The sequence below is a fragment of the Phragmites australis genome, chromosome 17 (genome assembly GCF_958298935.1).
Source record: "Phragmites australis chromosome 17, lpPhrAust1.1, whole genome shotgun sequence".
In the NCBI taxonomy this organism is placed as follows: domain Eukaryota; kingdom Viridiplantae; phylum Streptophyta; class Magnoliopsida; order Poales; family Poaceae; genus Phragmites; species Phragmites australis.
In genome coordinates this window covers 8,252,370-8,323,987 of record NC_084937.1, presented here as the reverse complement: position 1 = coordinate 8,323,987, position 71,618 = coordinate 8,252,370, and the positions used below count along the sequence as shown (strand labels likewise).

General features: G+C 46.2%; 2 protein-coding genes and 1 long non-coding RNA gene across 5 annotated transcripts; 2 read left to right on the top strand and 1 right to left on the bottom strand.

Moving 5' to 3' along the window:
• The first annotated feature begins 26,625 nt into the window (after positions 1-26,625).
• On the top strand, positions 26,626-40,950 carry LOC133897610 (serine/threonine-protein kinase D6PK-like). Of its 3 annotated transcripts, XR_009905943.1 has the most exons (5): positions 26,626-26,804; positions 26,975-27,944; positions 39,186-40,012; positions 40,348-40,437; positions 40,650-40,950. XR_009905943.1 is itself a non-coding variant. In XM_062338404.1 (4 exons), the coding sequence occupies exons 2-4, from the start codon at positions 27,088-27,090 to the stop codon at positions 40,679-40,681; spliced, it is 1,716 nt and encodes a 571-aa protein (XP_062194388.1). In that variant the 5' UTR covers positions 26,627-26,804; positions 26,975-27,087; the 3' UTR covers positions 40,682-40,950. The 3 variants fall into 3 exon arrangements, 2 of the variants coding, with proteins under 2 accessions (XP_062194388.1, XP_062194387.1); XM_062338404.1 differs by lacking the exon at positions 40,348-40,437 and having other exon boundaries at positions 26,627-26,804; XM_062338403.1 differs by lacking the exons at positions 40,348-40,437; positions 40,650-40,950 and having other exon boundaries at positions 26,627-26,804; positions 26,987-27,944; positions 39,186-40,287.
• A 5,036-nt stretch (positions 40,951-45,986) lies between these two features.
• LOC133897505 (uncharacterized) lies at positions 45,987-48,010 on the top strand. Its single transcript, XR_009905919.1, has 2 exons — positions 45,987-46,320; positions 47,310-48,010. It is a non-coding gene; the product is annotated as an uncharacterized LOC133897505 (long non-coding RNA).
• Positions 48,011-68,797: 20,787 nt separating this feature from the next.
• On the bottom strand, positions 68,798-69,479 carry LOC133897907 (uncharacterized). The gene is made up of 2 exons (XM_062338735.1): positions 69,004-69,479; positions 68,798-68,908 (listed from the first exon to the last, which is right to left on the bottom strand). The coding sequence occupies exons 1-2, from the start codon at positions 69,431-69,433 to the stop codon at positions 68,892-68,894; spliced, it is 447 nt and encodes a 148-aa protein (XP_062194719.1). The 5' UTR covers positions 69,434-69,479; the 3' UTR covers positions 68,798-68,891.
• Positions 69,480-71,618: the final 2,139 nt, after the last annotated feature.

The following is a 71,618-nucleotide window of genomic DNA, read 5'->3' as shown; positions in this document are numbered from 1 at the left end:
CCCTGTCATGGCCCTTCGCGGTCTGTGGGTTGGACATCCTGGATCCATTCCCCCGAGCAATAGGGAGCTATGAGTACCTCTACGTCTCCATCGACAAGTTCACCAAGTGGTCGGAGGCGGTCCCAGCTATCAAGGTTACCAAGAACACGACGCTTCAATTCATCCACGGTATCACAAGTCGCTTTGGCGTCCCGAACAGAATCATCACTAACAACGGCACTCAGTTCACAAGTGCCCTGTTTGGGGACTACTGCGAGGACCTCGGCATCAAGCTCTGCTTCGCCTCTGTCGCTCATCCTCGGAACAATGGGTAGGTCGAGCGTGCAAATGCTGAGATACTGAAGGGGCTCAAAACTCGGACCTACGACGTGCTCGCAAAGCACGGGAAAGGGTGGATCGACGAGCTGCCTGCTGTGTTATAAGCCAACCAGACTACGCCAAGCCGCGCCACTGAGGAGACTCCTTTCTTCCTCATGTACGGCGCCGAGGCGGTCCTCCCCTCCGAGCTCACTCTTGGCTCCCCTTGGGTGAATGCTTATTCCCAAGGCGAACAAGAACAGCGAAGGTGCGACGACGTCGACTACTTAGAGGAGCGCCGGCGACGTGCCGTCGTCCGAGCAGCCAGATACCAGCAAAGCCTGCGGCGCTATCATCAGCGTCACATCTGGGCCCGGTCACTCGAGGTTGGGGATCTAGTTCTCCGATGCACCCAATCGTGCGAAGGAAAGAATAAACTGTCTCCTATTTGGGAAGGCCCTTTACCGTGATCGGAGTCCCACGACAAGGCTCGTTCCGGCGGGCTGCGGAGGATGGGTAGCCGCTCCCAAACGCGTGGAACATCGAGCATATGTGCAAATTCTATCCCTAGGTAGGCATGTTTGTGCTCGGACCAACCAGGCCAGGGTCCCCCCCGCCCAAGTTGGCCGAGGGCTGCCACCAACCATGTAAGTCACCACTTCTATACAAAATTGTCAATATACACTCTTATTTCAAATTTTCTCTTTGGAATCCATATGTTTAATCTATTTGGTGAGATGCTCGATTGTGTGAGAAAAACACGCTCTCTCATTTTTCCTGTTGATAAAAACGAATCTCGATCGGTATGCGCGCAGGCAGTTGCTGCTGACTTAAGTCTGTTGTGGTAGGCTGTGGTGTCCGGTGGCATGGCAGTACCCTGAGCATCACCGAGCCCCTGGAGTTCTCGTGTAATCCTACCGATTGAGCAAAGAGTGGTCAGGACCGCCTAGACCCCAAGGGCGGGCTGTCGGTGCTCGGTCTGGTCAGTCCTATCCTGGGCGCCACCGAACCATTGGACCACTTGGTTACGCCTCTGTCTGTATACTTCGCCGGTCTGGGTATTCGAGAGGTCTCGGGTCAAAAACGAGAGCAGTCTATAATGAGTACCGCACTAACAGAGCGCACCAAATAAAGAGTCTTTTCCTATTTTCTCAAGCTTACAGATCAACAATCAAGAATAAAGCAGCCCGACCGCAAGGGCCTCAGTGCCTAGGGCGCTGCTCGAGCCTATGGGGTCCTCGGGTAGTCCTACCACTCGAGCATGAGTGGTTGGGACCACAAAGCCCCTGGCTCTCTCTCATTCTTTCCAGTGCTCGGGCACTCTGTACGAGGGAACCAAGTTCCTGGGTACCCCGAGCTCGAGGCGCATACACCTCCTGGATCATTCGGCCGAAAGGCTGATAGCTGTCCGATGAGTGACTAAAGTCATACAAATTTACATTCTTACTTACTCAGTAAACTATTGTTCCCGAGTTATCCTCGGGACCCTTGCATTCTAATCTATTCGGTGAGATGGTCTCCTCACGCACAAAACCCTGCCCACATGCTCGCTTTTTCTGGAACGACAGAAACAGACAGTAGTCAGGTGTATCGTACAGATGGCGATGGCTGACCGAGGTCCTTTATGGTGGCCGTGGTGTTCGGTCGGCTTGGCAGTACCCCGGGCACTACCGAGCCTCTAGGGTTCTTGGGTAATCCTACCGCTTGAGCAAAGAGTGGTCGGGACTACCTAGACCCCAGGGCGGGCTGTCGGTGCTCGGTCTGGTCAGTCCTAGCCCGAACACCGCCAAACCGTGGGGACCTTTGGTCGCGTTTCTGCCCGCACGTGTCTCCGGTCTACTTGTTTGAGAGGTCACAGAGTGAAAAAGTGTTCACTGGTCATGGCGTGCTCCGTGATGGATCGACTCATCCCCCGGGCAAGGAAGTTTGTGCCTTTGTCTCTTGACTTAGCAGCTGCGGACTCGCGAGGGCTCAGGGGGTGAATGCTCGGTTGGTCCCACTACTCGGACGATGAGTGGTCGGGGTGACTTCGCTCTCAGGGAAGGAAGGTCGGGCTCGGTCCGGCTAAGTACTTCTCGGGACATCAAGTGAAAAGCGAAAAACAACATCAAGACGAGCATTGGAGTTTTGATCCCGAAGAAAGGCTTCTATTATATTTCAAAAAAGAACCATTCTGGAGGGGATCACTCCCATATTTACAATAGTCAAAAAACAAAAAATCTAATCTAAGTCGATAGGCTCTGAAGGTGGCGAGGAGGCTTCGCTGTTGTTGCCGCTGCTCGGTTCCTGCGGTGACTCCCGCGTGAAGCACGCCGCCACCTCGGCGGCGACGTCCTGGATAGCTTCCCGGGCGGCCGCTTCCTCAAACTCGACCACTCCTTGCCAGACCGGTTCTAGCGAGAAGGCAGGGTCTTGGCTTCGGTAGCAGGCAAGGACATGCTCGACCACTGCCTGGGCCAGAGCGCGCCCCTCTCGGGATGCCAACTCCTGCACAGCCCTCGGGAGAGACTTGAGGCGCCGGCTGATCTCTTTGAAGCTGAGGGCGAGGTGGCCGATAGTCTCCTAGTCCATCCCCTTCTCACCCACGTTGATGCGCCCGAGCCCGGCTACCCTCACGGACCTTCGTGCCTGGCGAAGGATGTCTCGCATCATCAGCTTCACATTGGCCTGCTCGGCCACGACGGTCTGGAGCTCATCCCTCGCGATCTGCAGCCGTTCCTCAAGGCTGATCCCCTCGGCTGCGCTGGTCGGGACGCCACTGGTGGCCGGGGCCTCGGCTTGCCCCCGCTTCACCTGCTCGGCCAAGGCGGCGAGGGCCCTCTACCGGGTGGCCAGCTCGGCCTCCCACTTGGCAGCCTACTCCCCACGGGCGGTGAAGGCCGACGACGCCGAGGAGGCCTCAGCTTCACCCCGTGCAATATATTCCTCCCGAGCATCCTAGGCCATCGCCGTGATCTCGACGTCGGTATCACGGATCGCGACCTCCTCCTCCCAATGAAGGACTTCGACGCGGCTCCATTCGAACTCGTCGTTCCGAGGGCTAGGTCCGCCTGGGCGGACTACACCAACTTCTCGTCCTTGGGCGGCCTAAAAACAACAAATGTCAGTACCCCAAACTAATATCCGGGCAAGCACGCTCAGGACAAGGGAAGAACTTACGTGGATTTCGGTCCGCGGTACTGCCACCGGGACTCAGGGATCTTGAAGTCCAGGCCCTGCAACTTCGGCCTGGGGTCCGCCTTCCTCCTCTTCGGTGGGGGGCTCTAGCCCCCGGGCCTTTGAGGGGCCGCCGTGGAGCCTGCCTCCGGTGGCGGGTCGGCTCGAGCGCCCGCTGTTGCGCCGCCGGCACGGCCTTGGTCCTCAGGCTCCCGCGCCCTGGACCTGGCCTCCGTCGTGGACTCCACGCTGGATGAATGGAAGCCCCAGCCTCCCTCCTTTGCGCTGCCGCCACCCGCCGCCGGTCGTTGTCGTGGAGGCGACGGTGACGACGAGGATGACGACTGGGGCATAAATGACAGGGGGCGTTTTCCTTTGTCCCCCGGGGCCGCTGCTCCGCTACCAGCGGCGCCTCTACCGCCGGCCTGATAGCTGCTGCCTGCAGTAGCTCCACGGCCGACCTACGGCCTGCCACCCACGGCGTCCCTACCGCCGGCCCGCAGCCGGCCACCTGCGACGTCCCCGCCGCCGGTCCGAGAAGCGCCGCCTGCCTCCTCATCCACCCTGGGGATTTGAATAGTCCCGGGGTTCTGGCACCCTGGACGGTCCACCAAACCCTAGGCGTCAAATTCCAGCAGTGTCGCTTGCAACGCCACCCGGCCCTGGTCCGCGTAGAGCGCCAGCTGCTCCCGGGGCAGGACCGCCCGGGTGAGGTCTTCAGTGCCGGTCACCACCCTTAGCAGGGTCGCTAGCGCTCCCTCCTCAAGATTCCCCTCCTCGCCGATGTGGGTCCTCGTGATGTCGTTCGGACCCGTGTACATCCAGGAGGGGCGGGCCCATTCCTGCAGGGGCGCCAGGCGGCAGTGCAAGTAATCGGCCACCACCATCACCGACGTCAGCCCCGCCCGGCACAGATCGTCGATGCGGTTCAGTACCGGCCGCATCCGCTCGTCCTCCACTGGGGCCACCTCCTAGGTCGGCCTGTGGGGCTCCGTCGCCGTCTCCAGCAGCGCGAGGCGGTTATGGGGGCTGACGTCGACGTAGACCCAGTTGCGGCGCCAGTCCTCCCACTTGCTCCTTAGTATTTTCGGAATGTATAGCTTGGCGAGCCCATCCCGCAGCCAGAAGTTGTAGCAGCCAGCTACGTCCACGCCGGAGGAACCTCTCTTCTTCCCGGCCGGCCGCAGGATGAAGAAATGGTGGAACAAGGCCACCGATGGTGGCACTCTCACAAGCATTTCATAGCAGTGCGCGAAGATGGCCAAGATGACCACTGAGTTCGAACTCAAGTGGACCAGCTGGATGCCGAAAGTGTCCAGCACCAGGAGGAAGATGGTGGAGAACGGCGCCACCAGCCCAGCGGTGACGAAGGAGACAAAGATGACGATGCGCTCCGGTTGATCCATGATGGGCGGAAAGCTCACCGGCGAAACCACCGATGCTTCCCGCTGGCCTTCGGGCACCATGAGTTTGCGGACCTTCTCCGCCCCCTCCTCATTGACAATCCTCGACTCTGGTAGCACGCTGTTAGGCCCCTTGTCACGGTGGCTGCTTCCTGCCCTCAGCATTTTTTGGGTGGTGGGAAGTGTGCTGGAAAGGGTGGGGAGAGTGCGCTGTGAGCCGAAGGAAGGGCGAGAGGTCTCGAGCGCAAGGAAGAAGAAAGCAGGAGTGTTGATCGCAAGAATGGCGTAAAGGGGCAATGGTTCGCTCCCCTCTCCATTTTATATCCTGGGGATTTCAAACGGCACTCTCCGTGGCGCATTCGGCGAGGCGCATTTCCTCGTTCAGCGCGGGCGCCAGGCGAAGCTCCCTCAATCTGTGCGGTTGCCAGGCACACTATCCTCGATCTGCGTGGTTGCCACACGTGCCGCCCACCTTGTTATCACCCGCCTCGAGAGTCGGATGGACACGCATCCGTTCGGTTCCCTGCTGGGCTGCATCAAAAGCCTGGGCCAGAGAGACCAGCTCCTAAGGGCAAGCCACGTGGCATCGGAGCTGGGATCGACCTCGATAAAGATGAGGGCCCCATTCGCAGTCTCTAGGCCATCGCCTACCAATGGGCCTGGGGGCTGCTGTCGGTGACACAGGAACCAGAGGTCTCCGAGTCCCGAGGCCAGAACAGCAGAGTGCCACGTGGTGCCCTCCCGTGGGGGTTATCTCCCTGAGGTACGAGAAGACCAAGTTCCGGGAGAGGGTGCTCAGGGCCATGAACAGTGGTCCCCGAGTACCCGAGTTCCCCGATGGCCCGAGAAGATCAAGTACCGGGAAGAGAGTGCTCGGGGGCCACTGTTCGTGGCCCCCGAGCACCCAAGTCTCCCGACGACAAGAAAAGCCAAGTACCGGGAAGAGGGTGCTCAAGGCTACGAACAGTGGCCCCCGAGCACCCGAGTCCCCCGAGGACCCAAGGGAAGTCAGTTCCGGGAGAGAGTGATCAGGGCCATGAATAGTGGCCTCCAAGCACTCGGTTCCCCGAGGACCCGAACAGTTAGTTCCGGGAGAGAGTGCTTGGGGCTGTGAACAGTGGTCCCCAAGCACTCGGTTCCCCGAGGACCAAGAAAGGGCATATCTGGGAGAGAGTGCTCAGGGCAGCGAACAGTGGCCCCCGAGCACTCGGTTCCCCGAGGGCCTGAGAAGTCCTTCGCCGGTGGCCCCCACTAAGGCCCAGCGGTGAGGTGTCAGCTGGTGAGAGGCCCGATGCTGCATTTAAGAGGGCATGTGGCCTGTCACTTCCAACTACTCCCTCCATGCTTGCTGCCAGACCCTGCCACGACCTGGCAGGGAGGCGTGGGGACATTTAATGCACGGGTCCCATCACATGCCTCGGGATAACGTCGCAGAGCTTGAGGCACCCCGCCTGCCGCCCTGCTGTGTCAGACCTGCTCTGACCGGGCGGGCACGCCGGGCTGCTCGGTGGCTGCCCGGTGGGCCCTCCCCACGGCCCCCGTTGAAAAACGGCATGATGACAAACAAGACCGGACGGGGGCGCGTTTTCAACCCTCCCCATCACCTCGCGCAGCAGGCCATGATGGTTGCTTTCCATTTATCGCGCCATCCTTTCTGGGCATGCTATCGCCCCAGCGGGCATATAAGCCGGGCGGGCTCCCCGGAGAAAGACAAACCAAGTAGAGTTGAAGTTCGACAGCAGCTCAGTACAAGTTCAGAACACTCAATGAAAGTTGAACTGAGTCGAGTTAAGATCTAGATAGAGACCAGTTTGAGATCAGTCGAGGAACAAAGAGCACAAAGCTCTAGACTAGACAAACATTCTTGTAACTCAGCAGATACTCAGAGAGATATTTTCAAAGCATTTATAGCATACACACAGGAGTAGGGTGTTACGCTCAGTGCGGCCCGAACCTGTCTAAAAATCCCCGAAGCATTTACTACTTCCTGCATCCGATCATTCCATTCCACCTGCATCTCATTACTCCTATTTATTTCACCAACGAAGCGGGTTCAGAATCATCCCCCCGGCTGAATCTCAAAGGGGGTCCCTCCAAATCCCCGCTTGAGGAGTTCACCCTCCGACAGACTCCGAGTCTGAGGAAGAGACTCCATGTTCCCCACACCATCTTTAGGCCTGTCGTCGTCAAGCTCCAGCACCCTGAGATTTCGGTAGAGATAGGAGTTCATTTAGAAGGTTGTCCTATAGTTGTTATGAGTCGTTAGAATCATGTGTTAGTGAGTGAGTTGATCTGGTGGTGTGTTATGTAATGATTTTGATCTTTGTTTGAGTGGGTGATGTATTGTGAAGAGCTTCTTCACGAATGCATCCTTATAATAGTAATATATTAGTTAGTTTGGGAGTCTATCTCTGTTTTGCTTCTATTGTTCTTCATAATTCCCTTGTTCCTCATCTTCCTGCATCTCAGATGGTGAACCTAAGGAAACGCGCCAATGCTAATGGCAATTCTTATGATGGACAATACAATAACAATCCCTCCCCACTGCCACAGCCATTCCTCAAGCAACTTCTGGCAATGCAAACTCAGTTTCTACAAGGAGTGGCTCGGACCTTGGCCCAAATGTAGCAAAATCCCCTCGCCGCCGCCCCTGCACCACCACAGCAATCCGTGACAAGCTCGGAGAATTCCAAAGGACTAAGCCACCTACCTTCTCTTATGTTGTTGAACTATGGGCGCTGATGACTGGCTCAAGGTCATCGAAAAGAAACTCTCAGTCGCTCAATGCAACACCAGGGAAAAGGTTTTGTTCGCTTCACACGAGCTGATGGGACTTGCCGCAGACTGGTGGGATGCCTATGTCACTGCTCATGAAGAACCTGATAGCATCAACTGGCAGGAGTTCAAGAATGTTTTTCGTTCTCATCTTGTACCCCAAGGAGCTATCAAGATTAAGAGAAAGGAATTCCTATCACTCAAGCAAGGAGGAATGACTGTGAGTGAGTACGTCACTAGATTCACCCAGTTGTCCCGGTACGCACCAGAAGATGTAGATACCGATGAAAAGAAGCAAGACTGTTTCTTGGATGGATTGAATGATGAACTGCAGTATTATCTGGCTTCTCATGATTTCAAGAACTTCCAGGCCCTTGCAAATCATGCTCTTATCCTAGAGCACAAGAGAAACAATATTGAGCGCAAGCGCAAGATGGACCGCCCAGGTCGGTTAGGCAGCAATGCCATGCCCCATTATGGCACCTCTCAATTTATACCTATGAATCATTTCTGGTTAGCAGTACAATCAACCCATGACCCAGTCTACAAATCAGAGCTCATATAGGAATGGAGGACAGAACCAACGCTCCAACTTTCAACCGCCCCACAATTCAAGCCAGATCCCTCAAAGAAACAACAACATTGGCAACAACCCTCAAGCCTCCACCAAAGGAAAACTTTGTTTCAATTGTGGAGTAGAGGGACATTTTGCTTACCAATGCCCTCATAAGCATCCAATCATCCACCCACCCAAGGAGCAAACCAGCAGAACCGCAATGGGAATCAGCCCCAGAATCAAGCAAAGTAGAATGTTGCTAGAGGCTGTGTGAATCATGTGGCAGTTGACGAAGCTCAAGATGCCTCAGATGTAGTGATCGGTATGTTTCTTATCAACTCCAACCCCACTAACGTGTTATTTAATTCTGGAGCATCGCATTCTTTTATATCAACCAAGTATGTGGCAAGCTACAATTTACCTATATCTCTTATGAAGAATAGAATGATTGTTAGCTCTCCGGATGGAGAAATGAAAGCAAGGCATGTATGCCCTAACCTTAGTATTAAGATAAGGGGGGTAGATTTTCCGGTGAACCTTATCGTTTTGGAATTCGGAGGGATAGATGTCATACTAGGAATGGATTGGTTAACCAAATTCAATGGAATTATCGATTGTGCAAGAAGAGCAGCTCGTATGTCTGCTAAAGAAGGAAAAGAAGTGGAATATGTTGCAAAAGTATCACCAATGGCTAGAGGAACAGTCAATCAAGTTGATGGAACCCCAATGAAGAACATTCCAGTTATTCGCGAATACCCGGATGTTTTTCCAAAAGAATTGCCAGGTATGTCACCTGACCGCGACATCGAGTTTGTTATAGAACTAGTACCTGGTACAACTCCTATATCAAAAAGGCCGTATAGAATAGCTGCTAACCAGCTAGCGGAACATAAGGAACAATTGCAAGAGTTGTTAGACAAAGATTATATCCGACCTAGTTCATCACCATGGGATGCACTAGTGATTTTCGTACCCAAGAAGGATGGTACCCAAAGGATGTGTACAGATTATCGTGCCATGAATGAGGTGACCATCAAGAATAAATACCCTCTTCCCAGGATCGATGACTTATTTGATCAGTTTAGAGGTGCATGTGTGTTCTCCAAGATCGATCTTCGCTCAGGATATGATCAGTTGAAGATTCGAGATTTAGACATTACTAAAACCGCTTTCATCACCCGTTATGGATTATATGAGTATACGGTTATGTCTTTTGGATTAACCAATACCCCTGCCTACTTCATGTATCTGATGAACAAGGTGTTCATGAAGTACTTGGATAAGTTTGTAGTAGTCTTTATTGACGACATCCTAGTTTTCTCAAGGAATAAAGAGGAACATGCAGCACATCTGAGATTGGTTCTATAGAAGCGGATAATCAGCTATATTCTAAGTTGAGCAAATGTGAGTTCTGGCTAGATCAAGTTTCTTTCGGAGGAATATCAGTTGAACAAAGAAAGGTGGAAGATGTTTTGAATTGGAAGTCTCCCCAAAATGTCTCCGAGATCCATAGTTTTCTTGGATTGGCAGGTTACTACCTCTAGTTCATAGAAGGTTTCTCCAAGATTGCAAAGCCCATCACCAAATTACTTGAGAAAGGACAAACATATAAATGGACCTCTGCTTGTGAGGAAAGTTTTGAAGGGTTGAAGGAAAGACTAACATCTATGCCAATACTAGTCATCCCAGATACACAGAAGCCGTTCTCCATTTATTGTGATGCCTCTCGTCAAGGATTAGGATGTGTCCTTATGCAAGAAGGCCATGTTGTAGCCTATGCATCAAGGCAATTGAGGAAGCATGAGGAACACTACCTAACACATGATTTAGAGTTAGCAGCCATGGTACACGCACTCAAGATATGGACACACTATTTGATTGGAAAAAGGTGTGAGATATATTCGGATCATAAGAGTTTGAAGTATATCTTTACTCAGCTAGATCTGAACCTCAGGCAGCGAAGATGGTTAGAGCTTATCAAGGATTATGATTTAGGAATTAACTATCATCCCGGAAAGGCGAATGTAGTTGCCGATGCTTTGAGTAGAAAGACTTATCTCAAAATAATGTCCATACAAGACAAACGACCCGAGCTATGCAATGATTTTGAGAGACTTAATCTCGGATTGGTAAACAGCGCAGAAGTTGTGGTAATGGAAGTCGATTCAACATTGGGACAAGAGATTCGTAAAGGACAACTCGAGGATGAGAGCATTATGGAAATTAGGCAGCGTATTAAGGAGGGTAAAGCCCTAGGTTTTACCAAGGATGAGAATGGAACGGTATGGTTTGGGAAACGGATCTGTGTTCCGGATATTGAATCTATCAAAGAAACTATACTTTGAGAAGCACATGAGTCTGCGTATTCTATTCATCCCGGGAGCACCAAGATGTTTCAAGATCTGAAGGATCGATATTGGTGGTATGGAATGAAGAGAGAAATTGCAGAATATGTAGCAAGATGTGATATATGTCAGAGAGTCAAAGCTGAACATCAGAGACCTGTAGGATTTCTTCAACCCTTGAAAATACCAAAGTGAAAATGGGAAGAAATCAGTATGGATTTTATTGTTGGAGTGCCCCAAACTCAATCTAGATATGATTCTACTTGGGTGATAGTGGATCGTTTGACAAATGTTGCTCATTTCATCTCAGTCAAGGCCACATATACAAGACCTAGACTTGCTGAGCTGTATATTGCCAGAATTGTGTGTTTGTATGGAGTACCCAAGAGGATAGTGTCTGATAGAGGAAGCCAGTTCAGCTCCAGGTTTTGGGAAAAACTACATGAGTCATTGGATACCCAGTTAAACTTCAGTTCAGCATATCACCCGCAGGCCGTTGGTCAAACTGAGAGAGTAAATCAAATTTTGGAAGATATGTTAAGAGCTTGTGCCATGAAAAATAAGACTAGTTGGGACAAAAATCTTCCAATGACGAGTTCTCCTACAATAATAGTTAACAAACTAGTTTGAAGATGTCACCATTTGAAGCGTTGTATGGAAGAAAATGTAGGGCACCATTATACTAGAATGAGACTGGCGAAATTCAAGTGTTTGGCCCAGAAATTCTGAGAGAGGCATAATGGCAAGTTCAGCAGATCAGGGAAAATTTGAGAACAGCCCAGGCACGGCATAAAAGTTATGCTAATCATCGACGTCATGAGTTGACTTTTGAAGCAAGTAATTTCGTATACCTTCGAGTTTCACCGATCAGGGATTGTCGCAGATTTAAAGTCAAAGGAAAACTTGCACCTAGATTTATCAGACCTTTTAAGGTGTTGGAAAGATGGGGAGAACTAGCGTATCAATTGGAGCTACCGCCTCAGTTGGCAGATGTTCACGATGTTTTTCACATATCTCAGCTTAAGAAATGCTTATGAGTGCCTGAAGAGCAAATGCCCCTAGAGGAAGTAGAAGTTGGAGAAGATCTCACCTACATGGAGTATCCCATCAAGATTCTAGAGACGTCAGAGAGAATCACCAGGAATCAAAGGATCTGTATGTGCAAGGTGCAGTGGAGATATCATTCCGAAGAAGAAGCAACCTAGGAAAGAGAATCAGATCTGGAAGTCAAGTTTCTGCAGCTCTTCTCCGGTCCTTCTGAATCTCGAGGGCGAGATTCATTTTAAGGGGGTAGGTTTGTAACACCCTGGTTTTTAATTCCCCAAAATTTTGCTAGAATTAGGGTTTAAATCAACAGATTAGGGTAAAACCTATTTTCTAAAAACAAATTGAATTTTTGCCCTAGGTTATATTTTTGGTGTTGCATTCATGCTAGAGTAGATGCATTAGAGTTTTATGTGTGGAAATAAATTTTTGAAAACCTCGAGGCGCGTCATTTAATTTAGAAAAAGATTTGAAAAGGGTTCTTTAAAAGAAAAATCTTTTTCTCTTTTGAGTCGAATCTCTACTCCTTTCACTTTCTCCCTCTTTTCCCGACGGCCCATCCCTCCTTTCTCTCCTAGGTTGAGCCCGCTCCATTTTTTTCTTCTTTTCTCCTGCCTCCCCACCCGTGTGGGCCGAAGCCTTCCTGGCCCATCTCCGTGCTCGGCCGAAGCCAGCTCACTCCTGCGCACGCGCCTACTGCCTCTGCGCCACTGACGCGCGTTCCTTGCATCGTCTTCCTCCCCCGACCTAGACTGGATTCCCCGCCGCGCCACGCAGAGACCGAGCCGGCCATGACACCGCCGCACTCCCCGAGCCCAAATCCCAATGAACTCGTGCTAATCCGACTCGCTCGCATTCTCCCGCCTATATAAGCGCATGCCCCCTCCCCGTTTCATCTGTCTTCGCAACCGAGCGCTAAAACCAAAGAAATCACGTTGCCGCCGCTCGCCATTGCCGTTGAAGCATCGAGCTCACCAACCGCTGCATCCACCACATCCGAGAGCATATTTGGGACCCCGTGCTCGCCAGGAGCCGATTCCTCTACTCCTCATCGCATCCTGGCGACTGGAGCTCCGTCCCCGACGCGCAACCGTGCGCCGCCACCGCCCCTCTTGCCGTCGACCACCTTCCCGGACCGCGTCGTGCTCGGTAAGTCATCAAACGGAAAGCCCACATTCTCCCGAGTACTCCGCGCCACTCGCCGTCATCATCCATGCTCGGCGATGAGGATTCCACCTCTCTCCGGTGAGCCCACCGCCGCTTGTTCTCTCCCGCCACCGAGTCCGCTCCACCGCCGGCCGGTTAATCCCTCCCCGAACTCTTAGCTATCAGATCCGATTCATGATTAGATCCAAAATACCCCTTTGCCCGAGCCAATCACATGTTGCCACCTAGCCACCTTAATCCAGTCAGCTGCCCAGAGCCACATCATTGTCCACATCAACCGGCCACGTCATCCAAACAGCTGACGTGTCTACCACGTCAACAAGCCCATTACCCAATCATTATTCCTAATTTTTCTAATTCGGAAAAAAGTTCAATTTTGCAATAAAGCCCCTGGACCTTTCTGAATTAACCAAAAGCCCCTATATTTTTACAGTTTAAACCCTAAACTTCTCTGCAATTACAAAAAGAGCCCTATCTTTTCAAAATTAGGTCTCTAAACTTATAAAATTACTTTTAGGTCCCTCTATTTTTACAAAAGGCCCCTGACCTTTCTGTTTTATCCAAAATAGGTCCTTTTGTTTTTCAGAATAACCCTAAAACTTGTTTTTAGCATATCTTTCTTGTTCTAGCTCCGATTTAGGCGATTTTCACAGTTCTGTGTTTGTTGCAGCGTGTACTATTGTTTAGTGCCTTTTTCTCAGATGTTAGCTACTGTTGGTGTACTGTTCTTAGTTAGTTTTGATGTGTGTTTTTTTGGTATGTTTCAAGAGCAGACGAGGAGCAGTTTGAGAATCTCCAGGGCCAAGTATTTGAAGAGTCTGAGTAGCAAGTTGGAAGAGGCAAGTGTCTTTGAATATTTTGATCCCAGTTTTTAAAAGCGTTCTTTATTTCAAACATGCATGCTGTTAATTCTAAATCCTATGTACTTACAGGATCCCGTTCCATATATTTTCTTGTCGCCTAGTTGTTAGCAATGGATATGATGGGTAGTTATGCTTAGCTTTGCACAAGGGGATGGAAGGTTTAGTGGTTAAATATGACTAATGAACTACGCAACTATGAGTTGGGAATACTAGTGATGGTATAGCAACATGGAACCTTAGGCCTTGAGCAAGTAGTGTTGTTGATAATGATGGTTATGTTGTTGGCTTAGTGTTTGCTCAAGTAACATAAGTAAGGACCGGTTTGTGGAGCGACAACCCAAGAAATATCGTACCAACCACGAGACCTGGTATGGGACATGCCTAGCCTATTAATTAGTGGATTCTAGTTTTGTGCGTGCCAAACGGAAGAATGGATGTATGGGGACGGTGTCACACCTGGTTTTAACGGACAAACCCAAGTGTGGCTTATGTGTGCCCAGGAAGTTTAACACACATAAGGACCTCATAGGTGAAGTAACAAAAGCAATACTTTAACTTATAAGTGTTCACTTCTTAAAATAAAGACTTCATTTAAACAACTTCAAAAAAAACTAAACGACAGCATCTAAACGATGGCAACGGGATGAAAGCATCAGCGACCAAGCACTCCACAGGCACCGACTAGAAGACACGCTCCTAGAACACCATGTCGTCGTCTTGGAAATCTTCAAAGTCTTCCACTAGGCAGCATATGATTTATAGGAGATAGCAAGGGTGAGCATATAGAGTACTCAGCAAGTGTGGGAAAATAATGATATGCAGGCTTATATCAAGAATAGGCTAACACATGGTATATTTGCATAAACTTGAGTAATAAAAACATATTTGGACTCAAAAGCATTAAACAATTATTACGTGAATGTAACCCATACAGTCCAACACCCAGCATACAAGGCTCCCCACCTTGCATACCATATCCGTCTAGTACTCCTTGTACTATAACCAAACCACAACCATCTTGTACTCCCTGTACCAGAACGAGAACCACAACCCACTAATCATGTGAGGATCCAAGTCTCTCATAACCGTGAGCACAGCTATTATAACAGTTTTACACTATGCAGAGGTTGTCCAGCTTTCCCCACGAGTCAGTGAATTCCATGTTGCCGTTTTGCGCAAACACTTAACACACACCAGTGGTGTACCACCAAGAATCACTGCATGACATTTGCCACCAACCAGAGACTAATCCAGTATGTGTCTGCCCACTAGGTTTCATCGCTAGGCTTTACGCAAGCTAAACTCCTACCCAGAAACCCCCTTTTGCGCTGACACAACACACACTGGATAGACTCTAATCAGTATGTCACGCCTTACCCATATGAGCCTGGTGGTTAGTACGTTACTTCTTGGGTTGTCGCTCCACGAACCAGTCCTTACTTAGGTTACTTGAGCAAACACTAAACCAACATCATAACCATGACAACCATCAAAACCACTTTGATCAAGGCGTAAGATTCCATGTTGCTAGACCATTAACACATTAACAACCATTGTTGTATATATTCATTAGTCAAGATTATGACACTTCTCAACATCCCAAAAGCATGGCTAAGCAATCTACCCATAAAAGATACCTAACCGTAAACCATCTAGGTTGCAAGGGATGATAAGGGAAAATTTAGAGAACAACCCTAACATAGGTGGCTACCCATCATATTGACAGACACTGCATGCAATTTATAAAACAAAACATTTGAAAATATAGGTTCAAGATGATCAAGGGCACTTGCCTTCTCCTTGCTGCTGCTCAGTTTATTCTTGCTCCTAGTCTTAATATTCCTCAAATTGATCCAGGACGTTGTTGACTAATCGAACAATTACCGACAAACACACAAACAAGATACACTAAGAACAGAGCACAAAACAGAAGAACAACAAGATAAAACCTATCTGGAAAGAAAGAGCACTGAAAAACGAATCTATCAGCACAAGAATTGCTTAAAATGGAGCTACGACAAAAAAAGATATGCTAAAAACAAGTTTAGGGTTTATTTTAATAAGAAAAGGACTTAATTGTAATTAACAGAAAGTTTTAGGGACCTTTTTGTAAAAATAGAAGGACCTATATACAATGTTTGAAAAGTTTAGGGACCTAAGTGTAAAAAGACAGGGCTCTTTTGCAATTATAGAAAAGATCAGGGGCTAGAATGCAAAGTTACCAATTAAAGGAATTATCTGGAATTATTTTTAGATTGAAAAACCTCTTTTAATACGTGGCTACTGACTGGCTTGACACCTAGGCAAAAAGATTGAGGTGGCAACTGAGGTGGCAAGGTGATGTGGCAAAAGCGGCTGACTGGGTTCAAGCATAAGACACGTGGCGCTGTTCGATTGGGTGCTGAAGGGGTACGGTAGGATCTAATCTAGGTCGTGAAAAATAGATCCAACGACACAGAGAGGATCGGGCTGTCGGGGAAAAAGATCACGGCGGCGCCGAGGGGACTGCGGTGGCGCGCGGCCGGAAAGCTAGTCGGTATCGGTTCTGGCTCACCGGCGGCGACGACAAGCAGTGCAACAGAACCAGGAGAGCGCAGGGAATCCATTTTGAAGCTTACTGAGGGCTCGGCGGCACGGGAAGGTGGTCGTCGACGACGGAGACGGCGGTGCAGCACGGGTCCTCGTCGGCGAGGGGCTGCGGTAGTCAATTAGCGACGGTGAGGCCGCGAAAAGCTTCTGGGCGGGCACGTGGCTCCGAAAGTGAGCTTCAGACGGCGCTGGACGGCTCTGGAGTGGCGAAGCAACGAGGACAAACGAGCGACAGCGCTAATGGCGGTTGGGAGCTCGGGTTTCGCGGAGATGCGATGAAATTCGGCGAGATGGCTTAGGGGAAAAACTGAGGAGGGGTAGGGCTACTTATATATGCGGCTCGGGTCTTCTCAGGGGCGGCAGCGTACTCAATTCGGTCTCTAGGGCAGCGGCACAGCGCGTTCGAGCCGGATTCGACCGAGAGTCCGCGAGGAAGACGACAGGGACGCGGACCCACATGTCAGTGGCATGCGGCGATGGCAACAGAAGCAAAGGCGTGTTCAGAAGTGGCAGTAGGGTGAGCTGGGTCGAGAACGCTGGCGTGGAGCTGGGCCAAAAGCGCGGGCACGGAGCTGGGCCAAGAGAGAAAGAAAATGGCTGAGCAGGCCGAAAAAAGAGTAAATGGGCTGGAGGAAAAAATGAAAAAGGCCCAGGATAGATTAATCCTTTTTCCTATTTCCTTTTTCTTTCTAACCTTTTCTAATTCTATTTCTAAGCAAAACAGCTTCAAACAAAATCCATCAAAAGCCAAATAGAAACCCTACTTGCCTAATTCAGCATGAATACATAATAATCAAATATATCCTATGTCAAATTGTTTATTTTAATAAAAAATAGGGTTTTACCTTTTCAATTGTTTAAATTCAATTTAAACTCTAGCAAATTTTAAGAAATTTTCAAAAGTGAAAAAATTAGGGTGTTACAGACGGCAAAGGCCAGAACAATTTAGTTAGTGGTATGGAATCGGTAGTGGAAGGGAAGGGTGAAAACTTCCTGAAGACTATAAGGCACAAAAGGGGGCTTCTGGGTGGTGTGAATGTGACGGTGAAACCTAGCGGGCATGCATATACTGGATGAAACTTTATAACAGCTTTGTAGTGACTTTCTGGGCGATACACCACTGGCGTGTATTAAGTGTTTCGCGGACATGACAACAAGGAAATTCACGACTCGTGGGGAAAACTGGATAACCTTTGCAAAGTGTAAAGTCTGATATATCAGTCGTGCTCGCGGATACGAGAGACTTGATCCTCACATGATTAGTTGGATGGGTTTGGTTTGGTTCGGTTGGTTTGGGAGCCAGATGTGGGATTCAGGTGGTTGGAAAATATGTGAAGATGTTTCTAGGAGTTGAAAGTCTAGAGATGATTCACCTAGTCAAATAGGATGCTTTTATAATTCTTTGTTAGCATAGATGGCTTTTATGCAAATTTAAACTGTTACAGCTTGTTCCTTTATTTAAGCTTGCATGACATTTATTTTCTCACACTTGCAGAGTATGATATGTACTCATACTTGTTATTTCTTTCCAAATGTCCTCCAAGTGCTGCTCAGACATTGAAGGAGAACCAGACTTCTTCGTCGATGAAGATGAAGATTGCTAGGCTGGCGGTTCCCCCGGTCAATTGCCAATGGAAGTTGGAGCTTCGCGGTGTTTAGTTTGTGTGCTTTGACTTTGAGGTCTTCCTATTTCTGTTTAAGTTAAATGTTATAATAATAACACTGTGTGTGTATGTGATATACTGATGAAGTCGTTGCATGTATGAAACTTGATCCTGGTATACATGTTGTTTACATCGGGTTTTGTCCCTTTCTAAAATCGGGTGTGACAGTGGTGGTATCAGAGCCGTGTTAACCATAGGACGCGAGCCTAGTTAGAATGGTCGAGTCTTAAGGAATATTTTTGTTAAGAAAACTAATTTCGAAAACTCTGCCTTGGCTTTTCTGTGCTTTCCTTGACTTATTCTATTTAAACCCTGTTACTAACTCTCTCTGTTATTTTCAAAATGTTGTAGATGGCCTGAACCTGTAAGACTGCACGCAAGAGTACTAATGGTCGCCTCCCTGCTCGACTGTTGACCCCGACCCGTGTCATGGCCTTTGCAAGACTGCAGCCATCCCAAGTTCAGCGTTGGAGCCATGTCTATCACTCCGATGGACGCCGCGCCGGATGATTCCCCACCAAGCTTTGGGAGATACTTCACAGTCTGGGATCCGAGAAGGCACAAGAGTACGCAGGAGGGAAGACTGATTACTCTGATGCCCCTCCTGAGTGGAAAGTTGAAGTGGTGATCTTCGGTTCCCTACCAGAGTGTGGAGCCTACGAAGTGACGAGCATCCACTACGCCATCTCACCAAGAGCTACCTTCGAGGCTGGAATTCGTGACACCGCATGCCAAGCCCTTCTGGTCCTCTACCACCGCCACAGCGACGACCTGATCTTCACTCAGTTCAACCATTACCCTCAGCGCATCAATGGCTTCACCGACATCACCGCTACACCCATCATCGCAGAAGGTACTACCAGGATTGGAGAGCAGACCACCCTGGCTTTGGAGCTAAGTCAAGAGTTGGATCGTACCACTGAGGTGCTGCAGTATGTCATAGGCAAGCTAGCTCAAGCGCAGAGTGAGCTACGCAATAAGAAGCGTTACCACCCGGACTGCTGGGAATCTTCTTCCTCTGACTCTGAGTCTAAGGAAGAGACTCTGTGTTCCCCGCACCGTCTTCAGGCCCGTCGTCATCCAGCTCTAGCACCCTGAGGTTTCGGCAGAGATAGGAGCTTGTTTAGGATGCTGTCCTATAGTTGTTATGAGTCGTAGAATCGTGTGTTAGTGAGTGAGTTGATCTGGTGGTGTGTTATGTAATGATTTGGATCTTTGTTTGAGTGAGTGATGTATTGTGAAGAGCTTCTTCACGAATACATTCTTATAATAGTAATATATTAGTTAGTTGGGAGTCTATCTCTATTTTGCTTCTATTGTTCTTCATAATTCCCTTGTTTCCTCATCTTCCTGCACCTATCTGGTAAACCTAAGGAACTACGCCAACGCTAATGGCAATTCTTATGATGGACAAGACAATGACAATCCCTCCCCACCACCACAGTCATCCCTTGAGCAGCTTCTGTCAGTGCAAACTCAGATTCTACATGGAGTGACCAAGTCCCAAATGCAGCAGAATCCCCTCGCCACCGCCCCTGCACCACCTCAGTAATATCGTGACAAGCTCAGAGAATTCCAAAGGACAGCGGGTAAAAGTGTTTTATTTGGCTTTTTTCTGGTTGACACCAGACGGCACGACAAAACTCTTCTTTTATATTTTTAGAGACTAAAGTGTTCTTTTCTAGAAAAAAAATTAAAAACGTATGCTCACAGACATACTGCTCAAGATTTTAAAGTATGAAGTTCTAGAGTTCAAATTTCCATAACTTCATTTTCAGTTGTAAATGAAAATAGTCATAGTGCATAATTTTTTTGACAAGAAGTTAGCTTTTGTATTGACTAGAAATAATAGGTTATTTTAGATATTTATATTGCAGCAAAAGAAAACTAATAATCTAGTGTAGCATGCCTGCAAAGAATATTATGCATGATAAAACGTGAATAGAGAAGTAATAGTGACTACCATTCCCCAATGTGAGAAGGATCTTCCACAGCGTGGTGAACGGATTTGTTGATGCACCAAAATTAACAAGTCCGGGAAATGGCTTTAATACTGAAATGCATGTCTAAGTTCGATATGTGTTACAAGTAAGGCTGTTAAGCTAGTTTTTCCTCTTTATATGCTTGATAAACTGTTCGCCCAATTGTCTCTTTAGACTTCAGAAAAATGTCTTATGACATTTTCAAAATTTCAAGGAGAATCATTCCTTGGAGTTCAGATAATGATTCAAATTAACTGTCCAAGAAGATTATTTTGGTAGAACATTTCATCCCCACTAATTATCAACCCTTGCTCCTCCTGCCATGCTCCTCTTCATGACTCATGAGGGGTTTTATCAGAATTTCTGGTTCGCACGAACCCGCGTGCAGCCCAAGTCACGGGCAGTGGGCTTGTCACGGCATGCGGGTTGTGCGGGGTGCGTGGCTACGGGCTAAGGCCGGGGTGGGTTGGAAGCGGTAGAGGCCCAAGTGCGGGGGGAGTGGGCTTTTTTTGATAAAGTTTGTGTTGCAATTTTGTTCAAATTTTTGTGGTGAAATCTTTTTCTCAATAACTTTTCCTCAACCCACACCCGCACAAGTTTTTGCTGATAAAGTTTGTGCAGTACAAGTTTTTGTTGCAAGTTTTGTGGATAAGTTTTGTTAAACAAGTTTTTTGACAAGTTTTTGTTACAAGTTTTTGTTATAAGTTTGTGGACAAGTTTTCTAGATAAGTTTTATGGACAAGTTTTGAGTTGAACTTTCTCAAAGACAAAGGAGCCTTGTCAATGGACCTAGTGCCCCGCGGCCTGCTCCCCCCGCACACATGGGCCTCACGCGCTCGCGGCTTTCTCCCCCATGCTCCCGCATCGTGGCCTGCTCCCCCATGCTCCCGCCTGCGGCTTACTCCACCAAGCGCACTTTGGACACTTTGCTGTCAGGGCGAGGCACGCGTTCCGCTCCTGGCATGCACGCACTAATTAGCCATGCCCGAATTTCATTGCCCTGGAGGGGGCAAGCAGGGTGGTTGCCCCGGACCCCCAAAACCGAGGGCCTCCTCCCATATTCCAAAACCTAGGGGCCTCTTCCCATACATATATACTATTTGTGCCCCAACAAAGTACAACAATCTAAATTCCGATCAACTAACAGCTGCAGTTACATGATCATGCATGAGCTTTGGCCTTTGATCAGCCCAAAAGAAATAGCTTTGCTGCTTTGGCTCCTTCACAGCATATTAGTGGTAGCCCAAATTAGCAGTCCTCTTATGAGCAAAGACGTCGATGAGATCGCTTCCTCTCGTATAGTCTTGCTTGCTTCGTTCGACGATAATCGGATTCAACAATGAACATAGTGTTGTCAGTGACTCAGCGTAAGCCGTAAGGGCCCTAATTGGTGACTCAGTGACTTGGTGATCGCCATTCACTATTTATAGACCCCAATTCACCTATTTCCATCCCTCCTTTCCTCATAATATTTCTATTGCTTATTGAATTTTATTTATTGTGCATGTGACTGTGGCGTCAACTGAATGAAACTTTTCAAAGTTGAAATTATTGAAATAATTATTTGGGGTCCACAATATCTCAAGAAAGATTAAATGGTTTAGCAACTTTATACATTGAAAAGAAATTGTTGGATGAGATAGATATTGATACCGTTGTGAATGACTTCGCTTCTAGAAATGTTAGAAGTAATTTTTTAAGATGATCTCTAGAAAGTGTTTGAGGTGAGCGTTATTTTTGGATATGTTTTAAGTGTTTATCAGAAAGAATTTTTTAATACACCAAATATTATCTTTACAATTATATATTAATTACTTTTTTGATGTTCCAATTTAGCAAGATCCATTTTTAGTTTCACCGGGCCACCAAAATTTTAAGATCGGCCCTTCACAAGAGCGGGTTCCAACCTCCCTTCCTTGTTCATTACTAAAATTATTGGCTCTGTTTGTGGTTTCACCTCATTCGACACTTTCCATCTCCTCACAATGCAAGGTTTCATTCTCGCCATCAGTTTCAACTCAACCACATGAAGTGACTTAGACGAAAAAGGACTTGTTTATAGTTTTTCATTTGTGGAAGCATAATTATTATTTTGACTGTCATTTTGTGGAGATGAGCTATTCCATTGCCTGGTTATATGTTTGTTGCATCTTTGTGATTACCTATTAAATATTAACATGGTTAATGATTTGTTATGCCACCTTGAGAAGTAGACGACATGATGAAGTTGTTGTTTTCTATTACAAAATTGGCTAGGAGCTATAACATTAACTAAAGGAAAAATTCTATTTTTCGTCCCTCAACTATTGATACAGTTTAATTTTTGTCCATCAACTCCAATACCAGAAATCTTTTGTTTTTCATCCTTTAAAAATGTTCAGTTCTCGTCCCTTGGCTCGTTTCAGAGTGGTTTTGCACATGTGGCATATCTAACTCAGATCTGACATGACCCGTTGTCGATGACTCAGCGGGCTCTCTCTCTCTCCCTCTCACTTCCCCAATTTCCCTGCCATGCCGGACCTCTTGCATGTTGCTTGCCTCCATCTTGTTCCTCCTGCCTTCGTGCTCCATCCCATGTTCCCATATGACCGCCCAATGGCGTGGCGCGGCAGCAGCCACTAGAGTGGTTCGCATAGGTCTTTGGTGAGCGAGTAGTAGGTGAGCGAGCGGCAACCACCGGAGCGTAGGCAGTGGCAGCCATCACGGCATGGTGGCTTAGTCAATGGCATGAATGGAGAGAGATGGCTCGAGAAGGTAGGAAGAAGGGCCAGTGAGCCTCATTGCGGCATGGGGTAGCTCACCACGAGGTTAGACGGCTCAAGGGAGGCTCGCGAGGACCAGATTCATGGTGAGGTCGAGGATACCATAGTAATTTTGCCGCCTCTAGTTAGCTTCTCTTCCCTTCTTCCACTCCAGTAGCATCAACAACCTCTCCTCTCACTCCCAAGCCCCTCACAGTAGCTCAAGACCCTTAAGAAGGCACTCAACATCCAGCTCTGCCATTGTCACCGCCGCCCAAGCTCCACCTCACCATCACCAGCTCAACTCCGACCACCCTAGAGCCCCTAGAGAGCACGGAGCACCCTTAGCATCTTCTCTAGCTTTCCCATTCCTCTTTTCCCCCTCTCCGAGCCCCACTGGTGCGATGCCGTGTATAGCGCCTCCGCTACCCATCTTCTCCGTAGCTGGCCACTGGCAGAGCCACACTAACTGATCCACACCCCCGGACAGCTTCCCCACACCTCACTAAACCTCCCCGATAGCACCAAGTCTAGGAACAATGGCTCCCAATGCATTCTCATGGAGAACCACTGCCACCTCCAACTTCGACGAGCTTGTCCCTCCACTCCGGTCATCGCCTGCCGATAAGGACCCCACCATCGTGCCCATTATCATTTGTAGATCACCGTAGGTAGCTCCAAGTCCAGCTCCACCCACTGTAGTCACTGGTGGTGCTGCAAATGCAGGGAATCGAGCAATTAGCGCCTCTCGTTGGATTAAGGGAAGAAAGCGTGGTCGGTGGCGCTTCAGCAGCGAATTGGGGAGGTGGAATTCTAGACAGTGGAGCATGAGGTTCCGTGGACTTGAGGAGTCTCATTCCTACTCCACAATATAGGTCTTCAGTTGCTAGCTGCACTTCCAGCACCAACTCTAACCCCGAGTCCTCTCCCAGGCAATGTTGGTGGTCTCTTGAGTACTCCAGTGTCAAGCTTCCCTCTTTTAGCATTTTTCACCACAGAAGTCTTCTCTCTACCTGCTAAGACTTCTTAGAGGCCAGTGCATCCTTCGTTGATGTCTCCTTTGACCACTGGACCTCTCAGCTTCGAGGACTCTTCACGGTCGACCGTCCCTAATTAGCACCACTCAGTCAAGTCATCTTCTATTGTTCAGTCAGCTTTTGACGAGCTTGAGGCTACTCTTCAACAGACAACAGCTCAGGGTGTCGATACTACCAGCTCCGACCCCTGTCCCAACGTAGTGTTGACAAAGGTTCCTGCTCCTTCTGCATTTGTTCAGCCTCCAGCAGGATCCCTCTCACCTGTCACTGACACCGTTGCAACCGAGCGCGACTCTTCTGACTTTGAGTTTGATGCTTCTCAGTTTGTAGTGCGACCTTCTTCGATAGCGTCGGCTCCTCCGTCTCCTCTAGCCCCAAATACTTAGTAGGGTTCTCTTTTTGGTGCTTAGATGCCAAAGGGGGAGATAGTCTAGTGATATGGGGAGTTAGGAGAGAGAGAGTTTTAGCATGAGTGTCTAGAGAGTTTTTATTTCAGGGGGAGTTTAGAAGTTTGGGTAATTATGTTCGGTTTGTTGGATCTAATTATTTTGATGTAATGATAGGCTATTTGGTTCTCTTTCTTGATGTGTTTCGCTTGTCATCATATTGTGTTTAATTTCATGCTTGTTTAATTCTTATTCTTATTCTTCTAGCATGACAGGTTGTTATAGTGCTAGGCTTTCTCTTGCTTAATTGATATATATTATAAATTGCCTAGTATGATATGGTGTACTTCAATTCATATCTCTTTATTATCTTTTGTGTTGTCATTAATCACCAAAAAAGGGAGAATATAACATCTAGACCTCTAGGTAAGTGGTAAGTGTTTCGGTGATTAATGACAACCGTATCATTATGACTAACAAGTGTGTTTTGAAGGGTATCAAAATTTTTAGTTCACAATGATGATTGGGTATTCATGGTTCCTAAGTTGATTATATGGACGATCAAAGGATATGCGCATCAAGATTAAGGATCTTCTAGTTCTAAATGTCAAAAGCAGATGAATGATACTTAGAGTAGTATAGGTCTTTTTTTTTAGTCTTTTTGACCGTACTATAAAGAGGGGAGAAGAGTAGTAGCTTAATCTAGTGAGTCTAGAGTTAGTTGGATACACACTTGTGAATTTCTAGTATTAGATAGCTCATAGAAGCCCTTGGTTGAATCTTTAAGAAGTTAGAACTCAAAGAGGGTTGAATCGGATGAGCTCAGCAATAAATATACTTCACCGGATAGTTCGGTGACTTGAAAAGAATTCTTATCGGAGTTTCTCTTTTGGTTCAGAATAGAAGAGAACTTAGTGCACAAGATAATCCAGTGTCTAACTAGTGAAATCACTGGAAGCTTTTTTTGTGACACGTGTTCAAAAGTTTTCAAAGTGTTTCACTGGATGGTTCGATGTTAGAATGGTGAGTGAACCGAACTTTTTTTCTGCAGATGCAAAATTTCTAAGGCGAAATGGATTTGACCTCATTGAATTATCCGGTGATGGAAAGAGAGGATCACCAAACTATTTCTTGCAGAGACAAATTTTAAGTGCAGAAAAATAAAGCTCTACTCACCGGATAGTCTGGTGTTTATGTTGTACTCACTGAAAAAATACACTGGAGCAATGTTGTAGAGAGATTTAGAAGATGCCTCATTCACCAGATGGTCCAGTGTAGACAAAGATGATATCACCAAACTAATTCTTACAGAGAGGTTTGCAACGAGTGTTTTGGCTTGGTTCTTATGACCAGATTATCCAAGTTCACTTCAATGGTCACCGGATGAGTACACTGGAGGATCAACAGCTAATGATAGTTGGCACAGTTATCTCTGAAGTTTCTACTCACTGGATTGTTCGGTGTGAGTGAGATGGTACTCACTAGATTATTCGGTGTTAACAAAAAAAAAGGTGGTTAGGCAACATCTAAATTTGAATTTCTAGCATATAAATACCCCATCACTTGATTTTATCGATCTCTTTTGCAATTCAGAGGAGTTCATACACTGTGTGTGTCATCAAGAAGTAAGGGAGAACACTTAACTTGATTTTCAAGTCCCTAATTGAAGGTTAAGGACTTCATTAGTGTTTCAAGAATAACGAGTGTGCATCTAGTTATAGTCTAGATTTAATCTTGGTTAAGTGAAGTTATTGGTTTATTACTCTTGGTGATTGATAACACCTAGTCGATCTTTGGTGATTGGAAGCATCTCGGTGAGTTCTTGAAGTTTTTGTGGGAGACCCGAGAAGAACTATGTGCTTAGTTTGATGCCCACCAATTCGGAAATTGAAAAGTGACAATTATGAGTGAGAACTTGAAACTTTATGACTCAAGCGGGAGCGATATCCTTTGTGGATACTCCAATGAGGACTAACGAGAATGCCAACTCCTCAATACTTCGGAAAAAATCGGTATTGTCTTGTCCATGTTCTTACTTTCTCGTATTTATATTTGAACATTTTACTTCTTACAGGCTTTTCTTTCCGCATTTACTTTGTGTTTCTATTTAGTTTGATCGTGTAGTCGTATTTTAATTCATCTAAATTAAGGTTACTATTTATTCTAAAATTTGATAGGGGTAAATTTTTAATGGACCAATTTACCTCTCTCTTTGGCCATTTAATTATTTGAGATTAGACTAATTTACCTCTCTCTTTACTATTTGATTCTTTGAGATGAAAATTAAATCGTGTCAATAGTTATGAAACGAAACATAGATTTTTTTCAAACTTGAGAGTGAATAGATAACTCGGACGCCGTCGGACAAGACTACTATACTTCCACTTAAACAATACTTATTCTTCGAAGTTAAGCTTTTAAGTGAGATTAGATGCCAGCATGTATATTACAACTACCACTTGTATTCTACGTGCACACTTTCTGTGTCCGTATTTCGATGGATGATTTGCTATACAAATTTTAGGATCTTGTCCAGGTTTATACCAAATTCTGGGATTTGAACTGAAGTCCCCCTAACCGAACGGGCCCTAATTTTGTTCACCCTTTAAACCCGCACGGGATATTTCATCCATTCCCCATTTGTTTTAGGTTTCTCCCATTTATTTCGCCCTTCCCTTCCCCCCGCTGCCACCACCAGCTCCCCGTGGGGAACCGCCCCCTCGATCTCCTCCCGAACCCACCGGCGGCGGCGGCGGAGGCGAGCGGCGACGGCAAGCTCCCCAAGGCAGCATCTACTCAGTAAGCAGTCTCTCCTCAGCCTGTTCCCGCCTCCGACTTCGTCTAGTGGGAGGGGACCCTCCCGCTCTCAGATCCATCCGACTCGTATTTGGGCATTTCGTGGTTCTTGATTGATTTCTTGATCAGTGTATCGATTCATATCCGTTTCCCCTAATCTAATCTGTGCGCAGTCTCTGTGGTAGGTTTGAATTCGCCTCTCCGGTTCTTGATTGGTTGGTCGCCCGTGGTGATGGGAGGAGGGGCGTGGTCGTCTCCTTAGGGAATTCTTTTGGGGATTTCTGTTATGGCTTCGAAGGCCGTTCCTGAAATAATCGCTAAGAAATGCGATAAACCCGTGGCGGAATCCGCCGCACCATTGACTTCTCAGAGGCAGTCCCAAGGACCGACTGCGAAAGCAAGCGAGCTGGGGCCTGCTTCACCGAGTGAGATTACCACAGCTGATGTAGCTACATCCAGTGGGGTGAAAGAACTCAGTAAGGATAGCAGCAATTCTACTGATGGTTCTGTGAAGTTAGATGAAACTGAAGATGCTGAGAAGAATTCACTGCGAGGGAGTGTTAAAGATAGCTCAGTATCTGCTAAATGCAGCGACAGAGAGAGCAACCTGTCAAAAGCCAGTGGGAGCGCAAAGGTCAGCGGCCAAGCTGCCGATTTGATCGAGAGCAGCAAGAGTAGCCTTTATCGGGCCAGTGGTGGTAGTGATGTGAGTGATGAGAGCACCTGCAGCAGCATGTACAGCAGTGTCAGCAAGCCTCACAAGTCAAATGATTCAAGGTGGGAAGCGATTCAGGCGGTTCGAACCAAAGAAGGTTCGATAGGGCTGGGCCATTTCAGGCTACTTAAGAGGCTTGGCTGTGGTGACATTGGCAGCGTGTATTTATCAGAACTTAGTGGCACAAAATGCCACTTTGCCATGAAGATCATGGACAAGGCATCTCTAGCAAGCCGCAAAAAGCTGCTGAGAGCTCAGACAGAAAGGGAGATATTACAGTGCCTGGACCATCCTTTTCTTCCAACATTGTACACTCACTTTGAGACAGATAAATTCTCGTGCTTGGTGATGGAGTTTTGCCCTGGAGGAGACCTGCATACCCTAAGACAAAAGCAGCCTGGCAAATATTTTCCTGAACAAGCTGCCAAGTAAGTGCGTTGGTTTCAATCTTTTGTCTATTGAGAGCTATGCATGAAAAGTCTTTGATTCATGAGCTATAATTTCTTTTTGATAAAGCATTGAATTGCCATATTATGTTATTCTGATTTGGATAAGCTAGTAGCTCATTCACTTTTAATATCTAGTCCCCAAAATTTAGAGGATAACCACTAAAAGTTGTGTCCTTACTTCTCTAGTGTGGACAACATCATTGTCATCATCACCACCTCTCTCATGTTTATTAGTCATTGGTCCGGTTCTTATATTATTTGCCCACTATTTCGATTGCATGAAAGTTATTTATATATTTTGTTTCCTTTCATTTACAATTTAGCTAGTATTATTTGTTCTGGACTTGTTGAAATGTGAAATAATGAATTTAGCTAGTATTATTTGTCTTGTACTGTTATCTTGTTATAATGTGGAATAATAGGTTTTTGGTTGTGCCTATGAACCTGCTGTTGTCCCAGAGTTTATTATTTCTACTAGCGATGTGCATCCTCTTGTGTGGACTATCTTTGTCGTTAACAGTTACTGAGTTTTGAGAATTGGTTTGGATTGCCTCTCTGGTTGACGTTACCAAGGAACTCTTGAAATTGAATTGTTATTATTGTCTAAGATTAGTTCCTGACAATATATCTGTAATTGAACTGGGTACCTTCGAGATCTCAGATCGAGTAGGAAACAAGACACACGATGTATATAGGTTCAGGTCCCCTAAAGCGGAGTAATACTCTACGTCCTGTGTGGATGATGTTGTATATAGATTGTCTCAAGTATAAGCAAGGTGGCTAAACCTAATACAATGGAGTAAATCAGATCTAAACTAATCTAGAGTTGAAGTCGTCCAGTATCTCAAAGACTAGGGTCTGCATGCTTGTGTCGAGTTGCGTAGGTGTTGATCTGTTGTGTGTTCTCCCTTTGGGGTCAGGGTCCTTGCCTTATAAAGGGGTCTTGGCGTTGCCTGAGTTCCAGCCATAATCGATAAGGGGTTATTCATCTTGTCGGTCAAGGCAAGACAGTTGAATCCAGCTTGGATACTAGTTGTACTTAGGTCGGTTAACCCAATCGAGACCTTCGGAGTACAGGTATTTGTGATGTGAGTATATCAGGTCTCGCAGATTCGGATCCGCAATATCCGGAGTTGTCATCATGTGTACGATGTACCCTGTTCGTGTATGATGCACTCTTTATGCGTATATACCCTATAGTTAGATATTCGACAGTAGCCTCTTAACTCTATTCAGCAAGGAGGATTTCTACAAGCGCCTACTCGAATACTGCTAAGTCTAAACTTGGTCGAGTAAGGTAGATCAAACTTGCAGTCAAAAGAATTGAGCAAAGAATGTTATGTCCCGAGTATCGAGTGGAAACACTATTGGGTTGAGCGTCCTACCATTATCCGCACTCGAGGCTCAAGAAAGGATTGAAAACTCGACTTCTCGATATCCATCTCAGAGTAGAGTTAAAAATAAATATCCGAAATTTGAACCATTGGGTATAGACGCATTTAATGCACTCGAATGGGTGTGCAAAGATTCGCATGACGCCATTGCCCTGTCTTTCACGCCGAACAAGGTGCCACAGTAACGGGAGTGGCTACCAAAGTAAGCGTCAATTGCCAGGCTATTTATCTGTACAGACCTGGACTATAGCTATCCTTCATCCTCTCGCCGCTAGTCTCTTGCTTCAAGCTCTCGCCTTTTTCCACCCAAGCACGTGCAATCGCACAGAAATCTCACTCCATGGCCTGCAGCCCTTCTGTGAATACCGCCTCTGGTTCCTTGTCTGAGAAGAAATCCAACGCGAAGGCCACCAACACCTCCTAGCAGCTAGACGAGATGAGGCTTCTGACCGATGTTTGGGCGATCTCGACGATGCAGGAATCGAAGCTTCAAGAACTTGAAGGTGAACGAATTGTTCCTCCTCATGAACTGGCCAATTGGAGGCCAGCATTTGGTGAGGAATTCCCATCCTACCAGTTCGATCATGAACTCGTGGTGCTTGAATCATTTTTCCGTTGCGGTTTCAATGTCCCCCCTTCCAAATTTCTTCTCAACATTCTCAACCATTACAAAATCGAACTCCACTTAAATCCGAACTCGATCACCATGATTAGCGTATTTTCTACCTGTGTGAAGCCTTTCTCTGTATCGCACCGAGCTTAAACTTGTTCCAGTATTTCTATCATATGAAAAGTAATACTGAAAATAAATGTGTTGGGAGGTTGTAGTTTCCAACTGTAGAACGGAATGAAGAATTTCTATATTCCAATTGTGCTAATCTCCTTCTGGCAGAAAGATTGGAAGAACTAGTTTTATGTTTCCAACCCCGACCCGGTCACCTCTCCCTTAGTCTATAAGGGCCTTCAACCTCACCCGAATCCATCATGGTCGAAGGAGCACCGCGAGCTCGACTACATTGCACACTATGTTAAGAAGATTGGCGAGCTTAGATAGAGTGGTTTGACCAGGTAGCATGTAGCTAAAGACTTCATTAGTCGAAGGTCAAGTCCTCTGAAAGCGCGGGATCCGTGGGACTACGTTGGAGACAATGATAGCTTCCGGTACGCAGCTGGATGTAAGTTTGAGTTAGCATTTTACTGCTTTTGTAGGTACGATCGAACTCTTTCGATGACTCTTTTTTCCTTTACCCTTGTCCCTGCAGGACACTACTGCTCGATTGAGCAAATTGTTCGCTGAAGAGACGCAATCATGCCCTGTTCAGCCCTACTCCTCAAGAATCCTCGACCGCCGGTGAGAATTTGCTTGGATTCAGGAAACAATATTGATTGCTTGTTTCGACCTGATTCGTCTTTTTGATTCTAGGTTATAGCCTCCCATAAAGAAGACACCTCCTCCTCTGGCGCTAACGATAAGGGGAAAACACTGACCGGTCACGATGCCGAAGGATCTCTTCGATCCAAGAGATCGTCTTTACCATCCGACCCACCGCACCTAAAGCGTGCGCGGGGAAACAGTCAATTGGTACTGAAATTGTATCCTTAGATTATCGTTTATTTAGTTGGTATCTTGATTATCGAGCATATTCCAACTGATGCCCGGTCTATATGGAGGGGGGGGGGGGTTACTATAAGGATCGACTGGTGCATCCCCACAATCACCTCCTCGAGAAACTGGTGCTCCTGATGACTCGGTAAGAGAGGTAACTCATATCAAGTGGGCATTTTGACATTGGTCATTCCTCTAAGGATTTAGTCGATAAGTCCAGAATGATGACGAGTCATTGTGAGCTGATTTTTTGCAGGCAATGGCTTCCTTAGCCTCGTTGAACTCCCATGTCATCCCCTCAACACAAGCTACCCCAACTGCTGGTATGATGAAGAAGAAAATCATTGTCAAGAGGCAGAAGTCGAACATTGTTTTGTGTATCCCAATCGTCAAAAGGTTTTGCTTGAACAATTATCTTGTCTTATAGCCTTTGTTTTCTTTCCTCACCTTGTTTAATCGCAGATCGTTCTCCCCGGAGAAGCTAAAAGAACAGATGATGGCGGTCCAACCGTTCAGCTGACTCTGACCTTCCCAGTGACATCCCCTTTGTTTCCTCGAGTAGAGAAAACTCCTGCGGACGCACCTGAAACAAGCCTGCAAACCAATAGAGCTGAGACCCCAACTGATGATCCTTGGGTGACGCTCGAGGATCTCCTCAAGGCTGCAAGTGTCCAAGTAGTTGCTGCCAAGGCTCGTATTCAGAAGTCGACCACAGCAACGGTAAAAAAGAACAAAATGCGTTGCTTGCTGCTAGCTTGGAAGGAATTGAAGGTTAGTCTACTATCGATCACTAATGTGATTCAAATGCCAGGCAACTGATGATAATTTTTGTTTGCTTTACCAATTCTCGAGTCCTTAAGGAAAAAAGACGCTCTTCTTGATGAACAAATGAAAACTATCGACAATAATTCCAAATATCAAGAAAAGCTCAAAGGCAACCTGAAGATAGCAAAAGCCGACCGAAAGGCCATGGCTGCAGAACGAGACACCATTGCTACTACACGAGATGCTGTTGTAGCCGAGTGGGACACTGCGGCCACCGCGCTTCAAAAGCTGAAGGATCAGACCTTCGATTGCATGAACTAGTCGGCCTCCGTAAGCGTCGAGACAATGCTTGGTCTTCTCAAAAGCTACAACCGCAACTTCGACACATCAGTAAGTGACGGCGGGGTTCGATTGTTCAGCAGAGGGGGTAGCAAATATCTTCAAAGCGTCTTGCTTCTGATCCCTGCCTTCGTTGAGTTCCTAGGGCTCAGCTTGCCTGATGAAGAAAGTGAGGGCAGTCTGTAGTTTTTAAGTTGAAACACTCGAAACTTGATCCGTGGTTTTAGGATGTCTGTAAACATTGCTAATATTTTGCTCATCTTGTATGCTCTTACCACTATTCCCTTGTTGGTGAAATAGTTAGCATAAGTAGATGCAAAAACCAATTAGTACATGCTAAAACCATCCTTGAAACCTATTTATCAAATATTTGTCGATACCTGAAAACTCAACTAGACATATTATTAGATGCATTGGACTTCGAGTGACTTCTCGAAGTGTACTCAAGAATAAGAAAAAGACTTGTATAAAACTAGAAAGAGAAAAAATAACACAATAATTTTTGCAAACATTTAGCCGACTTGCATATTTGACTAGCGTGCGAACATGAACTCGATGGAGAACACACATGAGACCGACTAGAACTTTAGAACCTTGTTGGCCGTTAAGTGTCAGAGGTTTGACAATCTCTCGTGTTGTTATGTCTTATGTGGTGTAGTTGTTCGTTATTGACTTAACACATGTCTTTGTTGGTTCTGTTCAAGACTGCGTACATCAACGTCTGCACTTGCGGGGTATCATAGCTTAGCATCATATAAGACTTCACTTACATAGTAAACTGGTTTTTGGATCTTGGCTTTCTTCTCGGGGCATTCCTACTCGACAACCAGGTCCGTACTCACAACTTGTGAGGTGCCTGTAATGTACAAAAAGAGCTCATCTTTTTCGTTAGGTGGGGTTAGAATTAACGGAGATAATAAATACCTTTTTAAGTCTTGAAAAGCTTCTTCATTTCTTCCGTCTACTCAAACCAATCGTGTTTCTTTAGCAGTTTGAATACAGACATCCCTTGCTCGTCCATCTTATAGATGAATCGACTAAGGGCTGCTATGCATCCTGTCAATTTTTGAACTTCCTTCAGCGTTCGAGGTGACCGCATCTGATCAAGAGTCTATTTTGCGTGAATTGACCTGGAGTTCACGCTCAGGGTATGAGGTCCTAAGGCATTTGATGCCACAGAACCGTCGTTGATCTGCAAGTCCTTTTGTGAGAAACCTTCGAGCTTAGCATCAAACGACCCTATAGTGACGCTGATCCAACGACGGCTACTGTACCCAGTGGCGCGGATCGGCTGCCTAATCCGACCTTTGCCTGGTCGGGTCAATTCTTGGGTTGCTACCTACACCTCCTCGACAGCAACCACTAGCCTCCGCTCGTCGACCATCTCTCTCAATGACGAGTCCTCTACACCCTCAGGTTCGCCGTTTTGTGCTTCGCCATTCGCATCCTTCTACAACGGCTACATGCGGTACCCCTTCCCAACAACCTTGCCTTCAATGGCGAGAGAAGGCTCCAAGGTTGCAACTATCTCTATGTTCCACGACACTACCGCTTATACCTCAACAATAGCGGAGCGACCAAGCACCACCTCAACAACACCGGGTGTCCTCCAGGCGTGCTTTTTCCTCGACTTGGACAACACGTGCCCTTCGTGTTGGGTCAATCAACTATCCTCTTCTACTACAGTCGACCAAGATCAGTGACCGCGCCCATCCTGTTGTTGACAACTTAATCTTTGGGCGCTCTACACCGACTCTTCACGCTCGACAAGGCCACGCACCCCAATCAACGCCAGCCATCAACATCAAGGTAACATCCTCCATCAGCGGCTTCCTCACAATAGGTTTCGATGTTGCACTTGTTGTCCTCGACGTTGTGCTAGGGAAGGAGGCCCTGTCACGATCGATGATAGTGGTTAGGAGGAGTGTGTAGCGGATCTTCAAGGGACAAATCCGAGTGGTATCACCAACGCCTCGATGTTCATGACAGGACTGTTTGCCACATCTACAACCGACAAGTTGGCTGGCGTCCCTATTGGTAACCGTGGTGCAATAAGAGATCGGAATTGCACGGGCTTTACCTTCGTCAGCGGCAACTCCAACGACAACGACCCCACATTATGTGACTTGTCAGGTGACCACGAGGATCGCCTTCATAAGGGGTGCAACATACAATTCCAGGCCTCCATCGTCTATATGGTCAACACCGCACCATCCTTCATCTTTAGGATCTTCACCGCTCTTGGGATGGTCCTCATCGTCTACTTGCTTGCCTTGTTCCCATGGGAACTAGGAGGATCGTATGTTGTGTGCATAATCTTTAATTCCCCTGCCCAGCATATGATGGACTACTAATGCATGACAGATATCAACATCCAGAAGGAACATATTAACTCTATCTTGCAGAAATCTTCCAATGGTCACGACAAGGATGCACGTGGATACAAGAGAGTGCTACACTACAATCATCTTCAAGGGATTCTACGACATCTCTAAGGACGTCGTCACCATAATCCACGTCTTCATCACGCTCATCGCCAAGTCTACCTCCTTCACCTGCATCAATGGTTGATGTAATCATCTACGTGCTTCTTTGACTCAAGGCCACCGACGTTAACATCAAAGCATGGCGAATGGAGTTCATCAACTATCTTCAACACTGCCTCATCACGCTAGGGAGTCGCATAGGAGTAGAACTCGTTCTTCAACATGGGGCTTCCTCGGGCTTCTACCATGGCCCCCACCTTGCAGCATGCAGAGATTTACCTAATTAGCAGCTCGAGGATAAGCTACAAGTGACAAGGGGGAGAAATGTCATGGGTCAAGATCTAGCCCATGGCCCAATAAGACCGGCCAGCCCAAAAGCCCCTTGCGGGTACTGTTCACTAACGTGAACAGTATCGCACATACTATAGTGGTGGTTGGGTCCATGTCGCTTCTTAGCCGTTAAGTAGATTAGGATTTTTCAGAACTTTCCAAATTGTAATAGACTATATACGGGCTAAGTTAGCCTCTCTATATAAAGAAAGAAATCATCAATAAAGTGATAAGCAAAAATTAGAAGGGAAACCTTTCTTGCCATCCAGGCTCATAGCGTCTGGCCCACCCTCGCCTTCTCTCTCTCATGCCGTCGTCTCCTTGCACCCAAACCCTAGCCGCCGACGACCTCCATGGTCGTCATCCCCCTCCTCTCCTCCCTCCAATAAATAATCACTATTACAGCTTCTCTGTACGAAAATTGTCAGGTTTGCCAAACATGACATGCAACTCGATCTGGCCAAGGGGCATCATCGATGAGTTTGGAGTTGTACCGTGGAAAGGCTCAGGTCCTGTCTTGAGCTCCGACTTTTGGATTCCTATCTTGTCTAATGTTTTAGCGAAGATGAGTTTGATCGAGCTACCCTCGAGACCAAGATCCTTTAGACTTTAACGTTGAGGATAGTAGACTGGACCACAACAGGATATCAACCCAGGTGTGGAACCGCGGCTGGATGGTCAGCTTGATCGAAGGTGATCAGGATTTTCGACCACTTGAGGTATCAAGGAGGCCCGATCAGAGCTAGGTTGACCTCTCCTTTGATCGTCTTGTACTGCCTATTGGACTCATACAAGGCAGGTCCTCCGAAAATATGCGTCAAGCTCTGGTCGGCCTCGCAGAATTTCGGCTCATCATCTTTGGCATTTGGCTTAGCCTGTTTGCTATGGTAATCAGCAATAGCAGCCTAAGGTTGTCATCGAGCTTCTTTCTAATAATGTGACATTCGTCAAAGTCATGCTGGTTAGTTTGATGGATGGGACACCAGTTTCCATCTCCACTGCTCAGGTCCGTATTATTTCTGGTGTTGTGCGACTTGCTCTTATCGACTGCAGCCACGGTCGTGTTTAGACCCTTGCGCTTGTCACCAGGTTTGTTCTTCTTCCTCTCATTCTTTGAGGACACGAGCTTGTTCTTGCCAGACTGAGGATTTTTGGCATGTTCCTACGCTTCAGCATGCTCTGCGCACTTGTCCGCCAGCTCGAAGAGTTCTTTTACTGTATTGATCTTCCGGGTAGCAAGCTTCCCGACTAGATCTAGATCTTTGTCCTGACGCCTCGCTTGAAGGCGATGATGATCAAGCTATCGAAGATGTTCGGGATCGTATTGCGCATGTCACAGAACCTGCGAATGAAGTCCCACAGAGACTCGTCCTTATATTGGTTCAGCTGATGGAGATCGTCTTACGTTCCTGGGCGCTCGAATGTTCCCTAAAAGTTGATGATGAACTGAGCCTTCAGCTCAGCCCATGATCGGATCGAGTTGGGCGGCGGGTTCAGTAACCAGGACCTTCCAGGTCCATTACTGTGTTGTCGCTACCAGCGACTTGAATAACAGTGGTGTAAATCTGTAACCACTTATTGGGGTTGAGCTTCCTATCGTACTTCTGGATCAGACCCACCTTGAACTTCTCGAGCCATCGTATCGACCGGAGCTTGGGTGTGAAGGCTTCACAGCCTCTATCGAATTCTTCATGAGATGGGGGAGAATTGTTACGCCTGTTCCTTCGAACGGGTGAGTCACGTGGACTGTCTCGTCCTGGAGGTCTGCAATCGTTATAACGACGGTTGTCATCACGACTGTTGTCTATCACACTTTGTAGATCTATTCTGTTGTGAGAGATGTAGTTCTTTAGGTCTTCCTGGTTCCTGCGCCTATGGATGGGGTAGGTACAATCTGGCCTATAGGACTGTGCTCGAGCTCGACCACCTGAGCTTCCTATTTGGGATCCGTCGACTCGGGGATGCTCATGTTCGTGACTCCTCGAACCAATGTCTTGCTGGCTAGGGTGTCTAGAGCCGCTGGGGTTATTCACTCGAGTCGTCTGGATCTGAGCCGCATCAAGCAGAGTCTTGAGTTGATTGACCATCGGGTTAGAGGATTCGTTGGCTCCAGCTCGGGGAAGGATCTCAGAATCACATGAGCTCCCTGGACATTAGCTTTCGGACTACTAAAGACACCACTGCCCAGACTAGTTGTGGTCGAGCCGATGTAGCTTCGCGATCGCTATGTTGAGGGAGTTCGTCCCTCGATCTTGGAATCGTTGCGGGTGGGGGTGCCACCTAAACAGTAGGCGTTCCCTGGCCAAGTAGACATTGAATATCAGGGTTCCCCTGATTTTCCTCCGTCCGTCGATGATAGGCGATGTTGGGAGCCTACAGAGCCCCAGATATTGCGTTGGGTCCTCGGGGATTCTTTCACCATTGTTCATCATGGTGTCCGGATCCTTCACGTTTTGCTCGACGGATGTGTCATCAGCTTCGACCATAAACACGAATCGATTTGTTCGGCTACTCTAGCCGTCGATGGAGCCGTCGTCGCCACTTTCCTCACTCTCATCGTCGCTGTCGGTGTCCATGAATTGAAGAACAGTAGGCTTCTTAGGATCCCACTCGAGGTGTCCCACCTCGCGATATTTGTCTAATAAGCTGGACTCGATGTTACCGGTATGGATCAATTTACCTTGATTGCCCCACCGGTATGCTATTGTTTTGAATGTGATCTATGAACTGGCAGGAGCTAATGCGAAGATGACCGCTGCCGACTCGAAGTGGTCATAGAAGCTGGTGTCGAAGAATCCAACATGAACGCACACTTGAGACATGATTGATCCTGAAAAATAGATAAAGGTCTCTACCTGACGCGTCAACTATCGAAGATTAGTTTCTAACAATATATCCGTAATTGAATTCGGATACTTTCGAGATTAGGAATCGAGCAGGAAACAAGACACACGATGTATACAGGTTCGGGCCCTCGAGGCGGAGTAATACTTTACGTCCTGTATAGATGATGTTGTATATAGATTGTCTCGAGTACAAGTAAGGTGGATAAACCTAATATAATGGAGTAAATCAGATCTAAACTAATCTAAAGTTGAAGTTGCAGAGTATCTCTAATGCTAGGGTTTGAATGCTTGCGTAGGCGTTGATGTGTTGTGTGTTCTGCCTTTGGGGGTCAGGGTCCCCGGCTTATAAGGGGTCATGGCGCTGCTTGAGTTCCAGTCGTATCGATAGATAGTCATTCATCTTGTCGGTCAAGGTAAGACAGTCGAATACAGTTTGGATACTAGTCGTACTTAGGTCGGTTAACCCAATCGAGACCTTCCCAGTATAGGTATTTGCAGTGTCCCAGTATATCAGGTCTTGTAGATTCGGATCCGTAATATCCGGAGTTGTTTATCAGGTGTACGATATTTAGATATTCAACAACTATTGCTTAGTGAAAAATTGAGCACGATTGGTGTATGTGTTTACTGGAATTAAAAGGGCAAAACTTCCTGATTGGATTTAATATTTGTGAGCTCTGAAGGTACAGTGGAGCACAAAAATACTGCAATCTGTATATAACATGACTGGAGGGGATCTGGTTCTGGAGTTCAAATCATGTTCTTTTTTCCTTGGAGCATGAACATGACTGCCATGGCTCTCGTGGTGAAGATACATATCAATAGACAGAATAACAACATATGAAATTGCATTGGCCATATATATGAATTAGGTTCAGTATCTGAGTAACTGGGTATGAACTCTCATAGTAGTAGTACTTATTACTTGCTACAGTTAGGGGAATATGCTTGTATATTAGCTTACCCTCTGCACGTCATCTGTTTCTGGCATGGATATGTTTATGTATCTATTGCCTAATTTAGTTGTACTCTAAATTTTTCGCGACATTGCAGTGCATGTATCATGTTCTTTTGCAGATCTTACTTATATTGTAAGCTCCATTTGCCCCCCTCGTGTTATATTTGGCTTTTTGTTACTTTTTGTGTTCTGGTTAGCATTGGGGTATTCGTGATTAGTGTGCAGGCTCAATTGTTTTCCCACCATCATCTTCAATCAGGTGGATGAGTCTTGCAGAACTTTTTCTTAAATGTGGCTTTTGACAGTTAGTGGTCATTGCTTTCCTGATATAGTTTGGAGCTACTTATCTGTTCATCAGTTTTTGATGATATATTATATTATGCTAATGCTTTCTCGGTATTTAGCATGATAGTCTGCCCTGATTGTCTTATCATGGACAACCACACCAAAACCTGGTCTAGTCTAAGAACTTATGTTGACATTGAATTGTATGCAGGTTTTATGTAGCAGAGGTGCTTCTTGCTCTGGAATACCTACACATGCTTGGTATCATATATCGTGATTTAAAGCCAGAGAATGTTCTTGTAAGAGAAGATGGCCATATCATGCTGTCGGATTTTGATTTATCCCTCCGATGTGCTGTGAGCCCTACTCTTCTCAGATCTTCTAACCCCAGCGCAGACCAAAAGGGCAATCCAGCTTACTGTGTGCAGCCTCTGTGCCTTGAGCCAGCCTGCATCCAGCCATCTTGTGTCACAACAACCACATGCTTCTCTCCTCGCTTTTTCTCCTCGAAGTCCAAGAAGGAGAAGAAGGAGAAGAAGGCAAAAACAGACCTGGCAAATCAGGTCAGACCACTTCCTGAGCTCGTTGCAGAACCCACAGAAGCAAGATCTATGTCTTTTGTTGGCACACATGAGTACTTGGCACCTGAGATTATAAAGGGTGAGGGGCATGGAAGTGCTGTGGACTGGTGGACGTTTGGCATATTCTTGTATGAACTTCTTTTTGGCAAGACACCATTCAAAGGTTCTGGGAATAGGGCAACGTTGTTCAATGTAGTTGGACAACCCCTAAGGTTCCCAGAATCCCCAGTAGTGAGTTTTGCTGCGAGGGATCTTATTAGGGGATTGCTCATCAAGGAACCGCAGCATCGGTTAGCGTATAAGCGTGGAGCCACTGAAATAAAGCAGCATCCCTTCTTCGAAGGTGTTAACTGGGCATTGATAAGGTGTGCCACGCCACCAGATATCCCCAAGCCAGTCGAGATCCCTCGTGCAGTAGCCTCATCAAGCCAGAAGGCTACGTCAGCAGCTGATAAAGGTTCAGACTATCTTGAATTGGAGTTCTTTTAGTGGAGTCATATGTGATCTCCTATGCAAGTTATAAATTTCTTTATTTTCCCCTTAGACTTTTTTCTTGGATTCTAATAACTTTTTATGTAGATGCATATGCTCCTATTACTGCTTTCTTAAGTTCCTTTCTCAGTTCATTTCATTAGATGGGAGCTGCTATCCGGTGGAGTTTGTAATACTTCATTGGTTACCTCGCACTAGTTTTTCTCAATAACATGGAAAACAGTTTCTTTTAATCTGCAACCGTGATTTTGCGAGCTGTATTACTTGGAAGTTCATCACACCTTGTTAATGTGGTGTCAGATGTAGTAGTTGCATGCCCTTCAAAATGATATGGTTGTCCCTCATCTGCTAGTCCTGTGGGTCCAACAGGTATGCAGCCTACTGTGGCAGGTACGGTACTTACTATCAAGTTTGAACTTGAGGGATCTCCAAAATTTTCATGTCTAATTATACTATGGTTGCGATGATAATGCATAAAGGCCAATTGCATCATTATCTGCTCTGTACAAATTTGCTATAATGCATAACATATGAAATGACTGATTGATCCAAATTGCATTATCCCCTGATGAACTGCCCGGTTTTATTTTTTCAATTCACAGAAAATCTTGCTTCTGGGGTAGAACCTGGATGATGGTCCAAGAAAATATTGCTCAAAGGTTTTTGCTAATTTGTGATGCCGAAAACGTGTAATACTTCTTGACGCCTGGCGGGTACAGCGAGGGCCGCAACGCACATCTTCCAGTCGTACAGAGATCAGCCTATGGCAAATATTCATCTGTTTTCTATTCATGTGATTTGAATGTTCCATGAATGCTTAAAGTGAGCGAAGTACACTTATACATATGCGAGAAAGTTGTATTTTCTCGAGAATGAACAAAACCGCCTTTCGATTTGAGTGCATTTGAAACTTCCAATACAAAATATTCAACTTCCAACATTAAAAAAGACTCGATTTTGATTAAGCTTTAAATTCACTCTATAAAAGATAGGGAAGTCGGCGTATACTGGAACATTATTTGGAAAACTTGATTTTTCTTGAGTTTTCAATGACCTCTATAATAGGGAGGTCCGTGATTATCGAATACGCTATTGAGATATATGGTTTGCGAATTCTTGCAAAAAGTTTGTAAGAACAAATAAAGTAGTTTAAACATTTATTTTAAGTCTAAACTAAGAACAACATGTCTCACCAAAACACCCTAGATAACCAGACCAAATTTTACCCTACCCAACTCAATCCTTCACAAAAGTTAGATCAGATTTGGATGTCTGATTTGCTTGCCCGGACTAGGCAATAAAAGAAGAAAACTTGAGCCCACTCGGGCCAGGATTTTTCAAGCCGGGTAGAGGTAGCATGCCTGTTGGTGCAAGAGATCGTCTTGTCTCAGTAAGTACGGTGAGAGTTTCTTCTAAGGAGGAGACTCAAGCTTGAAAATGAAATTTGAGAGAAAGGAATATCACAATTGTATTGATAGTAGAAAAAGGGATCTGTCTGGGGGTATCACAACGTGGTTTAGTGCTTGGGCACCTCTGTGTCCTGTATGTTGCCTAGAGCGTTCTCCTTGTGACCTCTACCCCTATTTATAAGGTGGTACGTAGCTTAGTGTATAAGTTATCACGATGTACAAAATATCTAGGACCTGGCCGAATTACTAGGTCTTATCCTGGATAACTACATTTTACCCTATACAGAAGATAAAGATCCACTGTGGTAACTATTGTGGTGCCTGCCCCCTGAGGGGTGAGCTGGTCGCCAATTACGGCCAGGCGCCACTCTACTGGGGGTGTCAAGATGACTTCATCGCACTGGGGTGTCAGGATAAGCACCGCTTGCACAGACATTAATTGCCCATCACCTCACGTCAGGTCGGCTGCAGGGGTGTCCTTTCTTTCCTAAGGTTATGCAATGCCTTCTAGGACACCCTAGCATAATCTGGCCTCTGCGTGACCTAGGCATGCGGCGCAGCTGTAGGTGTGGGTTTTTGTATGGTTTTGTACTAGTTAAGTTTTGCAGTCTACTGTTGGTAATAAGCAGCTAATTACAGTATAAAACATAGCTAGGTCAGATGACTATTCATAACTCATGTCAAATGAAGATGTAACTTAAGTTCTAATGCTTACTGCCAAACAGGGACGTAATCTAGATTTACTATTTCTACCTAATTGCTATCTGTTGTAAAAACTTCTAGTAGTAAGGTTGGAGACCTCCAACATATTTTGATCTTACTGTACGAAAGATAGACCAGCTAGGTAAACTATCGATAGGTAATAGTGGGTGTATCTTTGCCAAAATAAGGCCTCTATTATGAGTCTTAAAGACCTCGAAGCCTATGGCTAGGCCGGGAGAGGTGGTCCTTGACCCCCTCGGCCTTTAGCCATTTCCCGGCTCCGAAGGTAATCCGCCCAGAGCTTGGCAACGGCACGTGTCGGATGTGGAGCTGAAGGATAGTCGAGAGAGGTGGTCCTCGACCCCTTCGGCCCTTAGCCATTGCCCAGCTCTGGAGGTAATCCGTCCGGAGCTTGGCGACGGTGTGTCAGGGGTGGAGCCAATGGCTAGTCAGGAGAGGTGGTCCTCGACCCCCTCAGCCCTTAGCCGTTGTCCAGCTCCGGAGGTAATTCGTCCGGAGCCTAGCCACAACGTGTCGGAGGTGGAGCTGAAGGCTAGTCGGGAGAGGTGGTCCTCAACCCCTTCAGCCCTTAGCCATTGCCCGGCTCCGGAGGTAATCTGTTCGAAGCCTGGCGATGACGTGTCGGAGGTGGAGCTGAAGGGTAGTCGGGAGAGGTGGTCCTCGACCCCTTCGGCCCTTAGCCATTGCCTGACTCCGAAGATAATCTGTCCGGAGCCTAGCGACAGCGTGTCGGAGGTGGAGCCGAAGACTAGTTGAGAGAGGTGGTCCTCAACCCCCTCGGCCCTTAGCCGTTGTCCGGCTCCGGAGGTAATCCGTTCAGAGCCTAGCGACGGTATTCTCCGACTCAATCCTCGTCGCTGGGTATTGCACCGTCGGTGGCAGAGTTAGTGGCGACAGAGCGGGGTCGGAGGGCTAAGGATTTGCCCGGGAGTTTGCCCCAAGCTTCTAACCCCTGTGCCATCCTTCGCCGGTTTTCTCTGTGGCCAGGTATCCTGCTTGTCTTCTAAGGTATTCCTCTCGAAAGGTCACGAGGGTTCGGTAGTCGTTGATGTTGTAGCCACGCCTTGGTCCGTGCAGGATGCACCCGTATGCCTCTGGGGGTACCAGAGCTTGTGGTTGACGTTGAGGTCGCTGTTGGGGGCCACGTACTCTGAAGCTTGTGGTTTCCCTAGGGCCTCCTTTTCTTTGGGGAGACCGTCGAGGTCGTCCGGTGAACCGGCTTTTGGAGCCGGAGTGGCTCCGACTATGCCTCCCTGGACGAGGTGGACCTGGGGTTCCCTGTGCGTGGTTGGCGTCATGAGGGCTGTGTCGGGGGCGCTGGTGGTGTCTGCACACTCTGGAGCCTTACGCCTCCTCGAAACCCTCTATTGCCGAAGGGGCCTGAGGAGGACGCTGGGTCGACAGATTCTCTGAAGATGTTGGCTCGCCTAGGGCATCCTGGGTGCTGTAGAAGGTCTGCTTGGGACCAAGTCCAGGCGGGAACATTCCTGGGTTCGACCACTGGAAAGCGGTCTGCTTGGCTGCGACCTTGGCCGCGACCTCTCCTAGTGTAGTGAGGTCTTCACCATGCAGAGGCTGGAAGGGTTCTGTGCCACCTGGAGTTTCCGTACCGACCCAAGGTTCTAGGTCGGTCAAGGCCAAAGGAACGCTGTCCCATATGGCAGCGAGGCTAGAGGATACATGTGGTGTGCATGGCTGAGACAGCCACGCATTTGGTTGCATGGTTGCAACGGTGGATACGGTGGCTAGCGCATTGGTAGTTTTTCTGGCGGATTTTTACCTAACTTTAGCACTTTTGTGTTCGAGTCCCCACGGACGGTGCACTGTTGGTGCAAGAGATCGTCTTGCCCCAGTAAGTACAGCGAGAGTTTCTTCTAAGGAGGAGACTCAAGCTTGGAGATGAAGTTTGAGAGGAAGGAACACCACAAATGTATTGATAGTAGAAAAAGGGATCAGTTTGGTGGGGAGTATCACAGCGTGGTTTAGTGCTTGGGCACTTCTACGTCCTATGTGTTGCCTTGAGCGTTTTTCTTGTGACCTCTACCCCCTATTTAAAGGGTGGTACGTAGCTTAGTGTATAAGTTATCACGATGTACAAATATCTAGGATCTGGCCGAATTACTGGGCCTTATCCTGGATAACTACTTTTTACCCTACATAGAAAATAAATATCCACCGTGGTAACTATTGTGGTGCCTTCCCCCTAAGGGGTGAGCTGGTCGCCAATTGCAATCCGGCGCCACTCTACCAGGGTTGTCAAGACGACTTTCATCGCACTAGGGTGTTAGGATAAGCACCACTTGCACTAGCATTAATCGCCCGTCACCTCACATCAGGTCGGCTGCAGGGGGTGTCCTTTCTTTCCTGATATTATTTTTGGAGATTGGTTGCATCTTTAGGCTTCGGAAGGCTGTAAGGGCACCGGAGGGGTGGCACGAAGGGGTCTGCAGCCTCCGGGGGCCAGTCCTCCTGCTGAGGGTTTGGAGGTCGAAGGCTCTAGAGGGACTTGCTGTAACTTCAAGTCTTTAGAAGGCCACGTACATGCCGGAGAGGTGGCCCGAAGGGGTCCGCAGCATCCGGGGGCCAGGCCTCTAGCTGACGGTTCGGAGACCGAAGGCTCCAGAGGGACCTTTGATAGCGATCATTAACCATTATTCTCAGGCTGGTCTATTTTGCCCCAACAATACCCAAAACACCTTGGGCTTGGGCTGAATAATTTATTTATTTATTTTTATGTGCATAAATGATGAGACAGTTCGACCCAATCCAAAAATTCAAGCTTGTTGCCTGCCCAACCCTCAATTTTTAGGCCTACTAGGTGGGCCTAGACACATATTTAGGCTCGAAGAAAACCAAGCTTTCTGCCAGCCTAACCATCAGTTTTTTGCTCTAGTCTAGTAGGCAATTGATGCACTTTCCCATATTGTTGTGGCTAAGGTGCTTTGCATTTATAGTTAGATGAAAGAGGTAACATCAGGTGCACAAAACCGCATAAGTGAATATATGTACAAACTCAATCACATCCATCGGACCTAATCTGAGCGGCCCATGTTGGAGGTAGGAGTTCCCCCATCCCACTTATGTAGTGACAAAATGAGATTGGACCTAGGTTGGCCCAACTGGAATGGGAAACTCCACCTCCAACATGGACAACTCAGATTATATGCGGGGGATGTGATTGAGTTTGTGCATATGTGTCACACCCCAATTTCATGCATATTCATGTTTACATGCAACTCATGTGCATTCATAAACATTTGATTGGATTATGTGCAAGATGAATTGGTTTGAATTCAAATTTTATCAACAATAGAATATCACCTAAATTGGGAGAAATGCTATCAAATGGAGCTTTACATAAGAACTTACCTTTTCACCATATAACTTAGGGCTGAAAATAATTTTAGAAATTACATAAGTTGCAGATTTTTGAAAATAACTTAGGGCTGAAAATAATTTTAAAATAATTGTTCCATATGTTTGGGAATTTATTTGAAGCCTTAAAAATTGCTTGAAGAATCAAAAGTAAGACTTTTTCGATAATTTTAATTTAAATTCTGCGCGGGCTATTGAGGTGAAACTTGTTTAAATGGGTTCCTTATAGGAGCTAAACAAAGTTGTAGGATTTTTGGAGGTCTTTAGCACTGTTTTTCACATAAGAAAGATGGAGGAGAAAATGTTGTCTCTGTTCGAATTGTAGCATGGCCCACATGTCTCCCTCCCGATGGCTGCACAGAAGCTCAGCGCCGTGTGGCCATCACCAGTTGCCAGCTGTGGGTGGTGCTTCGCACCCAGCCTCACCCTAGGCCATCTTATCCCCTCCCCTCCTCAAACTCTCACTCTCTTCCCCCTCCTTTCTCTCTACCGAGCCACCAGCATAGAGGCAAGCAGAGCAGGGCCATCGCTTTTCCACCGAGCGCTGGCCAAAATTCAAGAGCTCGGGGCCAAATCCACAAGCTTCAAGCCCATGAAGGCAAGGGAGAAGTTTGTTGTCCCCTCCTCGACCGACTTTCATCAGTTCTCCATTGTCTCCTGGCGGATTTCACCTCCCGAGTATCTTCTTCCCCAATTCTGGCGACTTCCCCACCACCTCATCGACGCACTGCCTCTCCCGAGCCTCTCTGTTTAGTCTGCGAGCACGGTGAGCAACGCGCGACCTCGATGCCCCTTTTGTGCACGTCCTTTTTACCTTAGCTTGCTGCCACCTCTGCGCTCTCTACGCTGGCCATCTTCCAATTGGGCTCATCAACCAGGGTTTTCTCCAATGCGTTCATCGTCGCTTACTGGTCTTGTGATGCCTAAATCCATCGCTAGAGCCGCCACCAGCGAGGCTAGACCGGCCAAGTCACTTTGTGACTTGAGTCAATGGGCTGACTTCATTGTCATACTCGATAGCTAGGCCTTGGCTAGTATAAAAGAGCTGGCGCATTGGTGTTTCGGTTAAATAAGAAACAGGAGAAAAAGAGTTATTGAATATGTAGTAAATCGCCTAAACTTGGTAAAACTCGTAGGAAAATAAATATAGCTCCTACAAATGTGAAACCACTTTTATTAGACTTGTCTTATCATGGTCTGCAGAATAAATTTTTTTTTGCTCTTGTAAATAGCTATTTAATTTCTGCACTGATTTAATTGTGGTTTATCATGTATAATTCATGGTTAGTCCAAAATTATTGAATCAAGTTCTAATAATCTTGATAAATAGAGTAATTTCTATGAAAAATGGTGGCAACCATGTTAGAGTAGTTTGACCCATTGTTTTAGGTCATGTTTAGTATCACATTGTTAACCTTTTATTCATACAGAAACTACTAAAAGTAAATTAAGGTTGGGACCACTTCTAAAAATCTTTTTTTGGCATAACCATACTCAGGAAAAATAAAGTCTGACATGTTAGCTTTTTCCTAAATATAAGTTGTGCTAGTATACCCTCTTTGATTTAATTAGCAAAGTAGGACATCACCTGCTTATTTGTTTATACCGCAAGTGTGTGATCCTTTCTTTGCATAAGTCTTGATCTATCATGTTGATTACTTAGTGCACTTCATTCATGAGTATTTTCATGGCATTCGGATCATATTTCATGGCATTTCACTCATACTCACCACATTGCACGCGCTCTTTCTTCAGAGAATGAAGAGCCAGAGAGCAACACGGGCGTGGTCGAGGGTGATCAAGAGGGTGTTCTGTGGATTGTGAAGTCAAAAATCAAGGCAAACATCTATGCATATTTCACCCATAATTTGGATCATATGTTGTTTTGATGAGGACAACCTTATGACATATTCTTCAGCACCACTTAATGATCAAGATATACGCATCGAGTTGCCAACTGGACCAATTACAAGAGCACATACCAAGAAAATACAAGATCAAGTGAACTTGCTTCTTACTAACCATATCATTAATTTTAAGAAGAATTTTATACTACCTCAACCTTGTAATTTACTTGTGCTTAGGTATTTGGATCAATACGATGCACAAGAGGAAGAAAAGTTGCATTGCTTGTTGGCACATAGACTAAGAAGAGATAAGGGATGCATGGGAGAAAAAGGTTATCACAAGGTGTTTAAAGGTCATATGCAGCTGTACATGAACTTTCCAAAGACATTGAAGACTTGCCTTCCAAGTACTACACGAAATCAATCAAGGAGTGGCAAGATATGAAAGATTGAAGTCGACTTGGACTCGGTTTGTTGCAGCCAAACATATGTTGATTAAAAGTACCATAAGTCTCTCATATGAAATTGGTTTGGGCTGTGTAAGTACCCGTTGGAAAGCTTATTTGACACCTTTCAACGTATCCAATCCTATTGCTAAATTCGTAATGAGCTGATCCCAGATGTCAAAATAATACACCGGTCTTAGTTTAGGTTTCCTTTTTTATGTTGTAACGAGTCCAATTCGGTTTCTACAGTACTAGGTAGTATATATAGTTGAGTCCATGACCCATAGAGGGTAGGCCACTTTATGCATAAGATTGAAACATGGCTATTGCTTGTTCTTTTATACCAAGGTTCATGTGAGGACAAGTGAGAGAGAATTAGGCAATCATTGTTTATCGTTCTGCAATCCAAGGTCAAGCTGTCGTTCCATTGGGAATTGGGGACTTGGCATTCATCACTTGTGGTCTCGCGACGATTGTCTACATGTGTGTGTTGGGTGTATTCTAAAGAGTTGAGGTTTCATGCATTGGCGTGAGTGTTCAGCTAGCGTCGTTGTCTACTTCACACCTTATATCATTGGCTCTTCCTGAAAAGATCAGGCCACCCCGTATCATGTTTTAATTTGATAAATTATTTCTATATGTATGTCATGCATGATAGCTAGTCAATATCGGTTTTGTGTGTGGATTATATTTGTTGTATTACCCTTACTTGACATCATTATCTCTTGATCCATTGTAACCCGAGTGATATCATGTAATTGTTCAACTTAAAATGAACGTGTTATGCTTAGCAAGGCATAGATCACTGGTAGAAGTCGAGCGATGGCTCATCCATTGTTCTCGAGCTTTAAGGCTTAATCGTGTCTCATTAAATTTAATATCGAAGAGTTAATGAGTTTGTGAGAATGAGACAACATTTGGGAAGGTGTTAGGGATGGTTCAGGAATGGAGTCCCTGATATCATAGGCCCGCCTAAATCAATTAAGTACCGATTGTTGTTTTTTGTTATCTTAAGTGCTTTTAGTACTACCATATATCTAAATAGAGAAAGGATGAGCCAATTATCTCATTGCATATCCACATTTGGCACATGAATTCATGGTGTGGGGTGTGTGTGTGTGTGTGAAAAAGAGATATGTGTGTGTTTGTGTGTGTGTGTGATGGGATAGAGGACTGAGAGAACTAGTGTGTGCCCTACAAGGGCTAGGTACTCGGCCCTATGGAGAAAAAGGTTGTCAAGGGGGGTGAGAGGACGGACTCATGTCGTGTGGGTAAAGTTGTACCCCTCTGTAGGATGTAAGATCAATTTGAATTACCGCGTTCTCGGCTATGAGCAAACTTAATGTACATCCGCATCAATCATAGAGTTTCCAATGTGTTGGATATATGTGGTTATAGGTGGTATGTTAGGAGATAGTTTGTGTATGTCCATGTTGAGAGGAACTTGTTCACTTGTTGGATATGTTCATGTATATATTGTCACATAGGAATAGTTTATATTGTTTCTTATGTTAGATGCTCACACTATGTGTCTTTTAAAATGCTTTTCACTTAAATTCAACTTAACCTTGTGGCTTACTCCTTGCTACCCATTCTAAATTGCATAATCCTTGAAGTTAGGTTATTATATGTACCCATAATGAGTAAAACTTACGAGTACCTTCGTATTTATGATGCTATCGTTGAAGTTTTGTAGGTAATTCTAATTTAGTTTATGCCTATTGAAAGGATTGAATGGCCCAAGAGGGGGGGGGGTGAATTGGGCAATTAAAAACTTCTACCAAAATCTAGAACAAATAGCAACATTAGGCTAGATGAAAAGAAATGTGACTACATGAACAAGCTAGAAGAAGGCAACAAAACAAGCAAGCAAATACACTAAGAAAAAAAATGGAGAAGAAAGCTTGCAAGAATATAAATGCTCAAATTAAATTATGGAATAGTAAAGAGATCGACAAGAGAACACTGGATTTTTTTTCGAGGTATCGAGGAGTTGGCACTCCCCCCTAGTCCTCGTTGGAGAATCCACCAAGGATATTGCTCCTCCTTGAATCACCAAGACTCAATTGCTCTCTCATGATTACCACTTCTCCATCTTCGGATTGATGGGCATCAAACCAAGTACATATCTCTTCTCGGGGCTCCCACAAGAACTCCAAAAGCTCACCAAGACACCTCCAATCACCAAAGACTGACTAGGTATTGCCAACCACCAAGAGTAACAAGCCAATAGCTTCACTTGACTAGGATCAAGCCTAGACTACAGCTAGATGCACACTTGCTACTCTCCAAGCGCTAATAATATCCTTAATCTTCAATTAGGGACTTGAAAATCAACTTAAGTGCTCTCTCTTGCTACTTGACAACACACACAGTGTATGAACTCCTCTGGGTTGCTTGTGTGCTAAATGAAACCAAGTGGAGAGGTATTTATAGGCTAAAGATCCAAATTATAGCTGTTACCCAACCACCCACATTTTCTGTTATCACCGGATGGTCCGGTGAGTATATCCTTACTCACATCGGACAATCCAGTGAGTACAATTTTCATACCCAAGTGCCAGCTGTCACTAGCCGTTACTGCTGATAATTAGTCCGGTGATAAGATCCTGTGTTCAATACACCCACACCGGACTATCCTGCCAGTTGAACCAAGACAAACTTCACTTTACAAGCCTCTCTGTTGAAAATGCTCCGGTGCTCATACATATCCATCATCGGATAATCTGGTGAGTAGTCCACTTCATACTGCCCGAAGAACACTCTCTGCAGAAATTAGTCCGGTGATATCAATATTCAATCACCGGATAATCCGACGAGTACAAATCTCTTTGGTTACCGGAAAAGCTTCTCTGCAAGAATTAGTCTGGTGAGTACATCTTCCCATCACCGGATAATCCGGTGAGTTCAAGTTCATTTTTTCCCGAAAACTTTTGTTCTGCTGAAATTAGTCTGATGCATTAAACACACTAGCACCGGACCATCCGGTGTAACACTTCTGGAAATTTTGTACACGTGTCAACTAAAAAAAATATCCGATGATACCCTGGCCTTGATCATTGGAGCATTCGGTGAACATAGAAGTGTTTTTCTGACTTGTGCAAATAATGCTCCGGTGAGGCCAATAACACAACCACCGGATCATCCGGTGAGGCAAGTTTTTCTGAGCTCATCCAATTCAAACTTTCCTTGAGCTCTAACTTATCAACATCTCAACCACAGACTTTTATGAGCTACCTAGTGCTAGAATTTCATAAGTGTGCATCAAAACAAGTCTAGACTCAACTAGGTCAAGCTACTACTCTTAGCCTCTCTTTATAGTACAATCAAAAGACTAAGAAAGGATACCTATACTACTCTAAGTGTCCTTCATCTCCTTTGTGACACTTAGAACTAGAAGATCATCAATCTTGATGCACATGACCTTTGATCGACCAGATTATCGCTTTAGAGACCAAGAGTACCCAAATATCATTGTATATTAAACTTTTGATTCCCTTCAAAACAAATTGTTAGTCACAATGATACGATTGCTATTAATCACCAAAACACTTATCAGTTACCTAGGGGCCTAGATGCTGCTATAGCTACTTCATGCCCACCGATGACGGTGACGGGAAAGAGTAGATATGTACTACTCGTGGTGTTCCAGTGGCGCTTTAGGGCAAATGATGCCGCTTCTTTTGCTGTTTTTAGATGATATATCCGTTGTGTAGAAATGATCATATGCTAGGTTATGAACTTGTTGTATTTTGCTTAGTCTAGCACTTAATTGTTGTATGTAGGAGCCCAAACTTGTTAATTGGCTCTCATTTTTTAAATTTCAGCATGTAGTACTTCAAATTATAGAACTTGTAATTACTTTAAAGACTTGTAATATGTTTAATCTACTTGCTTTTTATTATATTTTGATGTGATGAGGCTTGTTGTATAGGTATATGTTCTGATATTGTACATAAATATACCTGGACTATCGGAATTGCATTCTCTTTAATAATTTGTGTTTACCATTGTGGCTTTGAGATGTGGGTTAGCACATGACACGTGGAGAGATGGGTATGTGCTAGCTCTCATCTTATTGGAGAATCACCGATTTGATTAATTTGAATATAATTTGAATAGTTCTCATAATATGTTTACTAATATAGTCTTGTGCATCTAGTTTTTTTGGGATGAAAAACCTATATCTTAAACCATGGTCATGTTTCTTATTCCATTTGAACTAATATGTTCCTTAAATTAAATATAAAAATCAATCAAGACCCCATATTGACTAAGTTTTAGTATTAAATTTTTTGTTGCTATATAGGACCCATATGTCATACTCGCAATAACACATTTTAGTATGGTCAAAATCCAAACATCTCCAACTTTACCAAAATTTGCTGAGCCTTTGTTTTGGTCACATCCAAATTTCGGCTTAGTACACCGGTCGTAAACCAAACATCTAGTCTACCTCTAGCTCTAGCTCTGAGAATTCTAGAGTTAGGAATCTCAAGGTCTAATTCTTAGAGTTTGAGCTCTCCCAAACACACCAGCATTTGAACATGCTTAACTTTAAAACGTGTATGTTTTGCTCATTACACAATTTGAATACAAGTACCTGTAGGGTAGCAATGGCCTCTGACTATGGTTTCTACTCATGTCTAAAATCGCACAATGACTGCGCAGGAAGCTTATCAGCATATCTTCTCCAAGATTGTGTATGTGACACTCTCACTAAATCATTAAACACATGCCACCTTAGTCATAAACAACCTGAAAAGACGTCACAAACACGAAATTCTCACAATACAACTATACAAGGTTGTTTTGGAAGAACACATGACATGTAGTTGGGGGTGTTTGGTTCATGTTAGTGCTTATATACCAAATTTGGCCGTGGTTACGAAATAGGGCCATAGTTCGGCTCTGGAAGATCATTGGCCGACCAAAATTTCTTTGTATGACAATCAAGCATAGCTTCGGCGATGTTGGCTGGGCAAAATTTTGAGTTGACGAAAAACCAAATGCTATCAGGTTAACCAAAAGTTTGCTATGGGTAATCTCTTATACCGAAATCGCGTAAGATTGTGAAACCCTCATGATACCACATCGGCAACAAGGCGAGAGCCATCCGATCAGAAATCGCTTAAGATTCTCAAACCCTCGTGATGCCACGTCAGCAACAAGGTGAGAGCCGTCCGATCAGAAATCGCATACGGCGGTCCGATAGCATTGAAGCGGGCTTCACCAGCACGTAAGCTTCGAGAAAGATCGTGTGTAGAAAGCACAGGGAGTACTAGAATATCTAAGATCTTAGAATCCTACGTCCATTTCTCCACCCTAGCGAGTCCACGTAAGAAAAAGCCTTGTGTCGTTAGATTGTCCCGGCTGTAAACGTTGATGTTAGATGATTTAGCCGCTATCATCGTAGCGCTGGCTTCTTATAGAGAACTACCGCCCGCAATGAGATTTTAATATAATAGATTAGCTATTATATGAATTGACTGTAAATAATCTAAATGATATCAAATTATTATACAATACATAAAAAATTAAGATCATAAATAATATATGACATCTGTACAATATAGAAAATAACGTCTATAAGAGTTTTTCTGATATTTTAGAGGAAATACCGCGTTCGACTCCCCGCGCCCGACCATCGCGACCTCAATGGCACCGCCGGCTCCCCGTCCGCCACCATCAGCAGCGGCACCGCCGCCGTCTCTGCTCCTCGTGTGCGCCTCCCTGCACCCCCACCCCCACCCCCCGGACTTCCACACCCTGCTCCACGTCCTGCCGCCGAGCGGCAGCTGCGGAGGAGGATAGGACGCCTTCGCGCTCGTCAACTCGCTCAGTTCGCTCTGCACGGCCCGCAAACCTGAGGTGCGTGTGTTTTCAGTTGTCCGTGCATGCACAAGTTGCGGTGATTTGCAGCTCTTTTCTACAACATGTAGCTACAAGTTTATACAGTATTTGCTTGTGCACAGTACTTGCTGGTTGTTTATGCGTGTGCTTTCGGTTGCTGTAGCACTTGATTGCTTACAGAAACCAGTATGATCTGATCATATGTAGACAGGTTTTTGGTTGTAGAAAATTTTTAACAAAACATTTAGTAAGTTTTAGTACATCTTCCTTACCCTGCCCTGACAGGAAGCACAATCATGCTCCAGAAATCTCTACTTACTATAGTCTGTGGCAAAGGTGCAAAAAGCTTCAGCAACATAAATTACGGTTCTGATCTCAACTTGAGCTGACTATTGAACTAAATAAAAACACCTCAATACCACCCAATGAGGTACAAAATTTGAATGTACTTGCAAACTTGCCAAATCTGTGAACTTTTGTGTTGCATTTGACCTTTCTGAATTTAGAGATATAGAAACAGTGAACTGTCAGCAGGAAGGTTAGAGTACATGGAAAATTTTCAGAAGGAAGTTTGCTTACAGATGTAAATAATCTGCATGTGACAGCTTTGAATTTGGTGATTGGCAAGGGAACATACATGCATCAGTACATGGAAGACAACACACATTCAGTAGTTCGTTGGCTTACAGCTCATGCAAACTCTGAACTGAATATATTTCACTTGCGTGAGCTCTTGGATCAGGCACCATAGGAAGCTACTCATTGAGCAGAGAAAACAAATGCACACGCACACATGCTGCTGCACGAAATAAGTAGCGCACCAAATCATGCACAGATTCCCATGCTCTACCTTACTATTACCAGCTTGATTTGTTTGTGTTTGTTTCCTTCCAAAAGACAGCTAATGATGCTTGGGGTTTCAGTATTAGTCAATGATTGAGGGCCTGCAATAGATTAAGAAGGGGTAGAACATTGGTGATGGTCAGTGTTTGGACTAGGTTTCTAGACAAGGAGAGCCTTCGGATACGGGGATATCGAAGGGTACTCAGAACGATACGTGTTGGAGGCGAAACAGTTTTCTTGATACCCCTTCCGGTTGCACTGTGGCTCTATCTATAGCCCGTACTCGGCAACCGCAGGTGCTGTTTACAAATCCTACCCCCTTACCTGCTACATTTCCGGAATATCTGGGAGCATTATGATACAAATAAGCATAATCGCATAATTACAGAAGTAACCTGGGCGACCGAAATTGGGCCCACTGTGTCGAGGTGATTCATCTATCCGAAAGGTGTCAAAGCCTCCTTCGCTCGGATGTCCGTCGGATAGCCTTCATCCCCCGGTGAGGGTTAGCTTGCGTCTTCGCCCGCTGCGAACGATACAGACAGTGAACCCAGGCTTCGTTCTTCAGGCGAAGGAATCCTTTGTCTTCGCCGGTCCAGGATGTCAAAGATGCATGCGCGCCTGCACCCTTCGACCAACGTAGCTCCACGATCTTCGCTGCTAACAGATGAACTTCCTGTAACAAAACCACAGGCTTTCACGCGGCATCTCCCGTAGACTTCGCGATTCCGTTCGAAGTGGGGGGGGGGGGGGGGGAGATCATTCCCAACAGTAGCCCCCTACTGGCAAGGTTTATCTTCGATAGGCCGAGCCTGTAGCCTGCGAGATATCTCAACGCCGTCCCCTTCGGCCTGTCGAAGTGTACTGGGGTCAATGCATGCCGTTTTGATGTTGTGTATAATTTTTTTTATTGATTGACAAACGGCTCCTTGGTAACTGGTGAAAGTTCCCAGTAACTGCATGCATTTAATGTTCTTGATGTATACCTAAGCATGGTTTTCGATGCCGGTTCAATTTTCGATGCGGGCAATTGTAACCGCCACCGTCTCGCACTATAAATATCGGGTCGCTGTCAATATTTTTTACCACGCCTTTGCTAAAGCTGTCGCTCTCGTACGAAGTCGAGTAAAGTTTCTCGAGCGTTTTGGAGGAAGCCCCCGGTTTTCAACTCTTCGCTCGACCTGCTGTTTTAAGGCACTCCTTGGACCAGATGGCGCCAAAGCTTCGATCTTCTCGCCCGAAGACTTACTGGATCGGGCAGTCCAAAGTGGATGGCGAAGTGTTGGATGGCCTTGTGAGGGAAGGTTTAATCAGCGATGTTTTGAAAGTCCGGCTTCCCGGCCAACAGGAGATATCGGAGTCGGCTGATGACGAGGCTGTTGTGTTTGTCCACTATTTCCGAGCCGGTCTTCTCCTTCCTTGCGATGAGATGGTGATTAAAGTACTGAAATTGTTCGAAGTCTATCTGCATCAACTGACCCCCAACGTCGTAGTGAGGATGGGTCTCTTCGCCTGGGCAGCTCGCTCGGAGGGCGTGAAGGTGTCTGCCAGGGCCTTCGCTGCCGCACACCGACTGCACCACCAACCCAAGCCAGTCTTTGCTCACGGAGTGCAGAGCGAGGCTCACTATGGGTGCTTGAACTTCGCATATCGCGCTGGGCTGTCTACGCCTGTCGTGGTGTATAAGAACAAGTGGCCTAGCGACTGGACCCAGTGGTGGTTCTACCACAAGGTGGACGTCGAGGAATATCTCGTATCAAGATGCGAAGAGGTAAAGGGAAATCGCGCACCAGATGTGCGACTGAAGTCATCGCAACAAACGGCTCTCGAGGCCTTCGCTAGGTGAGGGAAATATCTTTCAACTCGTGACCTGGTGGAAGAGTTCATAGCTACCGGAGTTTGGCCCCTGAGCCGTGGTTGGGCTATTCTGGAGTTCGGGGATAAAGGGCCCGAGGGGCTTTGCCGGTCCCACCCTGCTGTACATGGCTTCGCGGTACTCTCTTATCCGTAGTTGCTCATACAATTTGCATGTCCTTGCTTAACAGTTTTGATATTTTCCAGATTTGTCAGTGGCTGAAGTAGAGGCCAAGGCTGTAATGCTAGTCGGCAAGTTCACACTAGGCGAAGCACAGCTCTGTGCCGACCAGGGCCTTATCCGAAGACTGAATAGAGTCTTCGAATATCGAGGCCTATCCTATCTTGAACGATCAAAGATCGCTGCCGTGCTGCAGAGTGGCATGGAAAGTTCCCCAGCAGCAGACGCGGGCGAAGAGGCCACCGCTGGCCCTTCCACGAAGAAAAAGCACCCTGAGCAATCACCGAAGGGAGGCCGGACTAAGAAAGCTCTCGCCCTCTGGAAGAGGCCACGTGAAGCCGCACCTGAAGTTTTTCATGCAGAAACATCTCCGGAGGGTTCCGCTGCCGCGCGCGATATGCCCCGGCGGGAAAGTTCTGAGGGCGCGCAGGAGGGCCAGGCCTCGAAATCATTGTTCTGCTCTGGTTTCGATCTTCCAAAACTGATACTGAGCGATGATGAGGAGTTGACAGAGACGGGGACAATACCCGAGGCCACCACTCAGGAGCCTGAAGCCGAGGGTACTGACAACATTGAAGTGGTGGCGTACTCCTCGCCCTCTTCGCCTTCAAGCTCATCCTCTGAGACCGAAGCATCGACGCCGAGTGCGCCCCACCGCGGCGGGAAGGGATTGATGAGCCTCAGCGAGTTGCTTGACGCGAAGGCCATTGCGCTTGAGGCATTGCGGCCTGCCGCTTCTGACCAAGTACCGGGGAGGTTGGTGACGCGAAGAAGATTTTTGGTACCTTCGTCCTCCCCAAACTCGAAATTCCTCTCGTCCAGAAGTCCACCAACGAGCTGCTCGATGACTCTGATGTGGTTATTGCGAAGGTATATTGTTTATTTTCTTACATTATTATACTTAGTATTTTGCTGACTTGTGTTCGACGTTGCAGGCTTTGCTTCTATCGCGGGCTCAGCGCAAGCAGGTTGAGAAATCTGAAGCTCGGGCCTGGAGCGCACATGCGCAGATTGACATGCTGCAAAAACAGGCAGAGAAAGCCGAAGGCCAAAAGCGCGAGTTGTCGCGCTGAGCGAAAGATGATGAATCGTGCCTGGAACAGCTTGAAAAAGAGCTCAGCACCCTTCACTTGGATAAGCAGATTGCCGAAAGCGAAGTAAGCTGCCTTCGCCAAAACTTATAGTCCTCTGAGGCGCAAGTGTGCAACTTGCAGGCACTTTGTGCATCAGAGAAGGCAAAAACGCAGCGGCTGCAATCCAAATTGAGCGAGGTGAAGACTTTTTCTGATGATGCCCTTAATGTTATTGGGGAGCTCGAGCCGAAGGCAGTCGCCGCCTGCGAAGCCATCAGCCATACCTTCGAAGGTATTGGTGCCTCAGCAACTCCCCCATCAATAGAACTTGTCGGGCCGGGGGGACTTACAAGTTGGATCAATGAAACTAGCGGAAGCCTCCTTCCTGCCGCCCAACTTTATGGCAACTTCTGCGCAATGGTTGCCGCCTGAGGTTTCATGCAGTCTGTCGAGATGACAGGTTGTGACCATCATACTGCTCTCCAGAGGCCCTCCTTCCAGTATCCGGTGGACCTGTCGACCTTGGCCGTTACAAAAGCGTCGAAGAGCACCACTTGATCATTTACCCACCAACTATTGGTGCAAGCACGACCGTGAGCTTGCTCTTCGAGAAGCGGAGATGAACCGACAACGGGTACGCTGAGTTACCCATTCTGTTATCTAGTCGAAGGTCATAAATAAATTATTTGTAATCAAACATCTTTTTTCCAGGCCAAGGCGAGGGATGATCCCTCATCGAAAGCGACGACCGTGACGGCCGAAGATATTGGAAAGGTGGGCTGACTCAGTGCGAAGGGTCGTTTTGTTTTTGGTTTCGCTTTTGTGATTGACGATGTAACACATTGGTTGTGTAATATATCTTATATTTACATTGAAGTATTTTTGACTTTTTTACGCTCCCTGCGCAGGTCCTTCCTTCGAACACTACGCAGGTAGCCGAAGAAGCTGTCCCCTTGACCATGACGAGGGACATTTTTATGTGTCTTGGTCTTTCTGGGAATCCTTTCACCGTCGTCATGCCGATATCGAGCTGGAGCGGTATTGGCATGCGAAGTGTAGGTCATATGATGATATGAATGCTAGGACAAAAGCTTTTTGGAAATCCCTTAGTCCTTCGATGCTAGCTAGTCACCGAACTGAACCCGATCTGCGCCGTATAGCAAGGGGAGACGTTGAAGGCACGTCTGTGCTCCTTGAGCCAAAGGTTGAGCCTCAGGACGAAGATCCAGTTTTGCGCCGGCCGCAACTTTGCTATCGCCATGGCCCCTCTTCGCAAGTAGTAAAGCACAACGGTGGCGAAGATAATGTTCGAGTATCCCCATCATATTCGACTCATGTTGGGGCCCCACCGGCCCCAACGACGCATTTTCACGCCAGCGAAGGCGTTGCTTTTCAATTTGCTTTCAGCCATTGGTATAAGGATTTTGTTGATCCAGATGTTGATCACCATGCGGAATAAATTGGTTTTGCATTACTTGTTCTCTTGTTACACTTCAGCGACATGGTGCCCGAAGCGTTGTTTGCGATTTGAGATATTCCAAATCTTACGAGAGGGAGGGGCTTCGGACTCGATGTACCGAGCGACGCTGTTCCTCCGATTTTTGCCGCAGTTTCCTGCGATTGCACAGTACTTGTGTTATTATATTTTTTTTGTAAAACGTCGTCCCCCCCCCCCCCCATTTTTAGTCGTAGGTAACTTCGGCCTGTAGAGATTTATGCCGTTGGCCGAACGATTTTGTCTTAATCGTTTAGTTCGCCTTTTGTTAGGTTGGACAACACTTCGACTTATCCTTTGAAGGTTTAATTTTTTCTTCGGTGCGATGGCGAGCGTTTTTAGTCCCCGATTTTCGCCCGAAGTGCACCGCCGCTTCACAGGTCAAGCGACACTTCATTTTTTCTTCTGAAGGTTTGTTTTTCCTTCGGTGCAGGGGCATGCACTCTTAGCCCCCGACTTTTACTCGAAGTGCGCTACCTTTTCGTAGGTCAAGCGACACTTCGGTTTTTTCTTCCGAAGGTTCGTTATTCCTTCGGTGCGGGCGCAGGCACTCTTAACTCCCAACTTTTACCCGAAGTGCGCCGCCTTTTCGTAGGTCAAGCGACACTTTGGTTTCTTCTTCCGAAGGTTTGTTTTTCCTTCGGTACGGGGGCAGCCACTCTTAGCCTCCGATTTTTACCCGAATTGCGCCGCCTTTTCGTAGGTCAAGCGACACTTCGATTTTTTGTTCCGAAGGTTTGTTTTTCCTTCGGTTCGGGGGTAGGCACTCTTAGCCCCCGACTTTTACCCGAAGTGCGCCGCCTTTTCGTAGGTCAAGCGATACTTCAGTTTTTTCTTCCAAAGGTTTGTTTTTCCTTCGGTTCGTTTTTCCTTCGGTGCGGGGGCAGGCACTCGTAGCCCCAGACTTTTACCCGAAGTGCGCCGCCTTTTCGTAGGTCAAGCGACACTTCGGTTTTTTGTTCCAAAGGTTTGTTTTTCCTTCGGTGCGGGGACAGGCACTCTTAGCCCCCGACTTTTACCCGAAGTGCGCCGCCTTTTCATAGGTCAAGCGACACTTCAGTTTTTCTTCCGAAGGTTTGTTTTTCCTTCGGTGCGGGGGCAGGCACTCTTAGCCCCCGGGCGGTTTTTGTACTCTCGTTCTCTCTCTTTTTTTATATATTATTTTTTAAAGGTCGAAAGTGTACGTCTTTTTGCTTACACTTCACACCGCCCTCGCGTTGTCGATTGGTGCGCCAATCCACCCCTAGGTTGGCGCACTTTGACGATAAACTACTAGTACTCGAGACAAGCAATATTTTCTGGGGGTACTACTATATCAATGTTTATATGGGTTTCTGCCTCGTTAAAAACCTCACCCCCTAACGAAGGGGTCCCCCTGTGATGAAAAGAGTGCAGTACCCTTACAATGTGATTACAAGAAATATTGCGAAAGAAAAATTACATGGGAGTCTCGGACTTAGTCGCCGTCTTTCAGGCATAGAACTTGCGAAGATTGTCTGCGTTCCAGGTGTGCGGAAGCTCCTCGCCTTCCATATTAGCTAGATGATATGAGCCAGGTCTCAACGATCTTTTTACTGGAAAAGGGCCATCCCATTTACTCTGAAGTTTTCCAACCGATGTTGTTGTACCGAATCTTCACAGCACCAGATCTCCAGGGGCGAAGGTTTTTTCGGATATATTCCTATCTCTCCACTTTCTTGTCTCTTGTTGATAATTGGCCAGATTTTCTGCGGGTTGCAATCTTACTTCTTCAAGGGCATCCTTCGATGATAATTCTTCGCATTGCTCTAGTTCATTCTCGACCCTGAATAATTTGGTTTTGCATTCCTCTGGGGTCATGGCCTCTTCGCCGAAGAGGAGGCGAAATGGTGTGTACCCGGTTGGTCTTGCAACCGTTGTTCTTAATGACCATAGTACCTTGGGAAATTCTTCGACCCACTTCCCTTTTGGCAATCCTTGAAGATGCTTCACGACACCAGTGAAGATGATGCCATTCGCTCTCTCAACTGCCCCATTAGATTGTGGGTGTTATACGGATGCAAAAATTACTTTTATCCCCAAACTATTGCAAAAATCCCTGAAACCCGCACTATCGAATTGAGTGCCATTGTCCACAGTTACTTCGCTTGGGACTCCGAAGCAGCATACAATATTCTGCCATAGGAATTTCTGTATGTTTCTTGATGTTATGCTCATGAGTGGCATTGCCTCCACCCATTTTGAGAAGTACTCTACTACAACCACCGCATACAGCAAATTTCCTGGAGCTGGCGGGAGCTGTCCAACAATGTCGATTCCCCACCACCTTAGTGGCCAAATCAGCGGAATGAGTTGTGTCTTCGTCGTCGGTCTGTTTGACCCCTTCGTCCAGAATTGACACTGCTGGCAACTTCGGACCAATTGATCCGCATCGTTTACAGCCGTCGGCCAATAGAAGCCTTGCCTGTATGCTTTTCTGACCAGAGCCCTTGTGCCGATATGGGAACCGCACAACCCGCTGTGAATTTCTTTTAACAGGTTCTGGCCTTCTTTCTGGGATATGCATCGCAAGAACGGTGCACAGACCCCGGCTTTGTACAAATTATTTTCCATAACTTTGTAATTTCTAGCCCTTTGGGCCATGCACTTTGCCCCGACCTGATAATCGATGTCTCTCTGACCGTGAAGATAAGCCAGTATTGGAGAACGCCAGTCTTCGCTTTTGACTGTTGCAACGAGACGCGTTTGGTTCAAAGTGTCTTCAAGGGCTGGTTCACTCAGCTTCTGATAGAAAACGTCTAAAGGCATAGGCATGTTCTGCGAAGCCGCTTTCGCTAGTTCATCTGCTTTGGAGTTATCATTTCTTGATATACTCTTGACTGTAAATCCAAGGAAGTATTTTTCCATTCTTTGCACCGCTGCTCTGTACTTAATCAGCTCTGGTTCTTTCACCTGGAATGTCTTGTCAATTTGACTTGCTATGACCTTCGAGTCTGTCTTAACAAGCACTCTTCGGGCACCCAAAGCCTTCGCCTTGCGAAGTGCCAGGAGGACTGCTTCGTACTCCGCCGTATTATTTGTAGAGCGGAACTCTATCCTGGTGGCGTATCTTAGCTTCATCCCCGAAGGTGAAAACAATACTACCGAAACTCCTACTCCCGTAGCTCCCCAAGCTCCATCGCAATATGCGATCCAGACAGGTGCTGGTGGTTCATCATCTGAGGCTTCGGTTAAGGGTGTCCATTCCGCCACGAAATCTGCCAGTGCTTGCGATTTTAATGATGTTCTTGCCACAAAAACGATCATGAATGGAGCAATCTCCGTTTCCCACTTCGCTATTCTTCCAATGGCTTCTTTGTTTTCAAACATGTCGCGAAGGGGTAAGGAAGTTGGTACTGTAATCTTGTGAGATGTGAAATAGCGGCGAAGCTTGCGGGATGCCATTACCAGTGCATACGCTACTTTTTCCAACTATGTGTACGACTTTTTTGGGCCTGCTAGAGCTTCAGATACATAATATACTAGTACTTGGCGCAGTCTGTTGTCTTCAGGTTTTTCCTGTACGAGTACAGTGCTGACTGTCGAAGGGGATGCCGCTATGTATAACAGCAAATCCGCGCCTGGATCCGGGCTGGTTAGTACTGTCAGCTTCGTCAAGTAGCTTTTTAACTCATCGAAGGCTGCTTGCTGCTCCGCATCCCATTTGAAAGGGTCGGAGCTTTTTAACACTTTGAAGAATGGTAAACTTCGCTCTGCAAATTTTGCAATGAACCTGTTCAGTGCCGCTAACCTTCCTGCCAAGCGTTGAGCTTGCTTCACAGCTTCCGGGGGAGCGATCTGCTCCCCTGTTCTGTGGGGGTTTGATATCTAAAATTGCTTGTATCTTCTGAGGATCCACTTCGATACCTCTCTTCGACACCAAAAACCCTAGTAGTCTTCTGGATTGTACTCCGAAGACGTATTTTTCTGGGTTTAACTTTAAGCCTGCTCTTCGCAGATTGTCGAAGGTTTCCCGTAGGTCTTCGAGGTGTTGGCTCCTTCTGGTACTTTTGACCACTATGTCATCAACATAGGCCAAGACATTTCGTTCTAGCTGTGGTTTTAATACTGTCTGCACCAATCTGGTGAAGGTGGCACCAGCGTTTCGGAGTCCGAAGGGCATCCTCATGAATCAGTATGTGCCGAAGGAGGTCCTGAAACTCATTTTGTCCTCGTCTTCCTTCGCCATCCATATCTGATGGTACCCTGCATAAGCATCTAGGAAGCTTAGCATCTCGCAGCCAGCCGTAGAGTCCACCAGCTGATCAATTCTAGGCAATGGGAAGTCATCCTTAGGGCAAGCTTTGTTTCAGTCCGTGAAGTCGATGCATATTCTCCATTTTCCATTGCTTTTCCTTACTAACACTGGGTTGGCCAGCCACTCTGAGTGCATTACTTCGCGTATGACTCCGGCATGGAGCAGTTTTTCCACTTCAGCCTTCGCTGCTTGTTCTCTTTCGCCTGAAGCTTTCCTAAGCTTTTGCTTCCTTGGCTTCACTTTGGGGTCCACATTTAGGTTGTCCTGAATGATTTTCCGACTTACTCCTTGCAGGTCTTTGGGAGACCAAGCGAAGACATCGTCGTTGTCGCAGAGGAACATTACAAGTTGTTGTTGATCCTCTGCCGGAGCCTCCGCTCCTATAGTGACCTTTTTATCTTCTTTTTCCTGATTTAGCTGTACTATTCTGGTCGCTCCTTCTGGTGCAGCCTTCGTTGCCTTTCCTATCTTTGGCTGGTTGCAACTTTCTTTCCGACCCATCGAAGGGTCTGTTATTGTGTGGACATTTCTTCTCCCTGGAGCTATGATTCGTCTAGCCACTCGCTGATCTCCTAACACCTTTATGACTCCTTTCGGGCCAGGCATCTTCATGCATAAGTATGCATGGTGCGGTATTGCTCCGAATATATTGAGGACTCCCCTTCCAAATATCGCATTGTACGGGTAACCAATGTCCACATCGAAGGTAATGTCTTCTGCGGAAATTCATCTCTTCGCCAAACAACACTGGGATTGTTATTTTTCCCAGAGCGTTGATTGTGTTTCCGCCGAAGCCTAGCAGAGGCGATCCAACTTGCTTTAAGTCACTTCGTCATAGCCCCATTTTGTCGAAGGCGTCAGCGAAGATAATGTCCGCCGAGCTTCCTCCATCGATCAAGATCCTGTGTACTTCATTTCCCGAGATGTTTGGATTAATGACGAAGGCATCTGTGTGTGGATAGTCTAAGACCCTCATATCCTCTTGCAAGAATGTAATGGGTGAAGGGTTGCGGGTAGGCTACGCTAGCACAAAATAAATTTTCTCTACCGCATTCAACCAGGAAGCCATGCGAGTAGGGGATCATGAATCGTTACCACTTGACGAGCAGTGCAGCGGAAGAAGAGTTGGAGCAGACCAATCCAACGTCGTGCGCGTCAAGTAGTCGATCGTCAACCTCGTCCCGAGCACGTCCCGAGCACCTTCCGAGTACTCGCGGGTACGTCCCGAGTACTCCCGAGCAGATCAGCACCGCAATAGTAGCAGCGCCTCCACGGTATCCACACGTACAAGGATGGAATCGCCGTGCGCTGGTGTGCTAGCACCGCGCGCCCGGCTAGGGTTTCGAAGGGAGTTCGGGAATAGGAGGCGGCTAGGGTTTCTAAAGAACACCATGCGCCTTGGCCCCTGCCTATTCTTATATAGAGCACGCTAATGGGCCTTTAATCAACATTAAAGCCCATTATGACTCTAAACCCTAATGGTCCTTTAATCAACATTAAAGCCCATTAGCAGATCCAATCCGCAAACTCGATCGCCTCTAGGGCATATTACCAACAATCTCCCACTTGCACTAGAGTCAGCACAAGTTTTATATTCCATCCCCTTAAGTGTGTGACCCGTTAGGTTCATGTGTAAACGGCCGCTATCCGGAAACCCTTTTCCGAATTGCAAGTCAATAGCGGTACCTAGCAGGACATATTGACTCCCGAATGCACACAAAGATCATATCGGCTGAACCTTGATATACTCATGCACCAATCCCTTTACCACACGATACCAGTCAAGCTCAAGGCGAGATTCGTGCCACCCTTGTGATAGCTCGACCATTCACTCGATCAAGTAGTGGATTCACCATGATTAACTCTTTAATCACATTGGCATGGCCATGCACTTTCCAATCCAACTACCTCGAGGGGCCCAGAGATATCTCTCCCGTTATTTAGGAGGGGTAAATTCCATCTTGATCACTCACATCCCACGACATGTTTCATAACATACCCGAAAGCAACCTTTATAACTACCCAGTTACGGAATAGCGTTTGGAAGCCCCTAAGTGTGTTACTACACATTCTGGAATCAATGATGATCTCAGGTCAAAGGATTCTGTAGGTACACCATTTGAGATAACAACTGATGGCACATTAAAAATAACAATCCCAGCAGTATCTCAGGGTGGGTCTATCCAACATCATGTTCTCTAACATGTGTCCACATTACTGATTTGATATCTCCATATCTATGATCCGTGAAACATGATCATCATTCAGTCAAATGTGCTAATCTATAAATCATTATTGTCCCACACAATGATATGAGATTAGGGACTATTTAGAATAACATCATAAAAACAAAGAGTTTCACAAACAAGTCACATACTTGCTGATCAATGTAAATGATAATTATTCATGGAACCAGATAACAATTATCCAAAAGTACATTAGCATAGACAGAACACATTCTCTCACATGCACTAGAGTCTATCCCGCAAGTATCTAATACCCATAGAGCTCAAGTGTGCCTCATGCTTGGGCTGTGGGAGAGGCTTCGTCAACGGATCAGCAATATTCGAATCCGTGTGCACCTTGCATATCTTTACATCACCTCTATCAATAATCTCTCGAATGAGGTGATAGCGCCGAAGTATGTGCTTGGACTTCTGGTGCGACCTAGGCTCCTTGGCTTGTGCAATGGCACCACTATTGTCACAATAGAGGTCCATTGGACTGGACGCACTAGGGACCACACCCAACTCAGAAACAAATTTTCTGATCCAAACAACCTCTTTTGCAGCTTCCGAAGCTGCGATATACTCGGCCTCCATTGTGGAATCAGCAACCGTTTCTTGCTTGGAACTCTTCCAACTCACCGCACCTCCATTGAGGCAGAACACAAAACCAGACTGCGATCTCGAGTCGTCCTTGTCGGTTTGGAAGCTAGCATCGGTGTAACCATTTACAACGAGCTCCTCCTCACCTCCATAGACTAGGAACATATCCTTAGTTCTTCTCATGTACTTGAGGATACTCTTTACTATAGCCCAGTGATATTCACCTGGGTTCGATTGATATCTGCTCGTAACACTTAGAGCATAGGAGACATCTGGGCGTGTACAAAACATAGCATACATGATGGACCCGATAGCAGAAGCATACGGGATCGCACTCATCCTCTCGAGCTCATCAGATGTCTTAGGACATTGATTCTTGCTGAGAGTGATGCCATGTGACATTGGCAAGAAACCTTTCTTGGAATCTTCCATATTGAACCGATTCAATACCTTGTCAATGTACGTGCTCTGGCTTAATCCGATTAGTCTTTTCGACCTATCTCTATAGATCTTTATGCCCAATATGTATGCTGCCTCTCCTAAATCTTTCATTGAAAAACTCTTTTGCAATGAAGATTTGACAGCATCGAGCATTGGAATATTATTTCCGATCAATAATATGTCATCCACATATAAGACCAGAAACACAAGTGCGCTCCCACTAGTCCTTTTGTAAACACAAGGCTCTTCTTCATTCTTGATGAAACCAAACCCTTTGATCACTTCATCAAAACGAAGATTCCAACTCCGAGAAGCTTGCTTTAGTCCATAGATGGACTTTTGCAGCTTGCAAATCTTCCCAGCATTTTTCGGATTGACAAAACCTTCAGGCTGTGTCATGTACACATCCTCACTTAGGTTTCCATTAAGGAAAGCCGTTTTGACATCCATTTGCCATATCTCATAGTCGAAATATGCAGCAATTGCTAGGAGAATCCGAATAGACTTTAGCATTGCGACGGGCGAAAACGTTTCATCATAATCAACACCTTGAATTTGCCTGAAACCTTTCGCCACCAATCGTGCCTTATAGATGTGAACATTTCCATCAACGTCTATCTTTTTCTTAAAAACCCATTTACACTCGATAGTTTTCACACCATCAGGTGGATCGACCAAGTTCCAAACTTGGTTTTCTCTCATGGATTCTAACTCGGATCTCATGGCTCCAAGCCATTTTTCGGAGTCTGGTCCCACCATTGCTTCCGAGTAAGTCTTAGGTTCATCATTGTCCAACAATAATATGTCGCACTGCCCCGTGGTTAGGAACATAAACCGCTCGGGTGCACGACTGAACCTTTCCGACCGACGTGGGGCTGGTGTCTCGACAACAGGTTCTGCAACATCTTGCATACCGAGTTGTGGTTCAATAGGAGCTGAAACACTTTCAAGTGGTTCCCGAATTTCTTCGAGTTGCACCGTGCTCCCACTAACTCTCTTCGCGAGAAACTCTTTCTCAAGAAAGACACCATTCCGGGCGACAAACACTTTGCCTTCTTCCCGGTTATAGAAATAACATCCTTTGGTTTCCCTAGGATACCCCACAAAGAAGCATTTATCAGATTTGGGAGTGAGCTTATCAGACGACAAACGTTTTACATAAGCCTCACAACCCCATATCTTAAGGAAAGACAATCCGGGACGCTTCCCGGTCCATATCTCATATGGTGTCCTCTCTACAGCCTTAGATGGAACCCTGTTTAACGTGAAAGCAGCAGTTTCTAGAGCGTATCCCCAGAAGGACAATGGAAGATCAGATTGGCTCATCATCGACCGGACCATGTCTAACAAAGTTCGGTTCCTCCGCTCGGACACCCCATTCCATTGTGGTGTGCCCGGTGGAGTCAATTGTGGAACGATTCCACATTGCCTTAGATGATCACCAAATTCATGGCTCAAATATTCACCTCCACGATCTGATCGCAGAAATTTAATTGTCTTGCCTATATGATTTTGTACTTCATTCTGGAACTCCTTGAACTTTTCAAAGGATTCAGACTTGTGCCTCATTAGGTAGATGTAACCATATCTACTAAAATCATCGGTGAAAGTAATGAAATACTGAAAACCACCTCTAGCTGTAGAACTCATCGGTCCACATACATCTGTATGTACTAGGGCCAATAATTCATTTGTCCTCTCACTTCGACCAGTGAAAGGCGTCTTAGTCATCTTGCCAAGTAAACAAGACTCGCATGTATCAAATGATTCGAAATCAAATGAATGTAGAAGACCATCTTTATGGAGCTTCTGCATACGCTTCTCATTTATATGACCTAATCGACAATGCCAAACAAAAGTGGGATTCAAATCATTAAGCCGAGGCTTCTTTGTATCAATGTTATAGATAGTTATATCCTCAAGATCCAATATATATAATCCATTTACTAATGGACAATTACCATAGAGCATACCATTCAAAAATATCGAACAACACTTGTTCTTTATTATGAATTCATAACCGTCTTCTTCCAAACATGAAGAAGAGATAATGTTTTTGCCCAAGGCAGGAATATAATAACAATTATTTAATTCCAAAACTAATCCTGAGGGTAGCGATAAGGAGTAAACGCCAACGGCCAACGCAGCAACTTTTGCACCATTGCCGACGCGAGCATCCAGTTCGCCTCTTGCACACTTCCTAGTCCTTTTCAGTCCCTGCAACGATTTGCAAGTATGAATCATTGATCCGGTATCAAATACCCATGAATCATCAGGACGAGTAGCAAGATTAATTTCAATAACATTTATACCTGAAGATGAAGTCTTACTTCCCTTCTTCTTTTTGAGTTCTTCCAAGTACAATTTGCAGTTCCTCCGCCAATGACCAGTCTTATGGCAGTGGTGGCAAGTGTCAGAAGCGGCAGGGCCAGCCTTGGGCTTTCCAACAGGTTTAGGCTTAGAACTCGAGATCTCATCCGAAGTTTTAGCCTTGTCCTTGCGCTTTCTCTTCTTGCTATCCTTTTGAACCATCATCACATGACTAGAGCTCTTCTTAATGCTTTCCTCAGCAGTTTTTAGCATCCCATGCAATTCAGCCATGCTTTTCTCCATGCTGTTCATATGAAAGTTCAAAATGAACGGCTCGAAGCTCGCAGGGAGCGACTGGAGAATTACATCCGTAGCCAACTCAGGGCTAAGGGGAAAACCAAGTTTTTCCAGGCTTTCAATGTAACCAATCATTTTGATCACATGAGGACTGACTGGACTGCCTTCTGTTAACCTGCACGCAAACAAGGACTTTGAGGTGTTGTACCTCTCGGCCCGAGCTTGGTTCTCAAACATGCCTCGGAGTCCCACAATCATATCATGGGCATCCCTGTTCTCATATTGCTTCTGAAGCTCAGAGGACATACAGGCAAGCATGAGGCATCTAACATCCAGTGAATCGTTGGTGTGCTTCTCATAAGCCCTCCGATCCGCGGCAGGAGCATTATTAGCTGGTTCATCAGGATAGGGGACCTCTAGAACATATTCCTTTTTCTCTTGTTTGAGAACAATTCTCAGATTTCTATACCAATCAATAAAGTTTGTTCCAGAAAGCTTCTCTTTTTCAAGAATCGATCGCAAATTAAAACTGGAAGTGTTACTAGCGGCCGGTGCCATGATCTACAACAGAAAATGCAGGTTCAGCACTATGCCTATGTGAATCTTCTATTAAACAATTTAACAAAAGATACTCCACTATATGTGTTTTCCCTCTAACAACATATATAGGATCAAGATCCATATTCAACTAAGTTCTAGTGAGCTTTGGCATCACTGCTAGAAACTTAGTGACATAGGTAAGCAATGCCTTGCTAATCACATCCCTATGTGACTCTTGTTTGCTGGGTGGCATCGAATGCCCCGGCGCCCAACATCATGCCCCAAAGCCCAAAACCGTTTTGATAGCTTTATCAAGTAAACCAATACTATGCGTGTGGATGTCCGACATCCACTCTAACTGGTTAAGATAAATGATGGCACCCTGCTTTGGCAGACCTACCACACAATGATCAAAACCTTTGTAGGTGCAGCTATTGGAAGGGCATCAATTACTCTTGATTTTTTTGAGGGAAACTACTCTATCATGAAAATCATATCCACCACATATAAAACATGAAAGAATAGTATGACAGGAACATAAAAACATCACAGGCAATCATATTAACTGTGACATAGTATGGCCCCTTCACATGGTGATCTTCATCGCCACGGTTCCTGTCCTCCGGGTCATCATGCTTCAAATCTCCATGATCTTGTTCTAGTCTATTACACCTAATAGCACTAGATAAATTACATGAGAAGAAGCATCACAAGTCGACACGCAGGCCGTTATACAATAACATGACAGCCTTGGGCTGCAATTACCATGACACGCAGGCCATGAAAAATTACACACATGCATCACATATCACAAGGCCATACCAGTCACAACATTCTCTGCAAAAACGAGTTAAGCGTAGAATCGAATTCTAATGTCGTGATGGGATCATGTTATTACAACAATCTATGCGTGTACGCAACGGCGGTCCCGCATCTATGAAATCGCTATGAAAATCTCATCGGATCGATCGTATCGAGCCAGTTCCGAGTCATTCATAATGCCTCAATTTCCATTAGATCAATCTCATTGATCATCGCGTGAGGTTTTTCCAGAAACGATGACAGCACACACGACCTCGATCTGCTGTTCTCCCGACCATGTCGCGATGCATGCAGTTAGCCCCGATGGTGATTCCAGCCGGTAGGGGCAAGTCGCACGCAAAAACAGGTGGGAGATCGAGCTAATCTTTTTGGCTATGTGGTTTCATCGACTGGCATCTCATCCGATCTCTAATTCACCTAACCAACCGTGCATTGATCAATCCATCATATGAACTGATAAAAAACAATAGATCTAATCTATTTCTATCACATATCTTCTATATGTGACTGATCCAGATCGAAAACTACGCAGGATGGCTCTGATACCACTGAAGGGTTGCGGGTAGGCTACGCTAGCACAAAATAAATTTTCTCTACCGCATTCAACCAGGAAGCCATGCGAGTAGGGGATCATGAATCGTTACCACTTGACGAGCAGTGCAGCGGAAGAAGAGTTGGAGCAGACCAATCCAACGTCGTGCGCGTCAAGTAGTCGATCGTCAACCTCGTCCCGAGCACGTCCCGAGCACCTTCCGAGTACTCGCGGGTACGTCCCGAGTACTCCCGAGCAGATCAGCACCGCAATAGTAGCAGCGCCTCCACGGTATCCACACGTACAAGGATGGAATCGCCGTGCGCCGGTGTGCTAGCACCGCGCGCCCGGCTAGGGTTTCGAAGGGAGTTCGGGAATAGGAGGCGGCTAGGGTTTCTAAAGAACACCATGCGCCTTGGCCCCTGC

Coding starts and splice junctions, on each gene's coding strand:
- LOC133897610 (XM_062338404.1), top strand. CDS start 27,088: ATGGCTTCGAAGGCCGTTCCTGAAATAATCGCTAAGAAATGCGATAAA. Junction 27,945..39,185: donor TTTCCTGAACAAGCTGCCAA/GTAAGTGCGTTG, acceptor AATTGTATGCAG/GTTTTATGTAGCAGAGGTGC. Junction 40,013..40,649: donor TACGTCAGCAGCTGATAAAG/GTTCAGACTATC, acceptor TTCAATTCACAG/AAAATCTTGCTTCTGGGGTA.
- LOC133897907 (XM_062338735.1), bottom strand. CDS start 69,433: ATGATTGGTTACATTGAAAGCCTGGAAAAACTTGGTTTTCCCCTTAGC.